A 72089-nucleotide genomic window follows, 5' to 3' on the forward strand; every position below is an offset into this window, starting at 1 on the left:
GGTGGTACAATGGATAGTGCCAGACCTCATTTCTTTGAGTTCAAATCTGATCTCAGACACTAATCCCTTAATCCTGTTTGCCTCGATTTCCTCATTTGTAAAATGATCTGGAAAAGGAAATGGCACATTAATATCTTAGTCAAAAAAAAAAAAAAAAAACCTTCCAAACAGGATCAAAAAAGCTGACCATGACTGAAACAGCTGAACAATAACAACAATAGACAGAATGGCCTACATTTCAGATGCCAGACTGGAATGAATATAAGGTTGCAAAAGATAAGGATTATTAAGTCTCATATGGTATGGGTATACGTTTATAAACATGAAATGAATATTCCTTTGTAAAAGGTTATTCTATTATTGGTAGTTAATAGAACTGGAATATAAGGGATCCCATGCTTACAATGGGGAAATACCATCAGTGTGAGGCTGGAACCAATGATAAAAAGCCTAGACACCCATGATCTCCCTTAAAAATGCCAAAGAATCTTGGAAGATGTAATGTATTAGAAAATTTAGGCAACGAGGACCAGGGTAGTAAGTGTTATATAATACTTATATACTGTAAACAGTCATACATACATACATAGCCCAAGAGGGATACTAATCCCTTATACTTTCCAATTCTTCCTTTCTCTAGTTTGAGTCTGGCTCAACCTGCATATCTGGATTCACTTCAACTTGATAAATTGTTTTCCCTAGAGGGTCATTCTTGCCACTACTATTTAGTACACATTCAAGGTTCTAGAGCTAACCTTGCTATATGACACATTTGGGTAGCATTCATTTTCATTATTCACCATTGTGATTCCAGAGCCTCCACTGGTATGCTTTCTAGTTAGACAATAAAAGTCACAATAACACAATTTACTCTTAATTTACTCTTAATTGTGAAACATTTTCTAAACAATAAGTCAAAAGTAACAATAAGGAAAATATAATAAGTCTTATAAACCTAGGTCTTACCAATGTGCTTCTGGAAGAAAAGATACACATTTACAAAAACTTAGCAAAAAGACATGAGTTGAGAAATGCAAATGCCTAGAACAACTCATGACTATGGACAGCAGAACTGGATGTCCTCGGACTCTTTAAAGGACAATCTGCAGCACACAAAGCTTCTGGACAAAATCACTTTTCTATTATCTATTCCATTTTTACTCCTTATAGTTTTTCTATTGGGAAAAGAACCTTCTTTGCTATTATAGAGCAACTGAAACAGTATCAAATTTTTTTAGTACATAGCTACTGTTGATAGAGTGCTGAGAATACCGAGCTCTTCCAGTGACAAACAGTGCCCTTCAGATAGACCATTGCTAAGCTCCTTCAATTGGTTCTGGTACCCTGGATTTTTTTTTCTTTCTCAGACTTCAGATAGTAATAGGACCCAACTAGCTCTTTAAATAGCAAATGACACAGTTCACAGTAAAATAGGTGCAAAACCTTAATCTCTCTTTCTAGCAAAATGAGTAAACCCATGGGAGATTTCCATTTTCTCAGGCTGAAGATAATGTTAGAAAGGCAATACTGCTTTTTCTCTAATTAGCTCTCAGCAAAACAATGCCTTTCCTCAGCACACTCCCAGCAGAACAGCTACAGTATGTCTGTCAGTTTGATTCCTGTCATCTTCTGTATTGTGTCTTATTTTTTTTTTCTCAATTTGTATTGTTCTCATCATCTACTTCAATCTTCACTGGGGGCAATTGGAGGCACATTAGATAGAAAGCTGGGTCTGGAATCAATAAGGCCTGAGTTCAAATCCTCAGACAAATACACAAATTTACTGTAAAGTAAGTCATTTAATCTCTTTATTGCTTCAGTTTCCTCATCTGTAAAATAGGTATAATAATAGCACTTATCTAGAGTTGTTATAAGGATCAAATAAGAATAGTTTAAAGCACTTAACATAGTGCCTAGTATGAAGCAGGCCCTTTATAAATGTTAGCTCTTATTACTATGGTCTTGTCCTACCTCTCCTTATGACTTTGAATGTTTTGCCATTGATTAGAGCTTACTCTAAGGTAATCTTCTGTTAGTTTAGATTTGAAAGTGAAATGAAAGAAGTTCTTAATTCATTTAATAATTAACAAGAAGAGACTTCATTATTCCTAAGAGGGAAAGTACTTCAGAGCAGGAAAGGAATATTCATGTTAATAATGTTTGATTTGGCTGAATAGAGATCTTTTCTTTTGCACTGGTCATACAATTCTATGCTAGCAGTATTGGTCATCCTGCTAGTCTAGGGTCTGAGACTAATAAAAGTAGCTAAAGGTCTTAGGACCTGTCTGTTTTTCATCCAAATGACTAGGAAGTGATGTCAAATATCTTGAGTCTTAGCACCTAGAGCCAATTAAATCCTTAGGGCAGTTTTAATATCTTTTAGAACACAAACAAATAACAACAACACAAACACAAAACCCACAGTCAACTTGCAAGGGGGAAAGGTACATTGCTCCCACTAAATGTTTCAAATCTGGGGCTCCTCTTAATCAGCATCCATCTCTGCCTCATGATGTGAAATTTTAACCTTTCTGTCATATATTCTCCCCAAAGACTTAATATAATCATCTCATATTTCTCATTTATTTGAGTTATGATTTTTCAGTTATAGCCTTCAAAACTTTGTAAATAGTCACATGTAAATGAACTGATAGACTAGAGACATTTTTAACTAAGTACTCTGCCTTATAAAGTTTCTCTCAATACATTAATCTGAATGGTATTTTTCTCTCAGATTCTTTTCACTTTTTTGAGGACCTATCTTTCTTCTCAAGTTTATTTTGTTGATGTTCCTTATACAATTTTTCTTCTGTGATGTTCAGCAAATAAAATTTCTACATACAACAGAAATGGTGCCTCATATAAATATACATAAGTATGAACAATCATGAAGGAAAGTGATCATGTTCATAAGGGTCCCCATATTGGATTAGCACCCTAAAAGAGTTAGTTATCTGTAAGAAGGAGAAGTGGGGTTGAGAAGCATAGTGGAATCAGGGGAGATACCACATGGTATGTGAGGGATGTAAGGAGAAGACACCACAATACAGAATGCTTTGGTGGACTAACCCAAAGAAAGGCAGCAGCCATCTACCCATAAGCAGATTTTATAAGAAAAATTTAACCTCAGTGAAATGATTAGGATTTCTGATAGGGCATGGCAAGGACAGACAGACTGCTCAAGACTTCTAAAGAGGATGGATTTCAGGGTTTTGGTGTAACTTGGATTTCAGACTGAATAAACTTCCCAGAGAGTGGGACTTTGGAGTTAAACTTTGGAGTTATCTCTATTGGTGCCTTGTGCCTTATTGCCTCAGGGATCAATTCTTTAGTTTCTCTTGGTCCAATACACCATTTAGGTCCTCATCAGTAACTATTGCTTAATAAATATTTGATGACTAATTAAATTCTTTAAGAGGAAAGAATATATATTATATAATATTTTTATCTCTAATATCTTGTTCAATGCTTCATTCATAGTTACTTCCTCACTAGTTGTTGAATAAATTGAATTATGACAGTTTCTCAGTGAAGTTTTCTATCCAGTTTTGGTGATCAAAATTTTAAAAGTACTTGGAAAGATGAAAGATAATTCAAAGGAAAGGGGGGGAGGAGGAGAGTATTATCAAGATATAAAATATCTCCTTTAGTGAAGTAATGAAGGAAAGAAGCAGCAAAGAATGCTGAATTTAAAATCTAAGAATCTAGCTTCATGTCTAAGTTCTTCCACTAATTATGTGTGCAACTATAGAAGAGTGATATATTCTTTTCTGAGCCTCAATTTCCTCACCTGTAAAAGGAGAGCTTTCAACTAGATTATGTATAACTTTGGTCCTGAGATCCTATGACCTCTAAGGTCTTTTTCAACTATAAATCTATGGTCCTATGAAAAGAGATTGCTCAACCCAAAGCTGGGTGTAACAATTATTTTTCCAAGGCTTGGAAGAGTTTTGTATGTGGAAAGTAATGAATAATTGGTTTCTCTCCCACAGAAGAATTAACAAAGATAAATAAGTCTGAATCCAATTGGGAGACTTCTTTTTTAGAAGTAAGGAAGATGTCAGTGTGATTGAAGCCCCAGAATTGTCTTCTGAAGGACACTGTGAAATCTTAGATTCTAAAAATCTTAATGTGAATAGTAATTTATTATCATAGAATTTTACAATTCAAAAGAACCTGAGAAATCACATAGGTCGATAAAGGTAAGAAAATTGAATTTTACAATGTAAGAAAATTGAACTTTGGAAAGGAAATGTGATTTTTTTTCAAGGTTATATAGTATTTAGAAGTAGAAGTAAAATTTACCTGGCTCACCCTTTCCTCATTTTCAATTGCCCCAAAGTTTGGTTTAGTCCAGGAATCTACATCATACTCATATAACTTATTTTGTATACATTTGAAGTCTCTCCCATTAGATTGTAATCTTCTTGATGGCAGTGGCTGTCTTTTGCCTCTTTTTGCATTCCTCTACAGTACCTGGCACTTAGCCCTTAAACATGTTTGTTGATTGATTGATTATTTCATTTACACTAAAAATCGCATAGGCTAGCAGCTAACATTAGATTCCTTTTCTTTCTTCTCCCAACCTGGCTCCAACCAATATGCCTAATTAATATATTGGCATATTAATGAATATTGAATAAGATTAAACCTTGATTCTGGTTTTTACTACCTGGCTGAACTTTTGAAAAATTACTTAGTATCTCTAGGTCTCAGTTTATATATGTATGATGAAAGAGTAGGACTCTATGTTGTCCATGGTCCCTTACACCTCTAATTATATGGTACTATTATTCTTAGTGATCACCTCATCATTAATCCCTTCTTACTTTAGAGGAGAATTGTTACTGCATAAAGTACAAAGTTTATTCTCTCCTCACTCCCCCACACTCTCTTCCCATACCCCCATGTTGGGGAGGGGGTTGGAGGGAAGAAGAACAAGAGCCAATTTAGGTCTTGGAACCGAGGGAAAAGGATCTGAAACTTTGACCTCCTAATTTTAAAAACCTTGCCAAACTCCGGCCTAGATATCCTCCTACCTCAGGAGCATTTATTATTTTTTTTATAAAAAGAAAAATCTTTTTTATTGTTATTATTGCTCAAAAGCAATAAACTGAACTCCCTTCCCATTTTGTTCCATATTTTTCTCTCATAATTTTTGCCTCTACCTCTTAAGATAATAGCCATTTTTACCAATAGTATCTGTATGAAAAATGCAAAATATTTATCTTTTAAATATTGGTTTCATCTAAACTGGTATAAAATCTTTTATGGTTTAACTTTTTAGTCTTTTACCTTCTTTTCCTCTAAAGTAAATACCTCCTGTTGCTCTTTGGCCTCACTTTTATAATCAACAGCTTGCATCACTGGCTCTTCCCAATGTGGAAAAGAATTGGCTTTCATTTCTACTAAAAAGGACAATTTTTTTTTCAAAAAAAATTTATTTGCCAACAGTTCAGTCCTTTCCAGAATGAATGAGTCTAGATTTGGCTTCCTTATGTTGGTATTGCTTCAAAATGAATTTGTCCTACATCTATTTGGAAAGGGATTAATAAACCACTGGAACACTTTGAAACACAAGGACGAGTGACAGTACTGGCTAGGATCCCTTCAACATCTTGAATCATCATTTCCTAAAGCCAACTTCTCTCAGTCACCTCCCAATGTTTTGCAAGGAAATCTCTGGGGCAAAGGGAGTGGTCCTAAAAGGTTCTGAGGTGTAGGGAGTAGGATTTAAATCATGATATTCTTCCCATACAAAGGAATTCATCTGTGTGTTTTTCACATTAGAGACACCAATCTGAGCACCTGAAGTAATATGGCTCTCTGACATTTTGTTTGTATATTACTGTCAAGATTTTCTCACATCTTTCATCTACTTGTAGATTTACATTATCAGAAGCTCCCATTATACAAGGAAATTGAAAACCAGAGGGGCAGAAGCAAAAAGCCTAAGGTAATATAGGAAGCCAATGGTATCTATTAATAGTATATTTTTGTTCAATGAAAGGGGAAAGTATTGTTTTTTAATCTTTGTTTTTCATAGTTATATTACCATGTAGAGTACAAAATAAATATTATTCTTATTTAGGTGTATTTCTCAGGAATTTCAGCCCTGAAACTTTTTTTTCCTCCAATTGAAAGTAATAAGAACTTTAGTTATTTGTCTAGCATTTTTCAGTTGGCAAATCACTTTATATATACTTTGTTATTCAGTTATCATATCAACTATATAAGATAAGTGCTGCAAGTATTATTATCTCCATTTTATAGTAAAGGAATTGAAGTTGAGGGAGGTTAAGTAGCTTGCCTATAATCACAAAGCTTGTGTGTGTCTGAATTAGAGATTCAAATTTAGCTTTTCCAGGCTCTGGGACTGACCTTTTGTCTACTCAGCACCAGAGTTTCTAAGTTGAAAAGCAAAGGGTGGGAGAAATTAAAAGTGAATGAATAGCAATGATAGTGATGGAGGAGAGGGGAGAGAGAGAGGGGAAAATGAACTACAATAGGAAGAAAGCAAAGTATGAAGGTAAAATACTAAGAAATGCATAGAAATTTGTTCTTGCTAAGTCCTTTCAGTTGTGTCCAACTCTTCCTGAGACTTTGTGGGATTTTCTTCTCAAAAATATTGAAGTAGTTTGCCATTTCTTTCTCCAGCTCATTTTGGAGATGAGGAAACTGAGGCAAACAGTGACTTGCCCAGGGTCACACAGTATCTGAGACTGGATTTAAACTCGAATAAGCCCAGTGCTCTCACTGTGACACCTAACTGCCCCCATAATAATTAAATTAATAAATATATAATAAATAACATAATGTGATTAATAATTAATTTTTAAAGTAGCATAACAAATACTATACTAAAAACAAGGCAATGTGGGTACTATTGTGTTCAGTTTAAACAAACATACTAAAAATCAACAAAAGCTCTGGCAAGGTAGAAGATTCAGAGTTTCATATACAATTGTCTTTTTCTATTCTTTGTATATGTAAATGTTTGCATTTGCTGATGTTTCTTAAGGTCATGATTTTTAAAAAGCACTCCAGTTAATGGATATTGCTTTGGTACAATGTACAAATATTAATTCCAGCTTGTCACCATCACCAGTACCAGCACCACACACACACACACACACACACACACACACACACACACCATCACTACCACCACCACCACCAGCATCATTTTAGAAAAATTAACAGACTTTGCAATTTATAAAAAAGAACTGCTTCTGTGGGGATTAAGAGTACAAGGGTGAAATAGGAAGGCATAAAACATACAAAAGAAATAGGATTCTTTGTTCTTAAGGAGACTAACCTCTAAATGCCTCACCTAAGATAAAAACATTCTAGACTCTTTTAAGCTATAGATTTTTTTTAACAGATATTTATTAAGCACTTACTATATGCCAGGTACTATGCTAAATGAGCAGTAACTAGGAGATGCATTGGATAGAACACTGATCCTAGGATCTAGAGCATGTAAGTTCAAATTTGGTTTTAGATACTTAGTAGCTGTCACTTTAGGAAAGTCACTTAACCCTGTTTGCCTCAATTTCCTCATCTATAAAATGAGCTGAAGAAAGAAATAGCAAACCACTCTAGTACCTTTTCCAAGAAAACCCCAAATGAGGTTACAAAGGGTCTGAAGTAACTCAACAACAAACAACACAAGTGAAGCACTCTAAAAATAATCTCATTTTGTTCTTACAACTTTGGAAGGTAGGTGCTATCATTATGCCCATTTTATAGACGAAGAAATGGAGGCAGATAGAGATTGTGTCTTAGCCAGTCATATAACTAGAAAATATTTTAATTCATATTTGGACTCAGGTCTTCCTGACTCCAGATTCATTGCATCACCTAGCTGCTTCTATAATTAGGTCCAAATTTAAGGGGCCACAAGCCAACTATCTTATTGGGAAGCTGAGTTGAATTGTGGTAGGAAAATAAATCTACTGCTGGATTGATTTAGCCAGCACTGGCAGATTTAGTGTCTGAAGAACTTTATCTGTTCATCTTTATACCATGCTTTTCTAAGGTCCCTATCACTTGTATCTAGGCACTTTGACAAGCATATTAAGCTAAAAACCAAATTCCTTGTCAGCTTGAGTCATTTGACTTTTAAAGAATGTCCTTAAAAGTCTGTGATTACCTAGCAATAATCATGGATGGTGAAAAGTTTGCTATAAACTTTAAAGTTACCACCTCCAAAAAAAAAATAAATAAATAAAAAGTATCCTTATTATCTCAATCTGATCTATTCGATAGTTTTCTGTTACTCATTAAAAGATTTTGACATAAATTTGGAGGAATTTTCTTTTAGAGAATCTGCTCTCTCACTTGCTTTATTCTCCATTCCTCTTTTATGTCTCTGGACAGAAGCTCTTACATTAAAAAAATCTGTTCAATCCATTTAGAATAGGATGGTTGTCCAATAGAAACAGCTACTGTTGAAGGTTTTTTGTTTTGTTATGATTTTGTCCATATATAGAACTCCTCATATGGAACCTCTCCACCAATGTAAATGGTACTCTCACAGGTAGCATATAGTATTAAGGTAATAGATTTAAAGCTGATAGTGATCTTTGAGATGATTTAGTCCAACTTTCTAATTTTTCAGAGGAGGAAACTGAGATGGAAAAAGGTGAAGTGACTTGGTCATTCAGCTAATTTCTAAAGCAAGATGTGAATTCCAAGCCCACTTTTCTATCTATTATACTACTTCAATATCCTTCAAGGGGAAACCAAGGATAAAAGTGAATTTCTCAGTGTGACAAAGCCAGTATGTATCAGAGGTCAGGTTTGAAAATCTCTTTGAGTAAGAGGTAAATTAATCTTTCTTCTATTGCATCTCTTTACAAAATGTGCCCCAGGAAACCTGGAGGTCCACTTGGCCTTTTCAGAGGGTCCTGGAAGTTAAGATTATTTTAAAGATAATATTAAGGCATTTTAATTTTGAATGTGACAAATATTAAATAAAAATAATTGTTGGGGGACAAAAGCTTCTCAATAGTTTTTAAGAGTATAAAAGCTTCCTAAATAGTTTGAGAACCCTTTTTTTCTATTGCATTGTGTGGTCCATTCATATGTTACATCTTCTGCTTGTGTGAGGTGGGTTGGAGCATGGGAAATGGCATCTTAAGTGGGGGCAATTTAAGATTATAGCTGGTTGGTGTAAGATGGGAAGAGAGGAAAAGACATCATATTTTGATTGCAGGTAGAAGGGATTATTTATCAAAACTATCTTAATACCAATAGAGATCTTTGGAGCTGCAATGAATCTTGAGGATGATTTAGTCTAACAGATACATTTTCAATATGAGGAAGCTAAGCTCCAGGAAAGTGAAATCAGAGTGTTCTAAGGCTCAATATGAAATGATGGATATAATATTTTGCAAACCTTTTGGTCCTATAGAAGTTATAGTTATTATTATTATTTATTAGTCTACAATCACCAGGTCTTCTAGTGATGACTTCATTCACTGAACTATCTATTACATTTTCAAGACTCACACAACTTCTAAAGTTTAAATGATTTGGCAAGATCACAAAGGTACTAAGTGACAAGATTGACAAAATCATAAGATCTTACTTCTATTCATTCAGTCAGTCAACATTCATTCATTCAAAAAACAATAAGCACCTCCTATGTTTCAGACACTGTGCTAAGTGATAGAGGTAAAATATTAGGAGTTCAACTTTACAGATAAAAAACAAATTTATACAAGTAAAGTGACTTATCTAAGGTCATAGGTGGTAAAAGTCCAGATTCAAACATAGGTTTGAATTTTAAAAAATCTAGTTTCCTCTCAACTCTATCACACTGTGTCTTAAACCAAAGGAAAGGATTACTGCCTGTGGAATGTTGAATTTCCAAAAGTAAAGAAGGTATTGGCTGAAGGAGGAGAAGTGTGGCCTGCCTAGAACCCAGGAAGTCAATGACAGAGGTCTCCTCTGAGTAAGGAGGCTAGCCTCAACTAGAGGCTTTTCTTGGCAGAGGGGATTTGGGAAAGGATTCTCCAGCCAAAGACCAGAACTGGGCCTGTCCTCAACTGATACAGAGGTTTCCATTCCCTCTAGCAGTGGGTTTGGCACCTGTGCAGAAGAGAATTTCACTGGAAAATAAGCAACTCCTTGAAAAGACCATATTCATTTACAGGTCTTGTTTTCTTGCCAGATATTCAAAAGCAGGTGCACCAGGGTCACCTACCTCTGAGAAATGAACAAAAGGCCTCATGTATGTGTGCCAGTGACCTTTGGGGAAGAGTCAGAGAACTAAAGCTGAAAGCCACAGTTTATGTATTTAGTTAATAGAGTTTGCATGAATATGTAGGAGGTGAGTAGGTACAAGTGTTTCAAGCAGAGGTAGATTAAATGTGCATTTTAGAGGAATCCTCTTCCATATGCATGAACAAACTGTACTCTACCTGGCTTAAATTTCCTCTCCATGTACCTCTATCTTCAATATCCATGCAGCTAAGAGAAATGCTGCAGGTAAAAAATTTAATTAGATGGAAAATCCTCATTTTCACTCTATTGCTCAGAAAAAAGGCAAAGAAAAATAATTCAGCACCTACCAAATAAGTTTTAATGAGTTAAGTGCTTCACACAATAACAAATGATCAGTCCCTCTGGTAAAGAAATAAAAAGAGCTCTGTTCCCATATTTGGAATCATTTCAAAAAACTTTCTTCCTGCATTTTTGTGATTCTTTTTTGCCTTGTTTGCAATTTATTTTTTTCAAAGTATACATTTTAAAAAATCCTTTTAAAGTGTATTTAATGTTAACTTTGCCTTCCAAATTTCATTGATGAGTATATCTGATTAGAAATATCCTAAAGTCAATTTTAGAGAATGTTAAAAAAATATTTATTTTCACTTGTATATACTTGGAAATATTCTAAAAGATAATGAACTTGATTTGTTCTGGCATAACGTTTAAATTGTGAGGAGGAGTGCTGTCTGGGAACTCCAGTCTGAGGTAAAGAATTTATTTGAGTACACAGCATGTCCTCATTAGAAATTTGGTACAGGAAAACAAATACATTGGTATACTCAACATATTTCCCTTAGAGAACTCAAAGTATACTCATTTGGGCCATATTTCAAAAAAGGTACTGGAGCCCATTTTGTTTTCCATATAAGTGCATGGGGTTAAAAGTTTAGACACCAGACAGAAGAATCTAGCATTTTATAGAGAATGTTAATGTATGTGAATATTTTTTAGTCACATTTTTGGTTTTTATGTACTGATATCAAAGCCTATGAATAATCTAGGATATGTTAATGAGTTCTTTTTAAGAGTGTGTTTCCTATTGCCTCTAGGTACAAATTGCTTATACTCACATTCAAGGCCTTCAAAAAATCTGGGCTACAACCTACAGGCTTTTTTCTCATCATTATCCTTCACATAATTTATTTAAGTTCCAGATAAACTGCATTGCTAACTTTTCTCCACAAATGATGTTTATCTCCAATTAACCAAACAATTAGCAATTTTTAGCACCTATTAAGTGCCAAATATCTTGCTAGGTACTCAATATAAAAATCTAAAAATTAGAACTTCCTTACTCTCAAGGGGGTCTAACCTCTGTATATTTATCCAAGCTAATCCCCATAACTCAAATAAAATCTTTTTTCATCTCCACATTTTAAACACTATCATCTTCTAAAACTTACCTCTTTGTGGTTTCCTTGACCCTCACTCCTATCTCCAAATAAATCTCCTCAGGTTGTCTAATATTGACTTATTTGTTCTGTTTCCTCCTCCCCTAAGAAATGTAAGCTTTTTTTGAGGGTGGGGTCTACCTCATTTGTTTGTGTTTATATCCCAATTGGGTGGTTGTTGTCCATTGCTCTCAAAGAGAACCAAAATGAGTCAAATTACAGTGTGTTTAGCTATGGCTGATTAGACCTATATGAGCTCTAAATGCTCTACTACAGGTTTGTGCCCTACCTGTTTGTGTCCATATAGTTCATATGGACATTTTGGATGGCTTCTCTAATTTTGTGCTTCTCATGTTTCTTTTGGGCTAATTCAATTCTGCTTTGTTCATAAAGCACAGCACCTTCTCTGATGAAGGTATATCATACTGAGTGGTCCTGTGCCAAGTCATACAATCAATTCTAAAGTGCTGAAGAAAGATCTTGAGAGTGTCCTTGTATCACTTTTTCTGATCATCACATGAGCTCTTGCCCTATGCAAGTTCCCCATAAAATCACCTTTTTTGGCAAATGTACATTTGGCATTCGAACAATGTGGACAGCCCAATGAAGTTGCACTTTCTGCAGTAGAGTTTGAATGCTTAGCAGTTTAGTTCAAAAAGAATCTCAGTGTCGGTATCTTATCCTGATAGGATCTTCAGAATCTTCCAAAGGTAATTCAGATGGAAACAATAAAGTTCCCTGGCTTGATGTTGGTACACTGACCAGGTTTCACAGACATATAACAATCATGTCAGTCTATCAGCTCTGTGGACACTCAGTTTGGTAGTCAGTCTTTTCTATACTTTTCTTCAGAGCCTTCCAAACACTGAGCTAGTTCTGGCAATGTCTGTGTCAACCTCATTATCAAAGTGTACATTCCTGGAAAATATATTTCCAGGTTAAGTGAACTAATCCCCAACATTCAAAACTTCATTTGCCATCAGTGTAGTACCTGACCTTGATGTTATGTTGGTCCAACTTTATAAAAGTAAAAGGAATAGATTGTCCTGAGACAATCACAGGACTTCTACCTGAGAGTGAGTATGGCTGCAGAAGGGGCCAAAGAACAGTCAATATGACATTTACTGTCTGACAACTCCGAGAGAAATGACACAAGCAGAAAAGAGGTCTGTACACAACATTTGTAGTTCTGAGCAAGGCCTTTGACACTGCCAATCATGAGAGTTCATGGAAAATTATATCTAAATTTGGTTGGCCAGAAAAGTTTATCAACATAGTATACCAATTGTGTGATGGTAAGCTTTCCTGGGTGTTTGAAAATGCATTATGCTCTCATACTTTCCCAGTCACCAGTGGAGTGAAACAAGTGTGCTGGCTCCCATGATTTTTAATTTTTTTTATAATAACTTTTTATTGACAGAACCCATGCCAGGGTAATTTTTTACAACATTATCCCTTGCACTCACTTCTGTTCGGATTTTTCCCCTCCCTCCCTCCACCCCCTCCCCTAGATGGCAAGCAGTCCTATATATGTATTAAATATGTTGCAGTATATCCTAGATACAATATATGTGTGCAGAACCAAACAGTTCTCTTGTTGCACCGGGAGAATTGGATTCAGAAGGTAAAAATAACCTGGGAAGAAAAACAAAAATGCAAATAGTTTACATTCATTTCCCAGTGTTCTTTCTTTGGGTGTAGCTGCTTCTGTCCATCATTAATCAATTGAAACTGAATTAGATCTTCTCTTTGTCAAAGAAATCCACTTCCATCAGAATACATCCTCATACAATATCGTTGTTGAGGTATATAATGATCTCCTGTTTCTGCTCATTTCACTTAGCATCAGTTCATGTAAGTCTCTCCAAGCCTCTCTGTATTCATCCTGCTGGTCATTTCTTACAGAACAATAACATTCCATAACATTCATATACCACAATTTACCCAGCCATTCTCCAATTGATGGGCATCCATTCATTTTCCAGTTTCTAGCCACTACAAACAGGGCTGCCACAAACATTTTGGCATATATGGGTCCCTTTCCCTTCTTTAGTATTTCTTTGGGATATAAGCCCAGAAGTAACACTGCTGGATCAAAGGGTATACAAAGTTTGATAACTTTTTGGCTCCCATGCTTCTTAGTACGATGTTTTCATCCATATTATTATATCTTCAATACTTAATATTTAGCAGGTGCTTGATAAATGTTTGTTGTTATGCTAAAAATGAGAAAAAAGACAATAAAAAAAGCAATCAAAATCATGGGGATAGTTACTAGAAACTAACATTTGCCTAAGTGACTTCTTAATATTGAATTGTCTTCAAGTACTAAAAATACCAAATTGATTCTCTTCAGGTTAAGATCATAGTGTCATAGATTTAGGACATAAGAAGCCATCAAATGCAATTCACTCATATTACAGATGAAAAAATTGAGACTAAAAAAAGTTATATGGATCTCCCGGGATCACATAACTAGCAAGTGCTAGAGATAGGATTTGAATTTGGGTCACTTTTTGATTCTTAAGGTTAGAGCTCTATCTACTTCATCATTTAGGCAGCATATATCTCTGTTTGCTACAGGGCCCTTGATGATTCCTATTATCTTCCATTAAAAAGCACCAAGGGAAAGTGAATGTTATTCAAAATGACATTTGGATCTCATTAACTTGGCTCCTTACTTGACACTCATTCACCAAGACAAAGCTTGTTTCTTAGAAACCTATGTTATTTGTCTAAATGAATCTTTATTGTGCTATAGCTATTATTGTGAGTATCCAGAACTGTTTATTTTAATTTGGAAAAATCTCCTAGGTCTTATCAATGTTTGAAAAAGATAAGCAGAAAATGCATACTTGCATGTTAAAATTGCTAAGACAAAAGAAGACTCCTTTAACTGGCATTTTTTATTGATCTGAGAAAGCTAGCTCTGCCTACATAAAGTCTTCCTGGATACACATCTTACATTTTCTAAAACTTTTCCAATTTGGCCCAGATTTTTTGCTCATTCTACAAAAAAAAAAAAAAAAAAAATCACACTTTTTTTTTTTTTACAGTTTTGACATATATGCACACACATATATAATATACCTATAAAGATATATATCTATATGTGTGTGTATGTGTTTGTGATATGGTATATTCTGACCTACTCTCATAGGACCAGAACTGTTAAATCTCCCCATCATGGTTCTCAGGTACCCTAAGGAGTTGGTAGAACATCTGTTTTCTCTATTATCTCCACTGGCTATTTCCCTTTTTCCTCATTTTCAGCATGTTGGGACTGGCATTCCAGTTCTGTTTAATTACTTAATATTGAAAAGTTTCTAAAAGGTATGTTTACTTCAAAAACAAAGGGGAAAAAAATATCCAATCATATCCTCTAATTAATTCCTCAGGGACATTATTTTCTCATAGCCTTCCCTGAGGGGATTGGACTCACAGTTTAAATAAGTTCCTAGACAGCACCAAAGGCAGCTTTACTCTTTCATGAGTAGTTCCACTGAGCTAAAAATTCCTGAAGGTCTCTCTCAAAAATCAGTCTTGCTCCTTGGGGCATCAATATTCCACTGACTACAAAAGCCATCCTTAATTGCACCTTCTAGATTATAATGGCTCACTATCCTGACCTTTGAAAGTCCCAAAGTTGGAGAATTTGCTATCTGAACTTAGAAAGAAAAAGAAAGAAAAAAAGGCCAAGGAAATTTTCCCTCTCTTTGGGTCATAAGATCCAATAATGGGAAGGAAGACTTATAGCTTTCCTATAACCACATAGACTCACCAGGCACCATGAGTAAAAGACTCATCTCTTTCCCTCAGATGCAATTTGGCAACAATAAGGTAAATGTAGCTACCTGGGTAGGACTTATTTAAATATCTTAATGATTCTAGTATTAAAAATCACTCTCCTAGATCATTATATACTTCAACCAACAATACTATATGATGACCAATTCTGATGGACCTTGCCATCCTCAGCAATGAGATGAACCAAAATCAGTTCCAATGGAGCAGTAATGAACTGAACCAGCTACACCCAGAGAAAGAACTCTGGGAGATGACTAAGAACCATTACATTGAATTCCCAATCCCTATATTTTTTTATATTCAAGTTATGCCTTTTTTTTAATCAAATAGCACTTCTCCCTAGTTATGTCAAGAAAACTTTTAGCATTCATTTTTACCAGATTTTGAGTTCCATTTTTTTTTCCTTCCTTCCTCTCTCTCTTCCCCTTTTGTCATCTCCTCAGTTTCCATTATTTTGAGAGCATCAAAGGGCTGCCACAAATATTTTTGTATAGGTAGATGCTTTTTCCCTTTTTTTGTGATCTGTTTGGGATACAGACCTTTCGGGAGATCTGATGGATGGTATATTTCTTGCTCTTCTAATTTGCTCATGTCACCCTTTATATCTAAATCATCCATCCATTTCAATCTTATCTTAGTATAGGGTATGAGATGTTGGTCTACAGTTAGTTTGTGTTCTTAATCCCAAAAGCTGGTGTCTAAGGAAACTGGTCTTATAAAAAACTAGGTTACTATGGTCACTGACTACTATATCTTGTGTACCAAGTGTATTTCACAGATATACCACTCCATTTCTTAGCCAGTACCAGATAGTTTTGATGATTAGTGCTTTATAATATAGTTTAAGATGTGGTATTGCTAGACCACCTTCCTTTGTATTTTTCCCATTAATTCCTTTAATATTCTTGACCTTTTATTCTTTCAGATGAATTTTGTAATTTTTTTCTAGCGCTATCAGATAGTTTTTTAGAAGTGTGATTGGTATGGTTCTGAATAAATTAGGTAAAACAGAATTGTTATTTTTATTATATTGACTTAGCTTACTCATGAGCAAGTGATATTTTTCCAGTTGTTTACATCTGACTTTATTTGTGAAAAGTATTTTGCAATTGTGTTCCTGGATTTGTCTTGCCAGATAGACTCCAAAGTAGTTTATATTATTTATAATTATTTTAAGTGGAATTTCTCTTCCTATCTCTTGCTACTAGGCTTTGTTGCTCATATAAAGAAATGCCATTGATTTAAGTGAGTTTATTTTATGTCTTGCAACTAAGTTAAAGTTGTTGATTTTTAAAGTAATGTTACAATAATTTTAATTTTTTAGTAATTTTAATAAAATTTAAAGTAAATTTTAAAGTAATGTTTTAGTTGATGCTTTAGGATTTCCTAAATATATCATCATGCAAATAGTGATAATTTTATTTCCTCATTTTCTATTCTAATTCCTTTGGTTTCTTTTTCTTCTCTTGGCTATAGCTAGCATCTCTATAGTGAATTATAGTGATGACAATGGGCATCCTTGCTTCACCCCTGATCTCATTAGGAAAGCTTGTCCACATTATAGATAATATCCACATTATAGATAATGCTTGCTGATGGTTTTAGATAGATACTGTTTTTCATTTTAAGAAATGCTCCCCTTATTCCTATTCTCTTTAATGTTTTTATCAGGAATTAGTATATATTATTAGGAAATTATTTGTCAAAATTGAGAAATCTATTGAGAAAATCACATGATTTCTACTGGTTTTGTAATTGATGTGATCGATTATGTTGATGGTTTTCTTAATATTGAACCAATTCTGCACTCCTGATATAAATCTCACCTACTCATAGTATATAATGCTCGTAATATATTACTGTGATTATCTTGCTATTATTTTATATAAAATGTTTGTGACGATATTAATTAGGGAAATTGATCTATAATTTTCTTTCTCTGTTTTTGCTTTCCCTCATTGATGTATCAGCACTATATTTGTTTCATAAAAAGAGTTTGGTAAGACTCCATCTATTTTTTCAAATAGTTTATATAATATTGAAATTATTTGTTCTTTAAATGTTTGGTAAAATTTACTCTTTTTTTCTTGGGAGTTCATTAAAGATTTGTTCGCTTTTTTCCCAAAATGGGATTATTTAAAGTGTCTATTTCTGATCTGTTTATTTACATAATTAACATTTTTGTAAATATTCATTTATTTCACTCATATTTCAGGTTTATTGGTATATAATTGAGCAATATATTTCCTAATTATTGCTTTAATTTCTTCTTCATTGGTGGTGATTTCCCCAACCACACACCATTTTTTGACACTAGATATTTGGTTTTCTTCTCTTTTTTCAAATTCAATTAACCAATGGCTTGTCTATCTTATTTGTTTCTTCATAAAACCAGCTTTTAGATTTATTTATTAATTCAATTATTTTTTTCTTTAAATATTATTACTCTCATCTTTGATTTTCAGGATTTCCAATTTGTAGCTCAATTGGGGATTTTTAATTTGTTCTTTTTCATGCTTTTTTTTTTTTTTAGTTACATGCCTGATTCATTGATTTATTTTTTTTTTTCATTTTGCTGATGTAACAATTTAGAAAAATAAAATTTCCTCTTATTACTGATTTGGCTGTATCCTATAAATTTTGATATGTTGTCTCATTAATGTCATTCTCTTTAATGAAATTATTGATTGTTCCTATGATTTTTTTTTCTTTGATCTATTTATTCCTTAGAATTAGTTTGGTTTACAAATTTGGTTTACAATTTACAATTAATTTTAAATTTATCTTTCTACTGTCCTATTATATTGTAATCCAAAAAGAATACTTTAATATTTCTTCCTTTTTACATTTCATCTTGAGGTTTTTATGCCCTGTTACATGGTCTATTTTTGTTTAGGTGCCATTGCTGTTGAGAAAAAAAAGTATACTCCTTTCTGTTCCCATGCAGTTTTTTTTTTTTTTTTGAAAAATTTGTTCTCTAAGTTTTATAATATTCCATTTACTTTCTTAGTTTCTTTTTTTGTTTATTTTTTTGGTTGAAATTACCAAGTTCCTAGAGAAAATATTTGAGGTCTTCCACAAATATAGTTTTACTGTCTATTTCTTCCTATAACTCACTTGACTTCTCCTTTAAGAATTTGGATGCTATATCACTTGATGCATATATGTTCAGTATTGGGATTGTTTATGGCACTTTTGAGTAAGTCATAGTTTCCTTATTTATCTTTTTAAATTATATATTATGATCTATTTGTGCTTTTCCTTTGTCTGAGGTCAAGATTGCTATCCCTGTTTTTTTTTTTTTTAATTCAGCTAAAGCATAATAGATTCTACTCCAGCTCCTTTCTTTTGCTCTGTGTGTTTGTTTTTTCTGTTTCAATTGTGTTTTTTTATAAACGACATATTGTAGGATTCTGGTTTTTGATATGTTCTACTATCTACTTCTGTTTTGTGGGAGAATTCATTCCAATCACATTCAGTCATGATTTCTATCTGTGTATTCCATCATATTCTTTCTTGTTTGTCCTCTCTCTCTCTTTACCATTTTCCTCCATACCTGTGTTTCACTTCTTTTGGGTCTTGATATTGAGGTCACATTTTTAGTTTATTTCTGGTCTTCTCTTTATGAAAGCTTAAAATCTTTCAATTTCATTGAATGATCATTTTCCCCCTTGAACTATTATGCTTAATTTTGATGGGTGGATGATCCTGGGCTATATCCTTTATCTTCAAGAATATCATGTTCCATGATATCTGATCCCTTAATGTTGCTGCTGCCAAGTTCTGTGTAATCCTGACTGTGACTTGCTGATATTTGAATTAATTCTTTCTGGCCACTTGCAATATTTTTCCTTTAACCTGATAATTCTGAAATTTGGGTATAATATTCCTTGGAGTTTTCATTTTGAAATCTCTTTCTTGACATGTTTGGAGGATTCTTTCAATGCCTCTTTTGGCCTCTGATATCAAGACATCAGAACTTAATAATAATATTTTTTTTCCTTAATAATTTTTTGAAAGATGTTATCTAGGTTCTTCATTTCATTTCGTCTTTCAAGTTATTCAACAATTTTGATATTGTCTCTCCTGGACCTATTTTTCAAGTCATTGTTGTTGTGGTGGTTTTCCCATGAGCTATTTTACTTTTTTTTTTTTCCATTTTCTTCATTATTTGAATTTGTTTAATTGATTTTTTTGCACCTCACAGAGACATTAGCTTCCACTTGCCCAATTCTAACCTTTCTTTTTTGTTTGGACAATTGTATGTTTTAGAGAGTTGTTTTTGCCAATAGATTTTTGTGTCTTCTTTTTATTTGGTCAATTCTTTCTGACCAATTTTTTTGGGCAATTATTTGGTCAATGCTTTTTATGCAATTTTCCAAATTGTTGATTTTTTCATTATTCTAATGCAGCACTCTCATTTCTGTTACTAATTTTTCTTCTACTTCTATTATATGATTTTTAAATTCCTTTTTGAGTACTTCTGTGAGTTCTTTCTGGGCTTGAGACCACTTCCTATTTTTCTTTGGGATTTTGATCATTGGTATTTTGACATTCATTCTTGTCCTCTTCTGAGTTTGTGTCTTGGTCTTCTATATCATCGTAATAACTTTCTATAGGCAGATTCTTTTGTTTTTGCTCATTTTTTAAAAAAGTTTTTCCTTTCTTTTAAATTTGAGCTATACTCCCAAGGTGGAAAGAATACTGTCTCAGGCTTCTTGTGCCAGTGACTGCAGGTCCTGGCTATTTACCTAGTGCTGCAGCAATGTTGCCTTAGACCCATTGGGACCCTCTTTTCTAGTGCTAGCTGAGAGGATGACATGAAAAATGCTGGAGTCTTTAAGATTCTGTCAGTTTGTCTGGTGATGAGCTGGGGTCTTAATGGTGTTGACTATCATGTGCTAAATTTCTAATTTTCCCCAGGGCCACCCTGGATTATGTGGTGTTCTAGCAGCTAGAAGATGCCTGCCTGCCTAGGACTAGGTCAAACCATATGTTGATCTCCCAACTAGAGGATGCCTGTCTGCCTGGGGCTATACCACAGCATGTGGTGGTTCCACAGCTAGTGTCTGCAGGCTTCTGTGTCTATGCTAAGGCATATGGGAGGTCCTGGTGTTGGCATTCACCTGCTCTGCCACATTGGGGCTCAGGATCTCCTACTGGTTTACTGAAGTGGGACTTGCTGCTGGCTTGTTGAAATGCTTCCTTTCCTAGACTATGCCCCCTCTTTCTTTAGTGAGATAGAGCTCTCCCAAATTTCCTGGGCTAATAGCTTGTTTCATCCCATCTTCTTGCTGGTTCTACTGCTCTAGAATCTGTCTTGTGGTACTATTTATGGTTGCCCAAAGGTAAATATTGAAGAATTAAAATGATTCACTAGTTATTCTGTCATTTTGGCTTTGGGAAGTTCTTTTCTCAGTCTGCCTTTGACACTTATTGTCTGTGTAACCCACAAAAAATCCCTTAAACACTCAATGACCCATCAAACTTTGTAAGATTATATGTAGCAGGTATCAACCTTCAGCATCTACGAGTTTCTAAGCTAAGTGAAATTGTAGCTCTAGTTCCTATCCCCAGTGAACTAAGAAAACTCTTCAAAGAGTTATGCATCCTACTAATTAAATAACTTTTGCTGAAATATTTCTAAAGCATTTTTTTTGCTCGCTTTGTAGCTTTAAATAATAAAGGACAAAAACTTTGTCCTTTGAAACTTTAATGGCCCCAGGTCAGGGTCTCTGTGTCTTGGGGAAAAGGAAAGAGAGCAGTAAGAAACTATATTTTTTTACAGATATAGAAGGTAGTGAGCTGAATCTATATTGACCCAGAATATATGAACTGAAATGAGACATTTTACAAAACCATACTCCTCTCTGATATCAACTTTTTTCTTTTATTTTATCTTTTGGCTTTTTCCAAAAAAAAAAAAAAAAAAAGCCAAGTGAACCATAGATCTAGTTAATTGAAGATATCTGATTAATTTAATTGTTTTTATATTAAGGAATTTGCTGAATTTCAGAAAATATAGGAAAGGTTCACAGCAGAGAACAAGAGAACAACATACAAGAAAAGGTGGACACTCATGAATATAATTTCTTATACCATTATATATCCTTTTATGAACTGGTAATTTATTGTTACATATTTTGAATCCTCCCTATTGTTCTGCTGGGCACATGACAAATATTTTGTTTTGTTTTATTTTGTTTTGTATTTCTTTTCTATTTTTCTTATTTTTAATAATTATATATGTCTGAACCAGGATACGCTAAGAGTAGCTATGTTTTCTGACAAATGACAATCTGCAAATTTCCAGATTTATAATTTTAATGAACACAAACATCCTTTAATCTATCTATTATTAGTATCATGTAATAAGATTTTTGGTCTAATATTTTATATAAACATATAATGACATTGTATATAGTACAGGCAATTTATACAAAGATATATTTATGTAGGTGTACATCAGGATTATTGTGATTTCACAAAAATAGACAACTTCTAAGTAAGGAGAGTCCCTCTACCAATGCACATGGACATCTCCTCTTAAACCTACTTTTTTGTCATTATTTTTACAATAATTTTTTACTTTCAAAATATATTCAAAGATAGTTTTCAACATTCACCCTTGTGAAATCTTGTGTTCCAAATCTTTCTCCCTCCCTTTTCTCCACCCTCCTCCCCTAGACAGCAAGTAATCCAATATATGTTAAAGATGTGCAATTCTTCTATGCATATTTCCACATTTATCATGCTGCACAAGAAAAATCAGATCAAAAAAGAAAAATAGTGAAAAAAAATCAAGTAAACAACAACAAAAAGGTGAAAATGCTAAGTTGTGATATACATTCAATCTCTGCAGTTCTTTTTCTGGGTGCAGATGGCTCTGACCATCACAGTTCTATTGGAATTGGTCTGAATCACCTCATTTTTTAAAAGAGCCAGATCCATCACAGTTGATCATCACATAACCTTGTTGTTACTGTGTACAATGTTCTAATTACTTTGCTTAGCATCAGTTCCTGCAAGTCTCTCTAGGCCTTTCTGAAATTATCTTGCTGGTTATTTTTTAAAGAACAATAATATTCCATTACATTCATATACCATAATTTATTCAGCCATCCCCTAACTGATGAGTATCCACTCAGTTTCCAATTTCTCACCATTATAAAAAGATTTAACTTGATGGGCAAATGTAAAGTAATGGCCATCTTAAATTTAAGTGTTCCTCCCAGTACAAGTAGGTATGTGCAGAGGAGAATGTTCCCCAGAACACTAATATATTTTTAATTCTCTTCATGTTTTATTTTCTCTATAAATATTCTTTATTTATTTTAAATGGTAATTTATATTAAGGAGAGATCAACTAATCAAATTCGTATTGGTGGAAATATTAACTAAAGATTATTATAAGAGCTCACATGATGAGGATTTGAGTGATTTTTGTTGTTTTTCAGTCATGTCTAACTTTTTGTGACCCCTTTTGTTTTGTTTTGTTTTGTCTAATATTTTATATAAACATATAATGACATTGTATATAATACAGGCAATTTATACAAAGATATATTTATGTAGGTGTACATCAAGATTATTGTGATTTCACAAAAATAGACAACTAAGTTAGGAAAGTCCCTCTACCAATGCACATGGGCATCTCCTCTTAAACCTACTTTTTGTCATTATTTTTATAATAATTTTTTACTTTCAAAATATATTCAAAGAAAGTTTTCAACATTCACCCTTGTGAAATCTTGTGTTCCAAATTTTTCTCCCTCCCTTTTCTCCACCTTCCTCCCCTAGACAGCAAGTAATCCAATATATGTTAAACATGTACAATTCTTCTATGCATATTTCCACATTTATCATGCTGCACAAGAAAAATCAGATCAAAAAAGAAAAATGAAGAGATCCAATGGAGAGATCATTTATCTGAAATGCTAATTAATGGTTTTCCTGGTTTGAGGAATGCTTTAGAGAAAACTTGTTTAAAATATTTTTTCTCTTGTTTTAAATTAGAACAGTATAGTACTCAATTTTGTAATGTTATTTCCTTACAAGTCAGACAAGAATCTTTCTATTAACTTTGTATTATTTGAATGCTATTACTGATTTCTATTATATTGTACTCAGTATATGGAATTACATGTTAAATATAAAAACTCAGAGGATTCTGTTGTTCCTGGAAAGGAAAAGCCAGGATTTTTGTTCAGACCTCCAACTGGATTCCCTATGGGTTTCACTGGTCCCTAGAGAATATATTTTTGTCTTATGTTATTTCAGGGACCTAGAAGCATTTTATAGACTTCATTCTAGTCTGTGAGCTTTGGGTCAAAGTAGAGATGATGATGGAGTGACCTATAGGAAAGGGGAGAGAAAGAATGTTCTAAACTCACTGGTAACTGAAGAATTACTAACATTAATATTTGGTCACTATAAGCTACTTCAAGCAGATAACCCAACAGATCAATTTAAGTTTTCCTAAGATTTATCTAATTTGTCCAAATTCTAAAATATGGATCAAAATCCTTTTCCAGTTCAAACATCTGTCTGAAGAGAAACTGCAAACAGATGTTTGGAGAAAATTTTTAATGGGATGTTATTTTGTCAGTGGCTTTCATCAAATAATTAATCTTAAACAAATGTATATAGAAATAGCTTCACTAAAAGAACTAAATTTCAAGTACACTTCTTTAGGAAAGGACAGATTTCAAGTTTACTTAATGATTTCTTATGAAATTAAACCCCATACTTCATATTTCTTTTATTTTACTGTTGATTTAATGGCATTGCATTTTTTTTCAGTTACAAGTAAAGACAATTTTTTACATTCATTTTTATAGGATTTTTATTTCCAAATTTTTCTTTTCCCCTCCTCTCCTTTTTTTATGACAATAAGCAATTTGCTATATATTATATATGTGCAATCATGTAAAATATGCTTCTATAGTAATCATGCTATAAAACAAGAAACAGAAAAAAGGAACAAACTATACTTTTTTTTTTTTAAGTGAAAATAGAATGCTTCTATCTGTGTTCAGATTCCATCAATATTTTTTCTCTGGATGTGGACAGATTTGGTTGGTTTTCTGGAAGTCTTGGAACTAGCCTTCATTTTAGCTGAGTAACCACCATGAGAATAGCCAGGTGTTAAAAGTCCAAATTCTTTATTATCTCTTTCAAGATCTTGTCTCCTTTCCTGGAGCTCAGCTAGTTTTCTTGAGGTCCTCTGGAATGTGTCTTGGTTTCTGTGGGGAAAGCAGGAGGACCACCATGATGGTTTCTGTCTTGAAGTCTGTCTCAGTTGGAGAACTTGTGCTCCAGCCTCCAGCCACCACAAAAGTGAGAGATGAAATTAATCTCTCTGGCTGAGTTTGTCCCAGCTTATATGCTCTATTATAATAACATCATCATAGGTATGAATCTTGTAAAATAGGTGTAAATCTTGTAGAATTATATTAAGTACTAAGTACATGTATTGAACTAGAGAACTATTAATCACCATGCTAAACTAAATAACCATTGTCTTATCAATTCCACTGAATCAACATCTTGTAAGAATCCTTGTTTCAAGTACAAAGTTCTAGTCTATAACAAGATAGCAGTTTCCATCATGAGTCTTTTGGAATTATCTTGGATCATTGTATTGCTGAGAAGAGCTGTCTTATCAAAATTGATCATCCCACAATGTTGCTATTATTGTGTACACTACTCTCCTAGTATTGCTCATTCCACTTAGTATCAGTTCATATAATCCTTTCCAAGTTTTTTTTTTTCCTGAAATTCACCTGCTTGTCATTTCTTTTATCATAATAGTACACATTACATTCCTGTACCATAACTTGTTCACCCATTCTCCAACTAATGGGCATCCCCTCAATTTCTAATTCTTTGCCATCACAAAAAGAGCTGCTATGCATATTTTAATAATATAGGTCCTTTATCATTTTTTATGATCTCTTTGGGATACAGAACCAGTAGTGGTATTGCTGGAACAAAGTATATATTTATATTTCATTGACATTTGAGCATATATGCTGCATATTTCAATGAAAACAAAGCTAAAGATTCTCATATAGTATATATCAAAATCAATTTTGACTTGGCCATTATACATATATAAAGGAACTGAAAAAAGTGAATAAATGTAGAATCTAAAGAATCAAGAGATCCCAGAGTCAATCAGGAAATTCATGCATTTATCTTTTCCTCCCACCCAAACTATTTTATAAATTGTTTATGTCTGCTATTATCATAAAGTAAAAGAAAATATTAGAGATCAACTAGCCCAAAGATGAGAAACTTTGCTACCTTATTACCTTACTTACCTTTCTACCTTCTTTCCCCATCATGATATTAGGGAACTCATTTATCTTCTTCAGGCCTCCGTTTCTGAGATTTTGGATCCTTATTCTCAATCACAATCTGAGCTTTTTTCAAGATCCAGTTCTAACATCAGCTACTGCAAGAAAATCTTGTCCCTACTTAGGGGAAAATTTATATTTCTAAATATGTAATAAAATAGAGAAAGAGCCAATCAATGAATTGGGCATGCAACTAAATACACACACACACACACACACACACACACACACACACACACACACACACACCTAAAATTAAAAACCTCAGTTAAACACCAAATTAGAAATTCTGAACATCAAAGGAGAGATTAATAAAATCGAAATATAAGAAAACCTTTCAACTACAAATAAAACTAGGAACTGCTTTTATCCAAAATAAATCAATAAAGTATATAGACCACTAGAGGAGAAAGAAGAGGAAAAGAAGAAGGAAGAGAAGGAGAAAGAGGAGAAGGAGGAGGAGGAAAAGAAAAAGGAGAAAGAGGAAACAACTCTGCCTAATTTCCAAACTGTTAAAGCCTTTCCTTAAAGTTATCTTTTTAATTAGCTTATATTTTTCTTGTATATTGTACTGACTTTAAAATAATGCCTCAGATCATCAATTATATTTATTTCATTGGGTGAGAATGTGAATATATAAAGTTTTCAAGATGTAGACAAATTTTTCTATACCTACCAGCATATTATGAAAATTTAAAGAAAGCATCTTTAACTATAGAGAATACATTTTCTAATTGGACCCACCCTACAATGCCAAACCTTTGCTGAGCATCCACTACTTTACATATCAATTCACACAAATAATTAGGTAATTAAACATGCACATGCTAAGATCATATCATATATGACTACTTAGCATGTGAATAAGATTTGGCAGAACAAAATGAAATCATAAAGGCTTTTTTTAAATAAGGAGAATTATAGCCCTTACCAAATTGAAAATAAAATGTGAAAGGAAGAAATATGACTTAATACCATTTTTGTGTCTGTAGGCTAGAAATAAAATCCTTGACATTTGTTTAAAGTCCTGCTACCTTCAACTTTAATTAGTCCTTTAAGTGGCATCTGTCATCCAGTGTTCACAGGTAGCTTTTGATTTGGGTCATGAATAAAAGTGTTGATTTACCTCAAGACTTTTATATTTCAGGAGATTCACTTTAAACAGGTTTGCTGAACTTTGTGTAGCTGCATTATGACTATGACTGTGTTAGTAAAAGGGGAAAAAAAAAAAAAGGAAAAATTGTCATATAAAATTTCAGAAAAAAATGGGTATTGCTTAATTCAATTGCCAAAGTAGTCTATCACAAATAAAATCCTTGTTTCTTAACTACATGTAAGGTATGTGTCACCCATCTATATTATTATCTGTCCACATGGGTACTTTAAATGTTAGCAGGAAGACTTAATTAAATATCTCTGAATCTTACCTATCTTTCTCCAAGAAATATTTTGATTCTTGCCTAAATGGTAGCAAGACAAGTGGAAAGGAGGATGGTCACTCTACTTTCCTCATAGAAGAGGTGATAGACTGAAATTATATCTAACTGTTCCTCTAAATATTGTTAGTTTAAAAAAATGATTTTTATGTTTAAGCCACTTTCTTGTTCAAGTTTAGATCCTAAGACTTGATTACTTTCTCACAAAATGTTATTTACATAAAAAACCATCATCATTAGTGAATTAGTAAATAAACCAAACAGATGACAAATAGAATCCAGAGAAGTTATTTAAAACAGATATGCCAGAAAATACACAGAATGAAGGAAATAAGATTTTCAGATCAACCAAGAATGTCACTGGTCTCACCCAAGAGAAAATTCCCAGAAGTCTCTAAAGAGGAATTCTGGAAATCAGGTATCTATTGAGGCACTGAAAGCTTGGTAATTATATTGCTTCCCAAAATATTTTTTCTCTTTTGGTGGATCTCTCCCTGAAAAAAAGTTTGAAATTACATGTGTTCTCTTTCAAAGCTGGAAACAAGAAGAAGGTCTCTCTTCTCACAAACTCTGGACAATTCTGTTCCTCACACAAGCATACAGCTTGGGATAATAATCATCTCTACCAGTTAGAAGAGTCTTATTCAGTCTCAAACCCCAGTTTAGACATACAAAAAGGCTTAGGGGAGAGAAAGTCACAAAAAGTGCACACGAGGACATCAGTATGTCTAGACCTTACTAAGTCATTTATGTGAATAATATTCATATATTAAATACTTAATAAGTATTTATTAAGCAACTATCTGGAGATATTTGTAGAGGAAAAGCACAGGGGGAAAGTAGAAGGTGGGATTATAGTTGAGCCTTCAAGGAATTTGGGGAAACCAGGATGTAGCATTGAGGAAGGAAAGTATTCTAGACATAAGGGAGAAGCAGTAAAAATGAATAGAGTTAGGAATTTGAACCTCTTGTGCAAGGAACAGCAAGAAGACCAGTGTCATAAAATATATAAAGTAAAGTATCAAAAGAATGAGAAGGTAGAAAGGGGACAAATTTTGAAGGTCTTTAAGATTTTATGTATGGTCCTGGAGGTATTAAGGAATCTCTGGAGTTTATTGAATAGGGTAATAAAATGGTCAGATATGCATTTTAGGAACATTATGCTCATAATCTCACACCTGGAATACTGCAATGGACTTTTTATGGATTTTTTAAATATCTCTGCCCACTCTAAGACCTCCTCTACACAACTATTAAGACAGTCTTCCTAAAATGTGATACAGGTTATTCTGCTGTCAAATGTTGAATGGAGGAGTTCATAGAAACTAAAAGACATCTGAGCGCAGCAAAGGGGAAATAACTCTGCATACAAAGTTAAGAAGACTTTTTAAACTTCCTCAGACATTTTGAGTCACATGGCCCTAGAAGAGTCACATAATATTTCACTGCCTCCATTTCTTAATCTGTAAAATGGAGATGAACATTTCTTCAGCACCTCTTACAAGATCTTTATGAAAATCATTCAGGTAAAGTAAGCAATTTGCAAAAACTATATATCATAAACTCTACATAAATACCAATTACTATTTCATAAAATAAGCTGTTGTTTCCTTTACATCTCTATTGGGGCAAACAACAAATAACTAGGCACTTTGCATTATTATTTGTAGAGGGCAGGAACTATGAAAAGGTATATTTAAGGCTCAGTATGATTGATATAATCCTGCAATAAGATATTAATTCACTAGAATTAATGAGATAATTGGTTCCCTAGTGATATAATGATTGGCTTATACACAGTATGATAAATTGATTTAATTGTAATAGAGTTTTTAAAAGGTCAGAGTCAGACCTAAATAAGAGCAGAGACTGAGTGTGCAGACTTTTGACTGGTGGACTGACTGAGACTGGTTGAGACCGAGTCAGACTATGATAGATACAGTCTGTGAAGGAGATAATAAAGACTTTAAATTCTATTCCTGACCATTCTTGAGGTATCTATTCTGCTGAGACCAAGGCTGGTCCCAAGGCCCTCCAGAAAGCTAGCCCAGACATTACAACTATTCTCATAATTTAATATTATGCTTATTAGTTATCCCCTAGGACAATATCTGGGACATGGTAGATACTTAATAAATGCCTGTTGAATGATGAATATATTTTAACATTAACTTTTGGACTGGGCCTGTGATTTATTTGGTGTAAGGAACTCTCTCAAAGAATGCAAAGTAGAGAACAGAAGATAGATGATGCAGTGTTTATAGCACCAGCCCTGAAGTCAGGAGGACCTGAGTTCAAATGTGGCCTCAAACACTTTAGACTTCCTAGCTGTGTGATTCTGGACAAGTCACTTAACCTCAACTGCCTCAAGGGAAAAAAAAAAAAAAAGAATGCGAAGTAAGGGCAGTTAGGTGGTGTAGTAAAGAGAATACAAGTCCTGAAGTCAGGAAGACTTAAGTTTAAATTTGGCCTCAGACCCTTAATATTTCCTAATTGTGTGACCCTGGACATGTCGATTAATCCCAATCACCTTGCCAAAAAAAGAAACCTCAAACAATACAGATTAGCATCTTCTTGCAGTTTAATTTTTTAAGAAAGTTGCCTAGGGCACTGAGAGTTGGAGGGATTGAATCAGACAGACAGCTGGTATGTGTAAGTGGCAGAATGTAAATCCAACCAGTCTTGCTGCCTATTCACTGGACAAAACTGCCTCTTTTAGTGAGTTTTGTGACAAATATATTCATATATTTTTATCTTAAAAACACATGATTTTGAAAGTTACATGGTATCATAAGCATGATTTCATCCTACCAAGTGACTCAGGGATATATCTTCACTTTAAAAGAACATTAGATGAAAAATGGGGTTTAAATTACAAAAATCCTCTATAAAGGCAGTTTTCAAGTGACAAATATCTTCTCTGTGAAATATATATACCATAAAAAATCAAGTATTTATTAAGCACTTAATGTATGATAAGCATTATGCCAAGTTCAGGAAATATAAATATCAGAAAGGAAAGTCACTATACTCAAGGAACTTACATTCTATTGAAAGAAGATAACATATTAAAGAAAACTGAAAAAGGAGAACTTGAGAAGAAGAAAAGGAAACTTATACAGAGGCAAGGCAGAGAGAGTCCTGAGTGAAAATAGGAGGGTTGAGACATGCATGGCTGGCCTGAGGGCCTTACTTAAATAAAGGTTTTCAAAGGAACCATCCTATCAGAGAGAGGGGACAGTCTAAGAGAATGCTTCCAATGTGTGAATTCAATGAGAGAAGAGTTGGAGCCTGATAAAGAAGGTCCAGAATATAACCCGAGAGGAAGCACATAGACTTAGGCACAAATGGAGATGTTTCTGGAAGAACCAATATGATGGTCATGCAAGGAAAACTCCTAATTCAGTTCAAACTTGCATTAGTTAGTAATGATAGTCCCCCAAAAAACTGAATTTGTAACACTAGTGAATTCGAGAAGTAAATATCCACCTTGAGCCTTGAGATTAATCCTTTTATAAATTCAGGGGTCCTCAAACTATGGCCGTGGGCCAGATGTGGCAGCTGAGGATGATTATCCCCCTCACTCAGGGCTATGAGTTTTCTTTATTTAAAGGCCCACACAACAAAGTTTTTGTTTTTACTATAGTCCAGTGCTCCAACAGTCTGAGGGACAGTGAACTGGCCCCCTATTTAAAAAGTTTGAGGACCCCTGTAAATCCAGACTAACAGAGGTCATATTAAATTCAACAACTATAGCTGGCTGAGAGAAATTTAATGGGATAAGAGATGGTTATTATAACCAGATTCAGTCTACCATTACAATACATGATGCGACATTAATTTTTATAAGAATATATGTGATTAGCATAATAGTCTGATACAAGTAATATGAGATTATCACTATAGTACTATCTGCCAACATAGTAAATATAAAGGACAGAAAAGTCAAGGTGAAAACCATTGTCTTTCACAGGAAGAAGAATCATCAATACTCTGACATTTCAGGCAAAAGTAACTCGAAGTTTAAGCCCTTCCTTCAAGAAAATGTTTTAGAGATCTTATTTAGAAATGGCTACCACAAACTCAATGTCCGCATGTATCATGTTAGGTTTTATGACTTTCTTTATAATGCACTGAATAAAGGCTTATTGCATCATCATTCATTGGCAATTTTGCTTCTATAGAAACATCTTAAGTCCACAAAAGCAGCTGCAACAGACTATGGTAAACTGAATTTACTTAGTGAATATGCTTAATCACCAACAACCATTCATTGTAAACTGTTCATCCTCAATGATAATATATGAAGCAGAAAATATGCAAGAACATTTTCAAGAACAGTATCAAGATAGTGAGTTGAAGCTTAAATTGAGAGAATGCTCATTTTGTAAAGTAACTTTTACCAATTAGATTTCCTCAGAAATGATATAACAAATGATTATTCTGTGTAGTTACAGGTGAAACATTTTATACTGCTCTTTAATTGAGGCTAGATTGGAAGGGCAGGCTTATTTGGCGTTTTTCTCCACAGTTCTGTAATCCTGAATGAATGTGCTTCTCATGGTTGCTGAGTCAATTACACACCATTTCTAGTGAACCTTTAACATTTCTGGCTTAATTTTCATCACACAAAAAAATTACACATTAAAAACAATAAAATAATGAGAAGGTAAAATGTCTTGGTCAATCTGCCTTAACTCATGGGAATGGACAAAAATGATACTAAAAGACTGAATAATGAAATCTCTTCTATTACACAACTCTATTCAGCTGTAGTCCCCGAACTCTGAAGTGAACCCTGAATTTCTTCTCTTTATGATATTTGATTTGGATGATATCAAATTATCAGTAAATTAACAGAATTTATGAGTTGGAAGGGATCTCAGGGATCATGTAGTCCCTATTCCACTATAACATATTCAACAAGTAGTCATGCAGCTTTGTTTAGTGACCTTTCAGAAAGCAAAACTCACCACCACTTGGGGCAGGCCATCCTACTTTTAGGTAACTGTAATTGGTAGGAACTTTTTCCTAACACCAAGCCTGAATTTTTAGTTTCTACTCTTTTCTTCTGGTTCTCTTCTCTAAGTATGTTGTTGTTGTTTAATCATTTCAGTCTCTTTGTGACACCATTTGAAGTTTTTTTGGCAAAAATACTGGAGCAAATTGCCTTCTTCAGCTCAATTTGTAGACAAGGAAACTGAAGCAGAGTTAAGTGACATGCCCACGGTAACATAGCTAGTAAATGGCTTAGGTTAAATTTGAAGTCATGAAAATGAAACTTCCTGATTTTAAACTCTATCCACCATACCAACTAGATATAAATAATTACAGCTAAATTCATGGAAGAAGACAGAATTCCAAATGAGATAAAATCCTTTATGAATTAATGAACAACCTTAATGCTCATGACACTAAAACAGTAACATCCTGTGAGACTTCATTTGTCCCTGGGAGAGGTACAACCAGGCTTGTTGGCTTGTGGAGAGCCCGAACCTGTGGTAGAGAACCATGTGGCAACAGTTAGTCTCTCTAAACACTTCTGCTAGCCCACAAAATCCAACTGGACCTGATTCTACCAAGCAATGTAAACTGAAAGAAAAGAGTGAGATAGGAATTGAATACACTAAGCATATGTTGCTTTATTTTTTATTTTATTTTATTTTATTTGCTGAAGCAAATTGGGGTTAAGTGACTTGTCCAGGGTTACACAGCAAGGAAGTCTATGAGGTCAGATTTGAACTCAGGTCCTCCTGACTTCAGGGACCCCCTGACCTAGCTGCCTCCTTATGTTGCTTTTTAATAAGAACCTAGCTAGCTCCAGAGTAGAGACTGATCTAGAGTTTGCAGTATCATTGCCTATCCATACACCAACTGAAATAGAAGTTTCAAACTATTTAGTCATTCAAAGGAAAGGAGAATGATGGAAGAATTGGGAAAGTGGCTTGTAAACAACTTTTTAAGCACATGTTTAAAGGGTTTAAGTCCAGCTGGGGTGAGTTCTACCCTCCCAGAGGTTATCCAGAGGTGTGGTAGCAAGCACTGAATCCCCACTGAAAGGAGAGTAAGAATTTCTGAGACTGATCTTTACTTGTTGAATAACAAAGCATAAGGGTCAGAAATTGATTGAAAGAGAAATATATAAAAAAGATAAAGCATTAAAAATATGAAGAGAAAAAGTTTCAATAAAATCTGAGAATATTAGTAAATAAGTCAAAAGTACAAAAACAAAAACAACAAATAAACTACCAACAAACACAAATAGAAAAATCTCTTAACAAATATAACTTTTAAGAGACCAAATCAATAATAACTAATGAAAGACCTTGGACTCTTTAAAAAGCATGGAACAATTAGAAATTTCAGAATGATTCAAAAGAGAAAACAATTCTTAACTAAATTATCACTGAATATAAGAAAAAAAATGGAACTTTCAAAATTTCCAAAACAATTAGAAAATTAGAAAAAGTTACTTAATAATGGAAATTAATTCTATAAAAAAATGAAAGGGGAGTTGAGAAATTTGTAATACAAAAATACTGAAGTGGTGGTAGTAGAAGAATGGCAGAAAAGAAAACAAGCAATAACAATGAAAGAATACATGAATTTTATATAAGCTAAACACACTGATCTTGAAGAGGCAAATTAAAGATCATACATCAACCAAAATAATAGATAAACTTAAAGACAAGAAGAACTTCTGACTATAAAAAAATTAATAATTAAAAAATCAAGATAATTCATAGATTACTATCAGAAAAGAAATACTCTTGCCTCAAACTCCAAGTTAGTAGGTGCTTTTTTTAGTGGATGGCTAAAATGTTAATGTTTCGAACGTTCTCAAGAGGAGAGAGGCATACTTTGAATTTTTTAAAAATGCATTTCATTTGATGGCAAAACTACAACTAATAAAACATCTATTAAACACAGTAATCCATAAAAAGTAGCATCTGTTATAAACATCATGACATTCTCCCATAATATCTGGCAGAGAATAAAAAAATATTTTAGCATTAGGGCAGAACAGTATATTCTGCAGCCATTACCACAGTAAGGACAATAAAAGCAGGGCATGAAGTACCATCATGGTAGAAGAAACTTTGGAAAGTAGAAAAATAATGGATGACATCATTATCTAGCCAGTACTCAGTAAAAAAAAAAAAAAAAAAAAAAAAAAAAAAAAAAAAAAAACCTGAATATCATTTCATTCAATTAAAGTAACAAAAATAAATATTCAGTATGAAATCTGATTAAGAAAACTATAACAAACTCTTGATACTCTAAATCAATGATTGAAAATAAAAGTCAAAAGGTAAAGAAAATACAAATAATTAAAGTCATGCAAAGAACAAAATTAACAATTATTTAACATTAAGCAGAATCAGACTATATAGCCTTGAGTAGCAAAAATAATTAAAACAGAGAATGATCTCAAAGAAGAAAGTAGAGAAAAATTTCTGATTATCTATATAGTTGAAAAAACAATAAGACAAAAAATAAGTTGAATCAAATACAAAACAAAAAGTTTGTGTAAAATCAATATAATAGCTATAATAATTAAATCAATGAAGATGACTGAAACTATACCCTCTTTGCAAAATTGGAAAATAGTATTTCCAGATACTACCAAACATCTACCAAAGAACTTGACCAGATCCCTTTTTGACATAAACTCAGTCACATTTTTATTACTAGAAGGCATTTCATATTTATACTAATACATAAGAATACCATAAGAATACCATGAGTCTTAAAAATCAAGTGTAAGTATACATTTGTGTATGACACATAAAGAATTTTTATCTTTTATAGCTCAAAGACATTAATAAACTCTTACAAGATAATCATATATTGATTAAAGAGAAAAATCATACATCAAAAAGTCTCAGAAATAAAAAAGAAAAACTCACTAGGAATTTGGTGATTATTGAACATATCACCCCAAAACAATGTAATACATATAATATACTTAATGATCACCACAAAGTCTCTAACTCATTTCTGCACTTTTGACTTAGTGAAAACTAAGAAAACATGATCCAAGCATAGTGAGAACACTGGAGTATTTGATGCTCATCTGGAAAATTATTCTGATTCCATCTATGAAACAATGTCAAGAATGGTTATATAAAATACAGCATATTTCAGGATTACAATTTAAATCCACTGTAGTTCTATCTAGTCATAAAACTTAATATAACTCCTAAATATAAGTGAATATGACCTTCAAATCAAATAAAGTTATACCCAAACACTGCATTATTTATTGACTTGATTTAAAATAATAACATGATATTACTCAATTGAAAAAAATGACATAACTATTTTAAATAATGGTAACTATCTCCAAAAACATCAGACTACAATTTGAACCCAAAAAGCATAAGATTCTGAATGCATACCAAGAAAGAATTGAGACTAAAGTCTTTAAACTTAAAAGTGGAGGTCAAATTTAATCAATCTATGAAGACAGTACATCAATCAAAAGCCAAATTCTTTTCTAGGTAAGATATATGGAGAATATGATTATTAAGGAGAAAGTTAAGACTGTATATGTTCAGACATATTAGTATCCTGAAGTTAAAGCTTAATAGGAAGAATAGATTTAGAGAAAATTAACATCAGTGAAATGCCAGTGTACTACAGTATTCTCTGGTCCCCAACTATTAGAAGGCCAAAGGTGTTATATTTTTTACCTACCTTAAGAGTTTTCCAAAAGGTCTTCGGAGAAGGTTTCTTATTATCTGCTATTGGCTTAAGCTTTCCTTGATTGTATTCCCCCAGTTTTGGGGTCCAAACAGCTTGGTTCCATTTAGCAATTTATTATGGGAGAAACCTGCTAATGGCTGCTGGATGTTATGGGAGCCACCTGCCTGTAGCTGCTCAGGATCCAACTCACACCAGCAGAATGGATCTTTTCATGTGAGAGGATGATAAGGATACAAGGAGACTGAGAGGCAGTTGCATTTTCTGACTTCTCTCCTTTTCCCTCTTGCCTCCAATTTATTTTATTCCCAATCCACAAGCAACATGTGTCAGTAAAGGCTGATTTGCCCAGAGTCATATAGCTAGTAAGTGTCAAGTGTCAAAGACTGGGTTTGAACTCAGGTCCTTCTGAATCCAGGGCTAGTGTTGTATCTACTTCACTACCTAGCTGCCCTAATATTAGTTTTTCAAAGAAATATTTACTCAAATATTTACTACAAGAACAGATATATAAACATTTTCTCTAACCCTTCAGGGATATAATCTCCATCTTATACCATGTCATGTTGTAGGAAATGTTTTATTAGAAGGTAAAAAGGGCTAGGTTACAAGAGGTGTGGTCTGAATATGGCTAGAAAGTGGGATGGTTCTATAATAATATGATGGAAATTCTACATCAGATCATTAGATGTTGTAAAATTTCAGGCTCAATCATATACCAAGAAAAACACAATCATTTTAGTCAATCTAATAAACATAAAATGATATCTCAAAGTTGTTTTAATTTGCATTTTCCTAGACAATAATAATTTAGAGCATTTTTACATGGTCATAAATTGTTTTGATTTCATCAAAAAATGTTCTCTTCATATCCTTTGACCATTGCCTATTAGGAAAAGATTCATTTCTTATAAACTTGACAAAGTTTTTTATATGTTTGAGATATAAGAACTTTATCTAAAAAACTATAATTTTCTCCTCCAATTTTCTACTTTCCTTCTAATCTTGGCTATATTTATACAAAACTTTTTAGTTTTATGTAAATAAAATTATCCATTTTTTATCTCATACTGCTCTTATCTCTTGTTTATTCATAAATTATTCACCTACCCCTAAGTCTGATAACTAACATGCTCCATTTTCTTCACATTTTCTTGTAATGTCTCTTTTTCTATCTAAGGCATATATCCATGTTGACTTTATCTTGGTAAATGGTCAAAAAACTATTGGACTATACCCAATTTCTTCCAGATTGCTTTCCAGTATTCCCAACAATTTGTTTTTTTTTTTAACCAAATAATGAATTCTTATCTCAAAAACTTAAATCTTTACACTTTGTCAAACAGAAGATTATTATGGTCATTTTGAAGCTACAAATTGTATGTCTAATCTGTTTCACTAAAATTTAGATAATTAATGCAGTATAATATAATTTAAGATCCAGTACTACTAAATCTCCTTTTAAAAAAAAATAATTCCTTTTATATTCTTGACCTTTCTTCCAAATTAGTGTTGTTTTTTTCTAACTCAATAAAATAGTTTTTGGTAATTTAATTGAAATGGTGCTGAATATGTACATTAGTTAAGATTAAATTTCATTTTTAATTATATTGACTCTACCCTTGAACAATTATTGTTTTTTCTTATTATTTAAATCTAATTTAATTTGAATAAAAAGGTTTTTTTTTTTTTTCAGTACAATTTTGTTCATATAATTCTGGGTTTGTTTTGGCAGGTATACTCTCAGTTATTTTATACTGTCCAATTATTTTAAATGGGGTATCTCTTACTTTTTGCATGGGTTTATTTATTATATGTGTGTGTGTGTATATCTATCAGTATTTCTATGTATATATATGAATATAATAACATATATAATATAGTATATATATATATAGGAATACTGATGATTTGAGTAGATTTACTTTATATCCTGCTCCTTTGCAAAAATTATTGTTTCAACTAACTTTCTAGTTGAGTCTTTGATATATTCCAAGTACATTATCATGCTGTCTGAAATAGTTTTATTACCTTGTTTCCTATTCTATTTCTCCTATTTCTTTTTTCCTCTTATTGTTATTGTTAAGACTTTATTGAATAAGACAATATTGAATAATTTTGATGACAACTAGAATCCTTGTTTCATGAGAGCCATGTGAGTTTAAAAATAGATAAAATATTTATAATCTCCAAAGATAAAGAGATTAAAAAGAAAACATAAAAGCCTAGTAGAAGAAATTAAAACAACTTAGGAACAGTTGAAGCCTATGTCTTCCCTACAGTGTTGTCCTGCTACTGGAATTATATTGGGGATCCTTTCCATTAGTGGCCAAATAGATTAACTGAAATACTAATATTCCTAATCAATTCCAAAGAACAATCATTTTATCTACCTATGCAATAGTCTATAGAAGTTTAAGTGTAAGTGAATAGTAGGTTACTGACTTATCTTCGAGATATTGCTATCTGAACCCCATCAAAAAAGGCAGATAATAATGAAATAATAATAACAACAAGATCAAAAACAATCATCCATGGCATGATAAGGGAGTAGAGCAACAAGGAAGTAGTGGAATGTTCATTAGGAACATATAGAGAGAATTTTGCATTCCCTGAGACAACTAGAATAGTTGTGAACCACTTATTGAAACCTATGAATTTGGACTTTGGTAATACCGTTGAATCAACTCTCAATCACTCATAATAGCTAAAGGAATAAGTAAGACATTATTGTATATCTAAAATGGTCATAATAATCAAGTGTATGTGAAGGACAACAGAGTAAGTCAAGTTACTTCATAAGAACCATAAGAATGATGAGAGGGAGGGAAAAATTTATTAAGCTGAATACTTTTAAAATTTTATTTCATTTGATCCTCACAGCACCCTGGGAGGTAAGTATTATTACTATCTATAGTTTACAGTTGAGAATACTATCTATACTATACAGAAAGAGATTAAGTGATTTGCTCAGGGTCACAAACTAGAAAATATATGAGGCCAGATTTGAAATCAGTATTTCCTGACTCCAAGGCCAGTGTACTATCTACCTTGCCTAGGAAGGAAAGATCCCCAAAATAATTAAGAAATACTATTACCCCACATCCTGGAAACACTTCCCTGCAGATGGCATTGACCAATCCAGAAGGCAAAGCTTCAAAGTGCATGAAATAGGCTGATTTCAATGATTTAATTATATGAGTACTATATCATACCAAAATTGTAACTAGAGCTTATAAATCTGGTTTTGTTTGTATATTTGGAGGGCTGTTGAAGGTTGCAAAGTTGACAATAATATTTAAAACAATTTTAAATTAAGTTGTTGTTTGTTTTAATTTTTTCTTAATACTGTTCTAAAACTTGCCTCTTTGTAAGTTCCTAGTTCTGCCTACTGGGGGTCAAAACAAATTTATTTCACTTCTACAAATATTATTTCATGCTTCCTAAATGTAGAAATACAAAGATATCCTCAAAATGAAGAATGAAGCATTCCTGCTCTCTTGATCTATTCATCTACAAGACATCCCTTTAAATACTTGAAAAAGGCAATCATGTTTCCCCTAAATCCTCTCTTCCCCAGGCTCAACAACCTTTCTTCAGTTAATTTTATATAGTGTCCTTATCCATCTTTGTTGTCCCTCTTCATGCAACTCCACCTGTGGCTCCAATAAATTGTAACATCCATAGTGGTCATACCCTCGTAAACCATCTCAACATATGGGTTAAAGCAAGTTGAGGCTAATCAACAGACCTTAAACCCCTCAGTGAGTTAGGGGGATATCTACTCTAAGTACATGAAGACCTGCCCTGGTGAAATGGGCAGATTAGAATAATTTGTTCCATTTGGAATTGGGGCAGCTCAAGCAGATGCTGTAGAATGCTTCGAACTTGATCAGACAAAAGATGCCACAATTATTCACTGCATCCCAGGTCATCATCAGTCATCCTGACTTTGTTGTGCCACTGGACTTGACTAAAGAGAGAATGAGATTGATGACTTTGTGTGGTTCTGTCTCACTTAAATCCAAACCACTGCAAGGCAAGATATAAATATAAAGTTGTTCTTGGATTCTCCAAAACTACATCAGTGGAGAGAAGCTTTGGAAGCCATGGCTTTGAGTATAGATCTAGAAAAAGATTTTATAATAATATTCATATGAGGATCAACCTCACTTTTTTAGAAAGTCTTGCTACCAAAAATTTGGCCACCGAATGGACAGAATGCTGAAGACCAAAACAAGACAAAAAGGATGTAGAATGTCATCAATCAAGAGAAAATTCACTCTAGTGGTATCATATAAAAACAAAACTGTTTACCATTAATGATAGAGAGGACTAAATAAGACCATAAGGGAGAAATATTAAGGAATAAAGATGAATATAACACTAGTCCAGAGGTTCCAATGTCAGTAGGTGAAAATAGTATGAAAGAAACTATGTGTATAAGAAAATTTAATTTAGGTGCCTAAAATCTATTTCATTGACTAAGATTTAGAATGAGTAACTTTTATATAGGAAAGGAATTTCCATTGAAAATAAAATGCTACAGCTGGAAAAATATACATATTGGAATTCATAAAATTCCCATGAAAACAAGAGAGGAAGTCTTCTCCAGGTTTAAGGAGAATGTGGAAAACACATTAAATATTGTCATTTTGAAGCCTGATATCTTTATCCTATTATTAATGTGGAAAAGTGACTTGATAGATTAAAAAATTCCACAAGAACATTTTGACTGTTAAAATACTTTCTTTTAGTACACAAGAGCAAAAGTTTACATTTTTAAAATACTACCATCGATAGCTACCAAATATTTTCCTGGTCACATGTTCTTAATAATCATGAGACCAGAAAACATGGTCTTAAAAAAATTACATTAAAATAAATGCCACCTTTGACACTAATAATCTGCTGGAGCAAAAGCTGAAGATTTATTCTTATTTCACTTCAAGTCACCTAGAATCTCACAGGAGGTGCTGTCAGGATACAAACTCCTTTTAAACGTGTATAAACCATTATAAACCCCTTGAAGGAAGAGGGCACCACAAGGGAAATTCTAGCAGCTTTCAAACACCTGGACCTTGTCCAATAGCCCTGTTCATGAATATCCCCAAATGAGAAAACAAAAAGAAAAAGGAAACCATACACCTTGGAAGATCTTTCTGATTTACCAAATTCTAGAGTGGCACAACAAGCAAAATGTCTCCTTGACCATAAGTTCTCAGTAAAATAAAGCCCTGCTTTGAGAGCTCCATCATGTTTTCATCTGCTAAAACAATTCATCTGTATTCTTTACAAATTGTCCTTCAAGTAAGAACTTGAATGTTTAATAGCTTTTGCTTATTTTTATGTTTATTTTTGCAACTGACAATGCACTAAATGTAAAACTATTTTTGTTTTTTAATTTAATATATATTGTTTTAAATTGGAAATTTGCACCTTACACTAAAGGGATTTGATAGGCTAAAAAAAAAAAAGTCTAAAGATCATTTTTTGACATTTAAAACACTTTCTTTTAGTACATAAGAGCAAAAGTTAACACTTAAAATGCTAATATTAATAGCTACCAAATATTTTTCTGGTCATACATTCTTAGTAATTATGAGAACAAAAAGCATGATCTAAAAAAAGAAATTACATTAAAATAAATATCACCTTTGACACAATCTATTGGTTATAAGAAGTTAGTTAGAAGACAGAAAGGTAGTTGGCAGTTAAATGAGGAAGACCAAAATTAAAATATAGATTCAGATACCTGTATGTGTTAAAGTCATTTAACTTCTACTAATGTCAGTTTTCTCCTCTATAAAATGAGGATCAAAATAATAACTATAAGAATAAAGTTGACAAGAAAAAATAATGATGAATGTTGGAAGGGATGCAGGAAAACTGGGATACTGATGCATTGTTGGTGGAGTTGTGAATGAATCCAACCATTCTGGAGAACAATCTGGAATTATGCCCAAAAAGTTATCAAACTGTGCATACCCTTTGATCCAGCAGTGCTGCTACTGGGCTTATACCCCAAACAGATACTAAAGAAGGGAAAGGGACCTGTATGTGCCAAAATGTTTGTGGCAGCCCTGTTTGTAGTGGCTAGAAACTGGAAAATGAATGGATGCCCATCAATTGGAGAATGGCTGGGTAAATTGTGGTATATGAATGTTATGGAATGTTATTGTTCTGTAAGAAATGACCAGCAGGATGAATACAGAGAGGCTTGCATGAACTGATGCTAAGTGAAATGAGCAGAACCAAGAGATCATTATATACTTCAACAACAATACTGTATGAGGATGTATTCTGATGGAAGTGGATTTCTGTGACAAAGAGATCTAACTCAGTTTCAATTGATCAATGATGGACAGAAGCAGCTACACCCAAAGAAAGAACACTGGGAAATGGATGTAAACTGTTTGCATTTTTATCTTCCCGGGTTATTTTTACCTTCTGAATCCAATTATTCCTGTGCAACAAGAGAATTGTTTGGTTCCCCATACACATACTGTATCTAGGATATACTGTGACATATTTAACATGGAGGGAGGGGAAAAATCAGAATAGAAGTGAGTGCAAGGGATAATGTTGTAAAAAATTACCCTGGCATGGATTCTGTCAATTAAAAGTTATAATTATTTTTTAAAAAATAACTATAAAAATGGATTCTGGGAAGATGGCTCATTAAGTCAGAAAATTCAAGCTCTTTAGATTTCCCATACAAACAAAATAGGCAAGCATAAAGCATAACAAAATAAATAAGACTTCAGACATAATAGGGGTCCTCCTAGGACAATCCTAGAAAACCAAGAAAAAGACCCCAAGACTGAGTTTAACAGCTAGCTAGCCTCAAGGCTAGCTCCACAGACATAGCAAGTGGAAAGCCCTGGGGCTAGCTGGATTTGGAGAGAGTCTCAGCCTAAACCACAGGAATTTTCACCTCCTGGACAACATGGAAAGTCTGGAGTGTGAGTCTAGGTATATTTAGACAACTCCAGTTGATTAGGAACTCCAGGCCTAGCTGTGCTACTGAAATTTGGCCCTGGGAGAGAAGGAACCAGTATATCCTCTGAGTGCAGAAGCAGTGTGACAGGGAAGTTAATGGCTGCTACTAGCTGCTGGTATGTTGGAATCCTTACTAACTGCTAACTAATTAGAGTTGATCTAATCTTACAAGAAGATGTTTTGGGCAGAACCTGAAACAAGGTACTAAGTAGAACTAAGTTCAATGAGTTCACACCTCCCTTGAAGCTCGTTGGGCCAGAGAGCACTATGGGAGAAAACCCATAATCCCTCTCTCTCGTATCCCACAATTCCTCCCTCTTGGATAAAAGAAACAGACAGAAGCTCTCGGTCAGATTTCAGTAGAGTTACGCCAGAAGCCCTCTCTCTGAGGCAAGGCAGAATATTTTCCACTTGGCTGGCTGGTGGCAGAAGTGTTCTTCGGAGAGTGAAGATGCTACAAGTCGAGATTTCAGCGGAATGACATGAAGAATGGAGCTGGCTGGAGGCTGAAGAAAACTGAGGCAGAGGCTGAAGGACCAGACCTTTGGATTTAATGACATTCGGAGAGAGCTCTTGGAACCAAGCAGAGAGATAGGCCTCTAAGCTAACCGGGCTATATTGGGATAATAAAAGATCTGAACTTTTATCACCTGGCTGCTTTTTGAGAAGAAAAAGCTCACCACATTTTGGCGCCCGAACAGGGACCGATTCAGATCCATCTGAACTAGATCACAACATTTTGGCGCCCTGAACGTGGGACAAACAGACCCCTCCGTGGATTTCAGTGGAAAAGCTCCGATCCTGATTCAAGTGGAAAAGCCTCTGATCCTGATCCAGTGGAAAAGACTCTTCAACCCAGAAATTAGAGTGAGTACAACAAAGAAATTTTGTTAAAAGAGTTAAAGTAGAATTTCAGCTAAGATGGGACAGATATTTAGAAAACAGCCTGTTTCTGTTCAAGGAAAATGTTTAGAGAGCATTGTCAAAATTATGAAAAGCCAAGGTTTAATTATAAGTTTACAGCAAATCACTGAACTTTTACAAACTGTAAAGGACATATGTCCTTGTTTCTCTCTTGATAAGGAATTAGATCTAAATGAATGGAAATTGGTTGGAGAGGATCTTTGTCAATTCTATGATAAAAATGGGCCTAACTCAATAATTAATACATATAATGTAATACAATTGGCTATAAGAAGTTATTTAAGTGATAGAATGATGAAAAGGAAAGTACAGGAGGAAAAATTGCCAACTTTACTAGGTGAAAAGGAGGACGAATCAGATGAGAATGGAGTTAATTACAATTCTGAGTATGATACTTCACAGCAGGAGGAATTAAGTGATTCCACATCTCATGACCCTCCCCCCGCAATTAACCGTTCATGGGTGGAACAAGGGGGAGGGAGGGAGACAGAAACACAGTCAACTTCTCCTGTAAAGCAGAATTTGACAAGATTAGAAGAGGCATTAATTAAAGCAAAAAATGAAGGAGAAGATATATCTGATCCCATAATAGTGTATGAGCAAATTTCTAAGGCTGCAATAAAAGCTTGGAATTCTCTCCCTGGACAGAAAGATGGAAATAATGCTTTCACAAAAATAGAGCAAGGTCCCAATGAACCTTTTGCAGATTTTGTGGGACGTTTACAAACAGCTGTAATAAGAACCATTGGAAATAATGCAGCCACAGAAATAATGACTAGACATTTGGCTAAGGAAAATGCCAATGAGGTTTGCAAGAGAATTATATGGGGGCTAGACAAAAATGCTTCTTAGAGGAAATCATAAGACGCTGTGCCACAGTGGGCACAAATGCTTATTATGCCCAGACTATGATGAACATGGAAAGACAAGGTCCTTCTTGGCAGAGGAATTCTAGAGAAACTCGTCGATGTTTTCATTGCGGAAAAATTGGACATTTGAGAGCTCATTGTAGATATGGAGATAGAGTGAGAAGACAGGGTGAGAGAAAACCCAAAACCCCATGTCCAAAATGTAACCAAGGCTTTCACTGGGCTTCTAAATGTATATTGACCCAGAAGAATGAGAGGCAAGGCCCAGCTCCAAAGTATCAATCAAAGGACAGGTGGAGCATGATAGCAGCTGAGGTTACACCCAGAGAGACTTTAGAAATTCAGAACTCTGATGTCATCAACCAACAGAAAAGCAATCAGGATTACAGTTGGGAAGAATACAGGCCTTTTAAGACAACAAGACAATATCCAATGCAAACAGCTCCAATGTAATTACCAGATGATGAGGAGAAATCCCAAAAGTGGTAAATAGAAGAGAATTAGATAGGTTAACTGCTTGGGGAAGAGGATCTGCTTATATTTCCACAGGTGGAAGAAAGAATCAGATGGCTGACAATGAGACTGTCAAAAGGACTCTTAAAATCTTCAGAAATCATTGGGTTCCCTGAGATGAAAAATTGTTGATGAGACTTTTGCAGTACTTCAGAGCTTACAGGAATTATTAGATTCCTGGCACATGAACTAATGGACAATGGATTCCTTATGGACTATTTCTAGGACTTATGGACATTTGTAAATTTTCAGGTCGATTTATGTTGTTACATTACTACTAGCCTGTGTTATATTACTATGTGCTTATGTATTTTAAGCAATTGCAAGAATCATTGGATTTCTTGAGATGAAAGATTGTTGATGAGACTTTTGCAGTAGTTAAATTTTCATGTTGATCCATGTTATTTGTTACATTACCACTAGCCTGTGTTATATTGCTGTATGCTTTTGTAAATTATGTATAATGCCTCCCATATTGATGGATTTATGTATACCATGTATATCTGTTACAAAGTTCTGGCCCATATTGATGGATTTATGTGTACCCCTTCAGAAATCCCCTATGTTTTAAAACAAAAGAAAGGGGGAGATGTTGGAATCCTTACTAACTGCTAACTAATTAGAGTTGATCTAATCTTACAAGAAGATGTTTTGGGCAGAACCTGAAACAAGGTACTAAGTAGAACTAAGTTCAATGAGTTCACACCTCCCTTGAAGCTCGTTGGGCCAGAGAGCACTATGGGAGAAAACCCATAATCCCTCTCTCTCGTATCCCACAATTCCTCCCTCTTGGATAAAAGAAACAGACAGAAGCTCTCGGTCAGATTTCAGTAGAGTTACGCCAGAAGCCCTCTCTCTGAGGCAAGGCAGAATATTTTCCACTTGGCTGGCTGGTGGCAGAAGTGTTCTTCGGAGAGTGAAGATGCTACAAGTCGAGATTTCAGCGGAATGACATGAAGAATGGAGCTGGCTGGAGGCTGAAGAAAACTGAGGCAGAGGCTGAAGGACCAGACCTTTGGATTTAATGACATTCGGAGAGAGCTCTTGGAACCAAGCAGAGAGATAGGCCTCTAAGCTAACCGGGCTATATTGGGATAATAAAAGATCTGAACTTTTATCACCTGGCTGCTTTTTGAGAAGAAAAAGCTCACAACACTGGTACTTAAAAAAGAATGGAGTTCTTGTGGGTACCAGACCAGAGGAAAGGATTGAAATGAAACTGGAGTCACCATCCACCCACCACCCCAGGATTACAGGAGGTTACTCTAATAAATTCTCGGTTTAAAAAAAAAAAAATGGGCTAGGCAAAGAGAAAGAATCCAACCGAAGAAACTTACTATAGGAATACAGAAAGTTATGGACATTGAGTTAAAAAAAATTCTCTCCCACCCCAAAAAGTAATATTAAATGGCTGTCAAGAAATAATTTCTATAAGAACTCAAAAAAGACTTCATAAATCAACTGAAAGAGATTGAGGAAAACCTAATAAATAAATAAAGATAAGAACTATGATGAATAGAAAATGAAAAAACTAGAAAAGAAAATCCAGTCTTAAAAAAAGAAATGATTCTTTGAAAATTAAAATTGACCAAGGGGAACCAGTGAAGCTAAAAGAGATCAAGAAATAACAAAACAGAATATGCAAAGTTGAGTGTAATCTGACTCTAAAAAGTAAAACTATCTAGGAAAAGTTAAAATAGAAATTATGCTATACAAATGAGGTATAGGGGAAGAACTGACAAAGAAGCATTAGATGGAGGAGGAGAGTTGGTAGTTCTGAAATCTTGCTCACATCATGAATGGATTAAATAAGGAACAATAAAAGCATACATACATACATACATACGTGTGTGTGTATGTGTGTGTATATATATATATACACACACATACACACACACGTATGTATGTATGTATGCTTTTATATATATATATATATATATATATATTATATATATATATATATATATATATATATATATATATATATATATATAAAATGAAGTACCAAGATAAAGGGTGGAGGGAGAAGATAAAAGAGGGATCCATGCATGAGGAGTAATAGCAGGTTAATAGCAAGATAAGTAATAGCAAGGCAAGGAATAGAACTAAAGTAGAAGAGTGAGTAGAGAACGCAAGCACAATAACAAGAATCAGGAGTACAATTTATTAGAAAAAAAATGTAGGGACCCACACCTAATACCCTATACCAAAATAAAGTCAAAATGGGTTCATGATTTAGACTTGAAGAATGATATAAGAAATTAGAAGAACAAAGGATAGTTTACCTCTTAGATCTCTAGAGAAGGAATTAATTTGTGGCCAAATAAGAACTGGAGTGCATTATTGAATACAGAATGGATAATTTTGATTATATTAAGTTAAAATTTTTTTGAACAAACAAAACCAATGCAGTCAAGATTAAAAGGGAAGCAATAACTTGGATTTTTTTTTTAATTCAATGGGTCTGATAAAGACTTTATTTCTAAAATAGAGAATTAAATCAAATTTATAAACATTCAAGCCATTCTCCAATTGAAAAATGGTCAAAGGATGTGAACAATTTTCAGATGAAGAAATTAAAACCATTTCCAGACATATGACAAGGTGCTCTAAATCACTATTGATCAAAGGGAAATGCAAATTAAGATAAGTCACTGCACATCTCTCAGATTGACTAACATGACAAGAAAAGATTATGACAAATATTGGCGGGGATGTGGGAAAACTAGGATACTGATACATTGTAGGTGGAGTTATGAACTGATACAACCATTCTAGAGAGCAATTTGGAACTATGCCCAAAGGGCTATCAAACTGTTCATACCCTTTGATCCAGTAGTAGTTCTACTGGGCTTGAATCCCAAAAAGATCATAAAGGAGGGAAAGGGATCCACTTGTGCATAAATGTTTGTGGCAGCCTTTTTTGTAGCGACAAGAAACTGGAAACTAAATGGGTTCCCATCATTTGGAGAATGGCTGGATAAATTATGGTATATGAATGTTATGGAGTATTGTTGTTCTATAAGAAATGATCAGGAGGATGATTTTAGAAAGGCCTGGAGATATTTATATGACTTGATGCTAAGTGAAATGAGCAATACCAGGAGATCATTATACACAGCAAAAGCAAGATTATATGATGATCAAATCTAATGGACATGGCTCTCTTCAACAATGAGATGATTCAGGCCAGTTCCATTGGGCTTGTGATAAAGAGAGCCATCTGCACTCAGAGAGAGGACTATGGGAACTGAGTATGGACCACAACATAGTATTTTCACTCTTTTTGTTGTTGTTTGCTTGCATTTTGTTTTCTTTCTCATTTTTTTCCCTTTTTAATCTGATTTTTCTTGTGCAGCATATTTGTGAAAATATGCATAGAAGATTGCACAGGTTTAACATATATTGGATTACTTGCCATCTAGAGGAAGGGATAGGGAAAAGGAAGGAAAAAAAGTTAGAACACAAAGTTTTATAAGGATGAATGTTGAAAACTATCCATGTATATATTTTGAAAATAAAAAGCTTTAATAAAAAAATTAAAGAAAATAAAGAAAAAAGAAAAGAAAAAAATAGGGCTAGTAATCACTGATTTTAGACAAACTTTAATCAACAGAAAATCCTGCTTTATATGTCAGCTATATTAATATTGTTTTAGATGCATATTTATATTTGTGTATATATGTGTGTATATTTATGTAGATGTATGTATAATGATGATTTATGTATGTTGGTGTGGGGTTATGTATGTTAAGTGTATACATACATATATGTATATAATTTTGTTTGTACACATATATGTGTGTATACATACATACATATATATGTTCTTCACTATAGCCTGTTTAGGGAAGGTAGGAGGAAAGACATGAAAATTTATTGTTACATATTTTGAATCCTACCTGATGTTCTGATTAATTTTTCTGTCTTCTATTTCTTTTTCTTAATTTGCATTTAAGTTTTAAATAATTTTTAAAAATAACAACTAGGGTTCTCTGTAGTGAAAATGAAATGAAGTAACATAAATATTTTGCAAACCTTAACACTATTTAAATGCTAATTAGTTTTATATAAGGAGAAAAGCAATTTTTTTTCTGAACATGTAATTTGATGTAGCCCAAAACTGTGTAGTTTCTTTTTACTTTTTTCAAGTGACTTAAGGAAAAATATTTTAAAATATTTTTAAAATCAAAAAAGTATTGATAAAAGAATGCTGCAAAAATGAGAGAGATCATAAATAAATTGAATGGGAAAGAACCTCAGAAATCAAGCAGTGTACAAGTAGCTATTTGCAAGCTTAAGAAAAGATGTTGTGATAACATTGTTCCCTTCATTTTGTTGCTTAATTCTTCATTCACTAATTCCTTTGCCAGCATTTTCAATTCTGTGTGAAAATAAAAGAATAAAGTCACTTTAAAAGAAAATTCTTTGTCTACGCTAGCACTCGTTAGGGGTGTGGTGAGGTAGCAAAAAGAAAATGAAAAAAGAAGGAAAATGTGAATTCCATTTAAGTAAAGGTGGCTAGAAAATAGCCCCAGATAAGGATGATCTTCATTCAAATTCATTTCTGACACCAACTAAGGTCAGAAACTGTGGGCCAGTCCTTTACCTAATCAGCATTAGAAGTTTCTGTCAAAGCAATACAGCATCAGAAATACATGAAACTTGACCAATGCTGTATGCATTGGAGGAAAGGACTTGAACCCAGACACTTTTTTTAACTAATTCTTTTCATTCTTAACTAGTTTTTCCATTCTGTTTCTATTTCTGATAGAAATAGTTCTCCATGATAATTTTCAAATATAAAGAAAAGGAAAATACACCATACTAAAGTGCCTGGCTTTGAGGTTTGATTTTACATAAAACAGTGGAAAGAGCATTGGATTTAGAGTTGAACAGACCCTTGAAGGCAGAGACTACGTTTTGTCTTCTTTTCTTTTGTATCTCTAAGGCTTAACACAGTGCCTGATAATGTATATTAATTGATTGACCATATATATATGTAATTGTTGAGGTCTAGATTTGGGACACCTAAATGAAATTAGGGTTTAGTTAAGGTCTAGTGGCAGGTTTGGGGTACAGGAAGTCAAGCAAAGCCCCCCTGCAACCTCCTTGGATTCAGCGCAAGGATACGGTGGTAAATGGGGTCTAGTAGCAGCATGAGTTCCCAATAAAAGCATTTATTGGCCCAAGAGCTAGATTGATAAAAGAGATTTATTATTGGGTTTGGAAGTAAGGAGATAGGTGAAGATAGAGATAAGGAGGGCACCAGACAGAGGGTCCAGTGGACAGAGGGTCCTCACATGGCTAGCATGTTTGGAATCTCTGCAAAGAGGGATTCTCAGCATGGCCTTTTTATAATAGGAGACTTAGCTTGAGGGGCTTTTGGGTGTAGCCCCAAAGTTGGCTCAGATCCAGGTCGGACTGGGACAGGTCAGATCTTCTATTGGAATTCAAAGAGACCAGGATTTGTGAGTCAAAGGGTAATTACATTCACTAGGAGGGGATGGGAATCTAGAAACTAATCTTTCCCACATCATTACCCCCTCAAGCAGTTGGAACTTGATTCATTTAAGGAAAGACATGAGGCAAAATTGAGACAGAATTGAGGATTTTCTCCTTCCAGGATTTTCCAAGTTTGGGGGTCCCCTCTTTATCCCCCCCTCAAGCAATCACCTCCAAAGGCATGTGGGAAAAGGGGCACCGATCTCCTCTTAACTGCTTCGAGCTGGCAAGGGTCGTAGAGATTTGGGGTTCATGCCAGGAGGTGAGGCATGAGGTGTGGGGTTTGGAGATGACAGCAGGGCATCTAAGGGATGTGTGTCTCGGTCAGTCATTCCCAATCAGTTGTCCATGTTCTCCAGGCTGAAGGGCATTTGAGAATCCAAAGGTTGAAGCTCAGATCTCGGGAGAGGGTTAAAACAGGGATGTCATCCAGGATGGAGATGACGACAGCAGGAGATGCATCAGGTCCCTTCTGTGGGCTGCCTGTAAAAATGCTGATGTCCCATCTAACAAGGAGAAGTAGGAGAAAATGCTGGGAGGAAAAGAGTATTTGTCTATAGTAAAAAGTGTTAAGTAGCCTCGGGTTTAGCCCTTTCACTCTTAATTTCCAGGAAAGCTAATTTCTCCTGGTGTCAGGGGAAACTGGAGGACTATATATCTAATCAAGATAAGAATGCAATTTAAGCTCTCAGAAATCTTTTTAACTGTGCTGCCTTTCTTTAAAAAGAGTTGGTTCCTCAATAAAAGATCCTAAGCCTTCCCCCCCCACTTTCCCCACTCTTATAGGGGAGAGGTGGAAGGGGTCTGAGGGAGTGCAAAGTATCTCAGCACTGCCAACCCAGCTTACCAGCCCCTGAGGTATTGGGACTGTCCTGGGATAAAAAGGGAAACAGGGCCAGACCCCAATTCCCTACCAGGGAGCAGGACGCTGGGGGCCAATTCAGCCCCTGTGGTGTGACGCAGTTTCTCCATTGTTCCTCCTGCTCGAACTCAGGACAGAGACTAGGGTCTCCTCGGACAGTTTCCAGGGCATCTATAGGCCTAAGTCTGGGAGAGATTTTTATTAAAAGGCGCTTCTGCTCCAAATGTTTTTTCAGGAGGTAGAAGTTGCCCTGAGAAGAAAAGAGCTCAGTATCTCAGGTTAGAGTTAAAGGAAAACCAACAGCTGTTAGCAGCAGAGTGGAAGAAACATTGAGGTTTGGAGATGGTGGGTGGGTCCTAGGTTTCACTAGGTTGAGTCTTTCAGTTTTAAAAGAGACAAGTGTGCTGGGTGTGTTTTGGCTTGATGCTTTTGCCTGAGGGCATAAGTGTTAATCAGTCCCAGGATTAGAAAGAAAAAAACTTTAAAGGATGGACTTTTACAGAGAGATTGGAATTCAGCTAATCTATTCAGAGTTCAGGTATTGCGATTGAGGCATTTTTCTCAAGCCCAGTGATGGCTCTGCATTAAGAGCCAGCTTAAAATCTCTATAGGGATGGGGAAGAAAGCTAATTCATGGCAAAACCCGAAAACTTTCCCATTCTATAACATAACCTTCCTAGATGTCTCTAGAAGGTGTCACAAAGGCCCTCCCAGAGGGCCGTTTGCCAAAAGAAAAAACAGGATTTCATCCTCACAGCGTCCTATGAGCAATGAAACCCCCAGAAGACTCCCGGAGTCTGTCAGCAAGCTCAAATTAGCCCGGGAATTTGAGCCGCCTCCCTCCCCCCCTTATAGAAGCATGATGTGGTGGGTTTGCCTCAGTGGAAACCTAAGAGGGCCACCAACATAGAGGGCAAGGTAGCAAATGAGAAGTGTGGTAGGAGTGGGTGTGTTCTCCATTTCAATAGCTCCTCCCCAGTATGCATATTCTATAGCCCCTGGGCTCCTTGAGCAGTCAGTCAGGGACCTAGAATTGGGGTTCCAGAGATAGCCCTGCCTTCCATCAACACACAGTGTAAAAGGCTCTAGGCCTAAACCTTAGTTTAATCTGGGTGATGAGATTCCCAGCTTTCCTCAAAGAACAAAAGGCAAGGTGGGAGTGGCCCCAAGTACTTGAGCAAAGTAAACCTAAAAGATAAAGAAACTCTAGCCCCAGAAAGTAAAAAGGTTAAAAGAAAAAAAAAAGTTAAAAAGCAGCAACCAAAGTCTGGCCGCAAATTAAAATATCTATTTAAGGCAGTTTTACTTCAGGTAATTGTCCTTAAGTTTTAACCACTCCACCTTATGACTATGCAGTCGCACCTGAATTCTAAACTCCCAGCAAATATTAGCTGCAATCCCAAAGGATTTTATCTTCTACAGCAATTATCATTAATCAAAGGCTTCAGATGAATCCAGTTCAAGAATCACAGTAAAGGGTTTACAGCTTATACAGCTATCTTTCTTATCTAAGTAGATAGTTCTAAATTTAACATTACACAGATCATTTGCCTTTAAAATACTCAAATAGAAAGAAAAAAAATTCTAAATCGCATGTTGTGCATCCCTTTCCACATAAAAGAAACTTTTAAATCTTTCAGATTTAACATTAATACTTTCTTCATTCTAAAAAAAAAAGAATTTTTGGAAATAACCCTATCAAACAATCAGATCAAATTAAAATCCTGTTCTAGATGTTTTATGATCTTCCTTAAACAAGGAGACTACCATGCACGTAAATAAGCATTAAATAATTTGCTTTAGACAGATGGGATCTTAGTAGAAATAAATCATTTTCAGATAACTTACAGTTCCAACAAACTTCTTAGAGCAGACTTGAAAAATAAAAATAAAACATTCGGTTATTAACACCATATAAATGTAAGCTGTTCCTTTAAACAGTAAAAGCAATTGATATCCCAACCAGCAAGATGTTGCAGGCACCATACTTAATGGGGAAGGGGGATTAGATCACCTGACAAGGTCCCTCTCCATGTGGCCACTCTTCCCCCACTCCACCATGCTTCCCCACCCTAACTTATCACAGTTAACTTTTTAGGGTGCTATTTCCCCAGGAACCAATCTGCCAGCTCAAGACAGGCCCCCAACCTCATGGGATGTCTCCTTTTCCCATGGCAAATGGCAGATTCACTAGGGAATTGTGCCTTTTTCTTCCCCATTTCTGGAGAGCTATTTTCCTCTCTTTTTCTCTCCCACCATCTCTTCCTGTCCCATCTCTCTCCTTCCAAAGCTTACTTGCTTAAACCTTCTCCCACATATGTTAAACACTCCCAAACCAATACTAGATGCTCCATTTAAATTATTAATTGCTTTTGCAAATCAATCTTTCTGGTCCCTCATCTTTAAGTCAAAGAAAAAAAAATTTAACTTTAAACTTCAAGGTTCGCAAGTAACTGAACCAAATTTCATATAACTTATAATTGCCCAACAGAGATGACAAATTTTAAGGCATAACTCAGTTACCCAATACCTCTAGAAAACACACCATCTAAGTAGGAAGATACAACCCCATCCTCCCCTAAGGTAAACTACCAGCATTTTGTTTTAATAACCTGTATTTTATATTCCTATCTTAGTCCCTCAATAACTTTTCAAAGAATGGGGAAGGGAAAACAGGGAACAAGTCAATAGAACTTGAGAAAAGCACACAGGAAAGACAGACTTCTTTCCTAAAGGTAGTCACCGAATTCTTAAATGGCTTCAGTTTCTCCCATTAACTCATTTCTTGCTGCAGTCAAGGAATGAGGGGAGAAAAGACCAAAAAAAAAAAAAAAAAAAAAAAAAAAAAGCCATCTTCTAAAGAATTTAATTTGCCTTGACCTGAAATTTTATTCCCCAGCCATTATTCCAAAGGTCTTTCTTTAAGCTGCAATCTGGCCAGGGTTGGAACTCAAGAAAAAAACCTTTTAATTGTTGGTAGGGACATAGAACGCCAATCCAGAAAAGAATAGAACCAAGTGTGCTAAGAGCAAAATGTCTTGGGACTAAAAATTAGGAGCAAAAGAGTTCCCATCTGTAGGGTTAGGTAGCGGTAGCAAAGTGAGTGAGAGAAACAGACAGACCTAGCCTGGTTTACCTAGGTTATCCCTTCACAAGCAGTTAAGAAAAGATTTTAAGTAGTGCCCTGAGGCTAAGAAAAAAAAAAACTGAGAGCAGTTTAAAATCCCGTCTTGGTAGACAGCCTTGTGAGCATGCAAAAGCATAATTCTGAGGCTTCTACAGTTAATGCAGGGTGACCAAATCAGGGAAACTGAGTCCCGTTTAAAAAGTATGGGATGAGCACACTTCCTGAGGGCTGGAAGCTGCGGCTTTAAGAGCCAGGTAAAGGAGGGGCATGGCTCACTTGTCCAAATTACTAGCAAAATTCTGTTTTAAAAGTTGGTGAAATACTTTCCGGAGATTTGAGAAGATTTAAAATCGAGTCCCCAATCTCCCCACTGTACAGTAACCCCAAGAAGGGGACAGGATAGGAGCATTTAAACGGCAGGTTGCCAAGCCACATGGGAGAGGTCTGAAACAGGCCTCGAGTTCTACACTCCCCACTCCATGGAAGAAGGGGGAGGAAAGGCCAGAACGAGGGTGGGGAAGGAAAAGATGCCATCTTACCCAGCGCAGTGTGTCTTGAATGGCAAAGGCTCCTCTGGCGATTCCACACTGGAACCTGAAGGCAGGGCAGCTCATCTAAGCCCCCAAATCTTGCTGGGAGAGCAAAACCTGAAGGGGAGACCGCTTACCCCTGTTCAGGGAGTAGCAGCCATGGGCAGAGACATTATCTAAACTCACCCCAATTCAGTGACCTTTCTCCTCGTGGCTACAGCCTGACCATTAGAAACTCCATTGCATTTAACAGTGGAGTGGGAGAAGGGCTCAAACACATCTCCTCTTAAGTTTCTCTGGCTATCTCCCCAGAACAGATCAAAGAGAGTGCTAGCCTGAGACCCCCGAGAGGGGTGGAGTCCCCAGAACAGCCATGTGTCTCCTTGATCTGGGGGTGAGTTAAAGAGACCTTCTTGTGTCTCAACAATTCCTGCGGGAGAGCAGGACTATCTGGTGACAAAAAAAAAAGATTAGAAATGCATTGAGATGCAAAGGAAGGACCTTTATTTCTCCAAAGGATTTGGACCTAGGGAGTTTCCTCAAGCAAAGCATCTGCTCCAGGAAAGATTTTAAAGGCCAGGGAGTATCTAGATTGTGGACAGGTAAAAGCTTTTATTTTTCCAAATCCTTGCAGCCTCCCTCTTATCTCTTAGAGACAGAGAGCCCACAAAAAGAAGGCATTTTGTCCATCCACAGCAATTCCTAAAGAATTGTGCCAGAGCTTAGAGCTCCCAACAACGACCCAAGCCCGACCCGAGGGCTTTAGGTGATCACTGCAAGATAAGGAAAGGAAAAAAAAAAGTCTTTTACCTTGTTCAGAGTTCCGGATTGCCTGGTCCTTCTATCCGTAAAAATAGAAGCCTTTTCACCTGAAATGGAAATAGGGTGAGATGGAACACAGATATTCTCTCCACTATCTTTAGAGTGAGACCAAAGGAAGAACGCTGATTCTTCCCGGAAGAATACTGCCTGAACAGCTCAAACCCAGATTGGTTCCGAGTGCCCCGAAAAGGTTGGGGTTCAGTTTAATCGCCAAATTATCTAATTTCCGGTGTCCGTTTCGTCAGGGAACCAAATGTTGAGGTCTAGATTTGGGGTACCTAAATGAAATTAGGGCTTAGTTAAGGTCTAGTGGCATGTTTGGGATACAGGGAGTCAAGCAAAGCTCCCCTGCAACCCCCTTGGATTCGGCACAAGGATACGGTGGTAAATAGGGTCTAGTAGCAGCTCAAGTTCCCAATAAAAGCATTTATTGGCCCGAGAGCTAGATTGATAAAAGAGGTTTATTATTGGGTTTGGAAGTAAGGAGATAGGTGAAGCTAGAGATAAGGAGGGCACTGGACAGAGGGTTCTCACATGGCTACCATGTTTGGAATCTCTGCAAATTGGGGTTCCCAGCATGGCCTTTTTATAATAGGAGACTTAGCTCGGGGGCTTTTGGGTGTAGCCCCAAAGTTGGCTCAGATCCCGGTGGAGCTGGGACAGGTCAGATCTTCTATTGGAATTCAAAGAGACCAGGATTTGTAAGTCAAAGGGTAATTACATTCACTAGGAGGGGATGGGAATCTAGAAACTAATCTTTCCCACATCATATATTACTTCCTGTTTTGATACCTTAGTTTTCTCATTTGGAAAATGCAATAAATTAAATGATTTCTGATATCTTTTCCAGTACTAAATATCATTGGCAATATCTGTGAATGTTCTTTGCTTTATAAAATGGAGATAATAATACTTGTATTACCTATTTATTTTTTTAAATGTTTATTTAATTCCCCAATTGATAAGTGGATAATTTTCAGATGATGAAATTAGTCATCTATAGTCATGTGAAAAAAAAAATGCTCTAAATCACTATCTCAGATTAGCTAAGATGACAGGATAAGATCATGATAAATGTTGGAGGGGATGTGAAAAAAAAAACTGGGACACTAATGCATTGTTGGTGGAGTTGTGAACTGATCCAAGCATTCTAAAGAGTAATTTGGAACTATGCCCAAAGGGCTATAAAACTGTGCATACCCTTTGATCCAGTAGTGCTACTACCAGGTCTGTATCCCAAGGAAATCAAAATGGAGGAAAAAGAGCTCAGATGTGCAAAAATTTTTGTAGCAGCTCTTTTTTTGTGGTGACAAAGAATTGGAAAATGAGTATAAGTCCATTTGCAAATACCTAAATAAGTTATAGTATATAAAAGTAATAGAAAATTATTGTTCTATAAAAAATGATAAGTTGACTTTATAAAAGCCCGGAAAGACTTAACATAAATTGATGCTGAGCAAAATAAGTAGAAACAGGAATATAATGTACACAGTAACAATAAGATTGCATGATGATCAACTATGAAAGAACTATGGAGATTGAATGTAAATTAATATATATACTATGTTCACTTTTTATTTCTTTTTCTTCTGTTTTTTTTTTTGTCGTGATTTTTCCTTTTTGTCCTGATTTTCCTCTCCCAACATGATTCATAAAGAAATATATATTTTTTAAAAAATAATGTGCATGTATAACCAGAAAGGAAAAAATAAAATTTAATTTTTTAAAAAATGTATTTATTGTATTTTGAACATAATGAATAAAACAAGCATTTCTACAACATAGTAGAATTAGGGAGGGGGAAAAGATGAGTGTACATGAAACTGAAATTTTATTATGTACTACTAGCTGTTTCTTTTAAATATATAAAAATGTTACATATTTTCCCATTTTTTATTCCTTCCCCCCACTCTAAAGATGACTAATAAGTATACAAATACATATTACAAATATGTATATATATGTTCAATCATTTTATACATTCTTCAGTTTAGCAGTTCTTTCTCTGAATGTAATGTCCTTTCTGGTTAATTTGGATATTTATAACAGTCAAAATGACTTAGTCACTATAAGATGTTCTTAAAACAACAATTGTTGCTAATTGTGTGCAACATTCTCTTGGTTCTGCTCATTTTGTTCTTCATTATTTCATGCAAATCTATTTTGGTTTTTTAAAGCTCACTGAGTTTACCATTTCACATAAAACAGAAGCATTCCATGATGATCATACACCACAACTTGTTCAGCCATTCCTCAACTGATCCTCACAATTTCTAATTCTTTGTCCCCACAAAAAGAGCTGCTATGAATATTTAGAACACAACACCTATTTCTTAATGGTGATTGGGATGAAAATATGAAAGTGCTTTATAAACTAATACTGTATTTGTTTTTTTTTTTCTAAGAATCATCCTTCTGCCATTATCACCATTTCTATATTTGATGATCTCTTTGAAATATCCTTCTCTCAACCTTCTACATAAGAATAAAATAATGTAAGCTTTTATGTAAGCTAGTCCAAGACCAAAAGCAAATTGATCTATAAGAGGGCTTCTTAAATTTTTTCTGCTCATAATTCTTTTTCACCCCAAAATTTTTCATGTGACTTCAGGTATATAGGTATACAAATCAAATAATAATTGATAATAAATCATAATTTCATGGCCCCCCACATTCTGTTCCATGACCCTTTATGGAATTGCAATTCACAGTTTAATCTAAAGGATCCTTGACTAGTGATTAAAGAATTGTACTTGGAGTCAGGCAGTCTTGTGTTAGAATCCTTCTAAAGTGTTGTCATTAGAGTTGATGGAAACAATGCTTGTATGCTTAGGATTTACACCTTTGGGAGAATTCACACATTAGAGCTCACACCTTTGAGAGTTCACACATTAGCTCACACGTTGGAATTCACAAATTCGGGAGATTCATAAGTCAAAAATCCACAATTCCACTCTCTCAGAGGAGGAGTCAACCTTTGGGTTCACACCTTTAAGAGATCATATATAAGACGCTCTTAGAGCTTCAGTCAATCAGTCAGTTCAGGAGATTGACAAGCTAGAGACTGCAGTCGGGCAGAACGAAGGATTCGGAGGAGTAGAACCAAGATTCAGAGAGAGCTGGAGGCTGAAGCTGGCAGACAAGCTACAAGAGCTCTTGGAACCAAGGAAGGAGATAGGTCTCTAAGAAAACTAACCGGGCTATTTTGGAAGAGACAATAAAAGATTAAATTTTAACTCCTGGCTATATTTGAAGTGATTATTACTTGGAGCTGAAACAAAGGCTGCCTCCAGAGAACCTCCCCAAGAAACCTGCCCACAGAGAACCATCATATTTTAGGAAAAGAAGAGAACACCAGAGTCTTGAGTTCAAATAATGTCTTAGACACTTACTGATGTGATTTGAGAGAGCAATTTCTGGTTCTAAATGATGTGTTTGGGGTTTAGCAGAAAATGATGAAATTGTAGGTACCAAATGTTGGGGTTCAGTCTTGTGAAGAATTCACAATGGCCATTCTCTTGAATAAAAGGAGAAAAGGTTACAAACAAAATGAAGAGATACAATGGACATTAGGAGTGGCGAATATGAAATAGAGTTAGAGCATATAGTTAGCAAGGAAAAGGGTTTTAACAATTAATGATGAAAGAGATAAGTTCTTTAATAAAATTCACAATTAGCCAGGAAAAAGGGAGTACCCCATGGGGTTGGAGTAGGCTGTTTTAGGTTCTAATTAGAACCTAAAAGGGTTATTTAGCTATAAGAAAAAGAAAGAATAGAAGCATGGTGGGAGATGAGAGGAGAGACACCACAAAGCAGAGTGTTGAGGCAGACTGATGCAAAGGAGTTCAGCAAAGATAACATGAGCCATGGACAGATTTATAGATGAAATTTACCTCAAGGGTTTGACATAACTAAGATTTCTGACTAGACATAGCAAGGTGGAGCTGCCCATGACGTCCACAGAGGGTGAATTATGAGGCTAGATTGATACCCGTCAGTGCCCTTCCTGCCTGACCCAGGGAGTGATGCCATCAATATTCCAGTCCTCTGCCAACCTGACTCTGTTACTCAGATGCTCATCATTACTACCTATGTGACCCAAATCACATAACCTCCTGAATCTCAGTTGATTCTTCTTACCAGTGGGGATAATAACCGTATTCTTTCTCGGGGTTATTGTGAGGATTAAATAAGAGCATGTAAAGCATTTTGTAATCCTCAAAGCACGATAGAACATGATATTATATAATAAGTTTACAAAGCATTTTATACAGATTACATTTATATAGATACCTAATCTAGAAAGATGACTCAGTTTCCTTCTCCATTGTGAGTAAGGAGTTAGAGAAGAACTATGGAGCAATATCCATTCTATCTGATCCAATGGGACATGTTTACCATGGAAATAATTCCAAGGAGATAGACACTTAGCCCTGCTAAGTCAAGAGGTCCCTTTTCAAAAAGATTTCTATTAAATATTGTTGCAAAAAACAAGAAATTGTGGAAAAGGAACAAAGCCATTCAAGTCACTTTTACCACTATAAATTGAGTTTCTAAAGCTAAGTGCAAATACATTGATTGAAGCATGTAAAAGAAAATCTATATATTCCCTCAGAGGAAAGCAGTATTGTGCAGTTGAAGAGTGGAATAGAGTGAGATGTTGGATTGTGTTATTATTATGTATATGAAAATGTTAATTTGATTTAGTGTTTAGGTTCAGAAACAATGATCTTGAACTCAAAGACCTAGAATTGAATTGTGGTTCTAAATCTGTATAGATTTCAGACTGTGAGTATTTCATTTTAACCCAGTCCCCATTTCTTTCTCTGTAAAAAATAGACATGAGTAATGCTTGTTCCACTTACCTCAAAGGAACACATTGCAAATTGTAAAGTTTTCCATATAAGGGGATTCTTATTAGTAGCATTGCCATCATTGTCACAGAACATCTTGGTCTTGACAGAATAATCCCATTCTCATTTAATTCTGTTTCATTCTTAGTCTTTTAATAGACACCATGATATAATAGGTATAAAACTAAGTCTGTTGTCAGGTAGACCTAGATTCAAATTCTGCCATAGAAAGTAACTATGTAACCCTGAGCAGCTAGAAGGCTTTGTAAAAAGTGTTGTGTCTAGATTTAGGCAGGCATCTTCCTGAGTTTAAAACTGGCTCTGACATTTACTAGCTATAAGACCCTGGTTTGTCTCAGTCTCCTCATCTAAAAAGGGCTAGAGAAGTAAATGGCAAACACTTCCAGTATCTTTGTCAAGAAAACCTCAAAATGGGATATGAAGAGTCGGACACAACTGAAATGATTGAACAACAATAAAATTAAATATCTACCTACAAAAGCCGTATTGATGGCATAAGATTGGAAATGTCTGACAAGCTGAGTGAGAAGGAGTGCTACTAATTGCATAGCAAGATCATATTTGTTGTCTCTTGTGAATTCTCTTATCTGGCTCAAAAGAGAAAATGATATTAAGACAACCAAAAATTCATCTACCTGAAGTCAAGTCAAATTATACAGTTGCATTTGCAAATTGTAATTATCAGAAAATTTTATGACATTAGACTAAAATAGGGAATGGCTTATCTGGACTGCATTCCTTTCTAATCTTAGCTTGGCAGAATACTTGACTTCTGTCAAAGTACAGCCCAGGTGTTACCACTTATAAAATGCTTTTCCTAAACTCTCTGAATGTTTGTGCTATCTTGGAGAGATTACTTCAAATAATTTAGTAAATGGTTTGTATTTACTTTTCTTAGTATCTGTACTTAGTGCTAGGCATATATGCCTGGCAAAAAATAGTGATGTAGTAAAGGCTAGTTGATTGATTCAATGGTGGTGGTGGTGGTGATATTTATATAACACTTTAAAATTTTCAAAGTGATTTACATATATTAAACCCTTTACTCTATCCCAGAACCCAATAGTATATAAGTTTCTTCAGGCAAGAGACCTTTCCATTTTTATCTTTTGTATTTCTAGGCCTACCACACTGTCAGATACATAGCAGCCAAATGGTAATTAAATAGCATGGAAATGAATTTCTAAATAATGAAATTAGTATTAGATTTAGGGTCCAAATTTTTCCTGCAATCTAGGATATATACTGTTGACCTTTTGAATCTTATTTGTTTATCTATAAGAGGAACACACTTTCATAGTTTCTTCCATAACTGCCCTTTTCTGTCCTATCATGTATAAAGAAATGTTCATTTGATTTGATCTTTATATTCAGAATAAAAATGAAATTCAATAAATAAATAAACAAAAACAAAATTAAGTGATGAGATTAGTAGATCTATGAGCTTTTCTACAATGAATGAGGTTATATTTTTTTGACAGGAATACCAAGGGCTGTGATTAACTATTATGGAGGCCTGCACATACTTAGTCTACTAGCCAACATCATCACTGGACTTTAAAAAAAAAGTTAACATACTCTCTTTATTAGCATATTCTCAAATGGTAATTTTATGAGCAGAATATAGTGTAATCATTCAATTATTCTGCATGACACAGGCTTGCCAAGTTTTAGATAAGTCCTATGTAAAGGCAAGTGAGCCAAAAATGCTGAGCTGGGGGGAGGGGGAGAGAGGTCAAAGAAGGAATGCACATTGTTCTGCAAAATTATATGAATAGTGTTACACACCCTAATTTCTTCTGGGACTTCTAAATTTTGGGCTAGTTCTCTTTAGCTATTCTTTCCCAGACTCTTTCTCCTTTTATTATTCAGTGGGTTTTTTTTTTTAATTTTTTTTATCATATCGCAACCCCTTTCACAACTTCTTCAAAGTGGTACCAAGATGGATATCATTTCCTAGGAAAAGAGGGACTCTCTTAGCAAACTGTAACTTCCCAAATTACACCAAATGATCTTATACAAGTCACTTCACTTTATTGGATCTCAATTTTGTCCTCAGGAAAATGAGATAGATAGATGAGACGATTTTAGGGGGGCCCAAAAATCTTGCAATCTGTAGCTAGCAGTCTGATTTTATAAATGAAAGAAAGTATCAGACTAAGTGATAATGGTCTTCCCTTATCTATCAATGATCTTTTCTCTATCAATCACCTGCATATCTACTATCTCTTGTCTTTATTATGCCAATGAAACTGCCAATGAAGTGGGTATTCCCTCTAATAATATAGACAGCAACCCATTTATTCATGTCAATTCTGTATGACTCTTACCTATTTCATACCATAAATCTGTCACAGGAGTCCCACTCAATGTTGTGCCATTATCAATGTGATAATTAGTAATTAAATTCAAAAACATTGATAACATACCAATTATGATGTCCCCAAACCCCTCCATTATTCATGAGAACAACCTATGTAGATATGGGGTTACTTTCTTTATCACTACCACCAACAAATGCTATCCAATTTGCACTGAGTGTCAAGCAAAGTAACCTGGCTGAAGTAGCAAAGCTACTTGAGGAAGAGACAAGAAGTGGGATGTGCCAGGATGGTAAAATCACCATTACAACCTGAAGCAATACAATCATTATCTCCTTTCAGACTCTGGCTGAGAAAGCCCCAGACTTTGTAACAAGAGACCCAGAAATGAGTCTGAGTCTCCCCCTCCAGGCTACCTTTCTTGCTTCCAGCCTAGTTTTCACAGCATGGAAAGAGAAAGTATCCTTTGTGGAGATGTAAGCTAGATATTACCTGTTATAGAACCCCTGCTTCCTCAGCAGCCATAATTACTAAAGATCCAGAAGAGAAAATTCTCACTACAAGTCCTTGATATTATTAAATGACCTGACATCAAAATGTATATGGTTTTATCCATGAAAATTACATCAAAGGTAAGCAATTAGGAAATATTTCATTGAATTTATCTTTCTAACTCTTCTCTTCCCTTTAAGAAAGTGATATGTCAAGGATGGAAATTATAATTACATGATATTTAAGTATTGTTCACTTAGGCACTCTTATTGTTTTAAATATCTGACAGCAAGGCAAATTAAATGTGAATTGTTGAAGAGAAATCGAGAAGAATTTTAGGCAAGATTGAGCAATTCCAGGCCCACTGACGCACCTTTAGTTCCTTAGTAAGATGAGCAGAATGGTTAATATTCCCATGATTATGTGAGAAGAGAAATTACATGAAAAAAGACCTCAGGTGGTAATAGCAATAACAACCATAGCTAACATTTATATAAAGCTTTAAGGTTTTGCTAAACCTTTGCCTTTCTGGTCTTCTACAAATTTGGAGAGCAAATGTGTCTCTACATTAATAGCAAGAGTTTGCTCATAAGGAATTCTTACCTAAATTAAGGAAATCACAGGCCCACTTTAAAAAAAAAAAAAAAAAAAAAAAAAGGTGGAACAGGGGCAACTAAGTGGTGCAGTAGATAGAGCACCAGCCCTGAAGTCAGGAGGACCTGAGTTCAAATTTGATCTCAGACACTTCACATTTCCTAGGTGTGTGACTCTAAGCAAGTTACTTAAACCCAATTGCCTAAGCAAAAAAAAAAAAAAAAAAAAAAAGGATATATTATTTTCTAATAAAATTTATCTTTCTTCTATTGTCATTTTTTTCTATGTTTAAGGTCACACACCTTTGATCTTCTACGACATTTGAAACTTTTGACCCAAAGCCTACTGCTTGATAAGCAGCCTTTTTCTATTTTGATGACTTTGGACTCTCAGACTTCTCTAACATTTTCTAACCCTTCCTTTGTCTCTACTACTGGCACTTCACCTTCCCTTCTATGAATGCTATTGCTATCCTGCAAATTATCCAGGCTCATCTTCCAGGAGTTGTTAATTAATGAATGAAAGAATGAAAGAAAATGCATTAGACCTTTACTAAGTGTTTTACATCTGTGTTTTACACAATTTTATGATGTGTCAGGGGCTAGAAATATGCATACAAATGTGAAGACTGCCCCTGATTTCAAGGAGCTCAAATTTTAATGGGGGAGGGAAGAGATGTCATATATAGAATAGTATGTGCTGGGGAGATGGTTTTGTTTTGTAAAATTAGTGAGATGTCAAAAGAAGCCAATATAATATATTGGTAGAAGATTGATACACCATATCCAGGATTATGGTTACAGAATTTAAAAGTGTGGATGAGGAGGAGACAGGAGGAGGCAGGCAAGGGAGTTGATGGGAAGATGGCAAGGGAATAAATTAAAGTATGACCAGTGTGGACATTCAGGTGATACTCTTCCCTCTTCTTCCCTCTAATTCTCCCAAAGTAAATCTCCTTTCATATTCAATCATTTACCCTCATTTGTTTTCTCTTGCACACAGTCATGATTTAGATCATTTTTATCTTTCACTTGAATTTTGTGATTTCTTCCTCATGTGTCCCTCTCCTTATGACTTACCTTATCATACAAAGCCCTCTACACTCTGGCTTCTATATACCATTCTAAGCTAATTGACTTATTATGTATCCTCATCCCTTCATATCCCAAATCTATGACTGCTTATAACAACTTCTCTCCCCTTCTGGATAGAAATAATCCCTTCTAGATCTTCCTTGTCATGATAGAGAGGTTTGTGTAGCTCAATCAAACAATGAGATATGCTGTCAGGGTTACCTAAGCTGGACAAGTTACTTATGCAGAGTTCTGACAAAGCTAATCCATTAGAGAAGGAAATGGCAAATCACTCTAGTATCTCTACCACAAAAACTCAATGAACAATATTGTAAAAAGGGAGACATGACTGAATGACTGAATGACTATAAAAACAACTTCTAGAGTTGGTATCATTTATCTTCCACTTTTCCACCATCCTTCCTCAACTTTTGAGGTGCCTCTTTTCTTTCAAGACCCAACTCAGCAATTTAGGAGATTTTCTATGAATTCCTCCCTGAGCTTCCCAACTAAACAGAATCTATCCTTCCTTAAATTTCTTAAAGGATTTACCCCATGTGTTTCTTTTTGCACTTATCACACCTTTCCCCAACTTTCTCCTTTGCTACTCCTGCTATCTCCACAGACTTATTAATTATTAATTAATACTGTTTCTACCTCTTAGATTAAAAGCTTCTTGAGAAGGGTATTATATCTGTATTGTATCTCCAGTACTAGCACTTACTAGGTGTTTATAAAAATTTGTGGCATGTATGAATAAATCATAATGTCACCTTGGTGAAGGAAGGGGAGGAAGAAGAAGCAAAGAAAGAGAAGAAGGAATAAGAGAAGGAAAATGTAATGTCCAGGTTAGCTTTCTGGAGGGCCTTGGGACCAGCCTTGGTCTCAGCAGGCTAAACACCACAAGAATGGTCAGAAATAAAGTCCAAAGTCTTTATTGTCTCCTTCATAGTCTGTCTCTTTTACTTGGGGCTGGGCTAGCTTTCTGGGGGACTTTCAGATAGTTCTTGGTCTTAGTGGAGAATTAAAGGAGACAGGAGAGCCACCATGAGAGTCTTTATCTTCTAGTCTGTCCTCTAGCCTCCAATCCTCTGTCTTTTCTGTCTCTCTCAAAGTCTATCTCCTTTAGGTCTGACTCTGACCTCATAAATACTCTATTACAATTAAATCCATTCATCATACTGAGTATAAGCCAATCATTATATCACTAAGGAACCATTATTTGTTCTAAGATTAAATCAATCATACTGAACTAGAGAACTATTTATCACTATGCTAAACTAGATAACTATCATCTTATTAATTCCACTGAGTTAATACCTTGAAGAATCCTTGCCTCAAGTATATTTCTCCAGAGTTCTGGCCCATTACAGGAAAAGGAGGAGGGAGGAGAAGATGACAAAAGGAAGGAAAAAGAAAAAAAGAAAAGGATGGTATCTTATGATTTTCACTTCCATATATTATATCACTTTGTCCCTTTACAACAAAACTATAGGATTAAGTCAGAATAGGCATAATTATTCCCATTTTGCTTCAGATGCTTTATATTAGCAAATAAATGATAATACCCAAGATCCCTGAAAAGCATAATTGCAAAGAGAATCATGCAGTGGTATAAACCATAGCTGTTTGATTTCAGATGACATCTAAAGACTTTGGGGAAGTCTTAGCATTTGATTCTGAAGACTAGAAAGATAAGATGTCAGAATTCAGATATGACTGGGTTCTAAAAGTAGGACAAAACAAAGAATTGAGTTCAATAAATCAAGGAGTCAAATGACATAGGTATTCACAGAAAAATTCATTTGCAAAAGGATGTTTCTTTTAATGTTTGCATTTCTTATTTAACCTTAAACTGGTGATTAATACATGTCTGTCAATAGCTATCCCAATTTTCTTTAATATTTCTTAAGATTCCAAAGTGGACAGTGGAATGCAAGTAGAGCTTACATTCTAAAGTGTAAGCCACAAAATTCAAGTGAAAGATAAAAATGATCTAAATCATGATTGTGTGCAAGAGAAAACAAATGAGGGTAAAAGTCCAAGCATAATGATCTGACACCTTTTGCCCAAAATCTACGTGGTGATAATATAGATATTCTTATATTTAAGAAAAGTAAAGAGAAGTGTTCCAGAGGGTGTGAATCCTAAAAGAGAAAGGTACTTATTTCAAACATCTAGTGTAAGAGAATGGAGAAATTCCCAGGTCATGATAAGTGATTTAAAAGAATACTTAAAAGAATAGAATATTATTACTTTGGACCAAAGTTCCAAAAGTGCAGTTTAAATTTTAATGATATGTATATGCATGTATCTTTATATATACACATATAGATGCATATATAATGTAGTGGCATATACATATGCATATCTCTGTGTATGTATATATGCATATATATTTCTTGCTCATTAAGACTTTTGAACATGAATCTGCATATATATATATCCATACATCCATACAGATGTAGCTATATATGTATATGTATATGTATGGATATATGTGTATTTCTTGCTCATTAAGACTTTTGAGACATATTGTATATATTCAATTGTTTGTTGTTTAGTCATTTTTCAGTTGGATCTGACTGTGTGATCCTATTTAGGGTTTTCTTCACAAGCTTTGGAATGGTTTATCAAATCCTTCTTTAATTCATTTTATAGGTGGGGAAACTGAGGCCCAGAGAGATGAAATGACTGCCACAAAGGTGGCAAATAGCAGAGCTAACACCAAAAGCTCGTTTCTCTGACTCCAAATCCAAGACTTTCTCTGCCATGCCACAAGCCTCAGAGAATAAAAGAATAAAAAAGCAATCATCTAACACCACATTTTTAAAAAATATATGTTGCTTACCATTTGATAATTCATTGGAGGAAAATATGAAAAAATTAGCTAACTAAATGTTTTTCTATCAATTTTTTCTATTTATACCCCTTCTCAATAGTCTATATATATTTTTTTTTTTTTTTTACTGTATTTCTTCTTGTAGAATTCAGATCAGTTGAGCAAGTCCAAGGTGGGATGGGGAAGAAAACTCAATGAATTTCTCCTATTAGGCAGTGTTACTGAATTATTCTCCTCCCCCATTCAAATAAGCAGAATTGGCAACTCTCCTGAGTAATATGAGAAGTACACTGAACCAGCTTTTGTGGTTTGATCCCTCTCATGCTTCTTTGGGTCATTCCACTCTAACACACCTGGTACTTTTTCTTAATAAAAATTTCAATGCTCCCTGTGTTTCCTTATTAACTGGTTGAGAGGGAGGATAATTGCTTTGTACATGTGCATGATGAATGATGAAGCCCTTGTTATATCAAGCTGGAAAATTTCAATATGACATTTTCAGCAGTCCATCATTAGATGTCCTTCACAAGAGTTTCAAAGCATTTATATTGTATCAGAATGTACCAACAGTAATCCTGGCTCCATACAGCTTTATTTTTTTTTAATGGCACTTGTTATTTTTTGTAAAGGGAAATGCCAAGTTATTGGAGATGTTGCCACACTCCCAACCCTGACTAACAGTGTGTACTTTGTTTAAAATGGAAACTTCAAATCAAATAAGGAAATTTTAGTTTTGATTGGTAACTGGGGGTGGGAGGATAGAAATGGAATCGATTTGTTAATCTTGTATAAAGAGACTCTGTAGTGTTGACAGTCATTTTGATGTATGAGCTGATAGTTATTTTACATGTGGATGATTTGTTTCAAGTGATTTTCAATTCAGTGTTCCTGTACCTTGAGGTGCTATAGGTCACTGCATACATAAAATGTTTATTTCTCAAATATTTTTGTTTGGGAACTTATAGAAAGTGTGTTTGCAAAGAGAAACTAATAAAAGTAATGTTGCATATAAGTGAAATCAATCTTCATGGCTCAAATGATAAATTTTGATCTGGAAGAGACTTTTGAGGTCAATACTGTTGGCAACACTCCCAAATGTCACAAAAACCAGATTAAAATATAATAAGAAATATTTCATATAATAAAATTACAATAGAAACCAGATAATGTTAATATATGCTTTTCTAAGTTAGTATGGACACATGAAACCTTATGTACAGGTTAGATGCTTTGTTTCTATTTCAATTTGACACTTCATTTAGTCCAGTCATTTTATTTTAAAGATTAGAAATTGAGGTCATCTGAAGTTAAATGTCTTTCTAAGAACTCATGGGTAGTAAAGAGCAGAGCTTACATTTAAATTAGATCTACTTGTTTCAGATTTTGCCAATGTTAAACATAGGAGCACTATAACCTATATTTGAAAATATATTTCTGAAAATATTTACATATCCCTTCTCTTTCTATAATCAATCAATAAGCCTTATAAATAAATGATACATATTTATTAAAATATTTTATTGTTTTTATTTATTAAGGATTTACCATATTCTAAACTGTGCGCTTAGTCCGGGAAATATAAAAACAAAACTGAGATGTATCTGCCTCAAGAAGCTTACATTTTAATGAGAGGAAAACCATAAATAAAGGGGAATGGTGGACAGGGAGGTATATTTTGATTTAGAAAATTGCAAGGATGGTGATTGGAGCTACTGATGACTGTACACATCTTTTGTGACATCTTTTCCAGTAACAAAGGCAGTATTTATTTGGATATGTTTCAGAATTGAAAGAGGTTGGAAGAGGAGTAAAGGAGAGATGGCAAAGAACTCACATAATGGCAAGATAATTCATTTTACAATTGAGGAAATTGAGATAGACAAAGGTTAAATGCTTTGCCCAGAATCCCACAACTACTAAGTTTCTTAGTCTAAATTTGAACTCAGGTCTTCCTGACTAAGCCCAGTTCTCTATTCAATGCATCACCTAGCTTCCTAGTAAAGATTTTTAATAGATAACTAGCATTTTATTGGAGTACCCTAACTTTTGAATATTTAAAACATGAAAAACAGTAATTTAGAGTCCTTTTCCCTCTGCCCTCTTTTCCTCTCTTCTCTCCTTTCTTTTCTTCTAATCCTCTGTCTTCTCTTACTCTCTTCCCATTTAGCTAGCTCATCAACTTTCCTGGATTTATCTCCAATCAGATAAGTGCCAGATTTCAGATCTAAATATTGAGACCTAGTCTCTTTCCTGAACCCTGTCAGCACTTCTCCAACTGGACTGCCTATTATATGGTTTGAGCTACATAGCCTAAAAGTAGTACAAAACAATTCATTACTCTCCCTCCACCACCACTCCCCACTCTGCTCTTGTGATAATAATACATCTACTACTAGATGTAATAGGAATTACATATTACATAGGCTGAGCTGGCATTTTATTAAAAGGTAGAAAAAACAAACCTAAGACTTGACAATTCTAGGAGTCTAGGGCTTCATTTGTTAATTCACTTCGTCAGTTGCACAGGACATAAAAGATAGCCTCTTAAGCAGACCCTCAGACATACAAATTTCTCAATGCTTCCTGACCCAAAATACCACACTGACCAGCTATGGTTCCGTATAAATGAGGCGGTAGAGGCTGAGGCCCATCTGAGTGCTGTATCCTTGCTGCATATGCTTTCCAAATTATTGTAAACATATTCTGGTAATTTATCATGATATACAGCTATCACATTGTGCTCCAATCCCAAGCCTAAACCATCAAATGAGCTTAAATGTTCATTTTTCTTCCAAATGTCTACTTCTGTCAACGGCTTCATCCTTCTAGTGACCCAAAATCACATCTTCTTCTTGCTCTCTGTTACCCTACACTTCCAACACAAAATTTTGTTTTCTATTTTCCAAACATCTTTTATGTGTCCCCTTTTCTCCACTTACATGGCTGCCAACTCAGTTCAGGTTTTCATCACCTCTCCACTGAAATAATTAGTTTTAGCATTCCAAGTTATTCCCCAGCATCAATCTGAATTCCACAAAGTTGTGAAAGTAAGCACAACTCTGACTATTCCCTCCTCACCCCAACTCCACACATTCCCATACACTAATTAAACTCTACTGATTACCTCAAAGATCAAATATAAATCTATTTACCACTTAAAACACTTCAGAACCTGGTCCAATATAACCTTACGATTTTATTATGTCTTATTCTTCATCATATAATCTAAAATTTCAAGGTCTCCTTCTGCATCAAGGACCATCTCTAGTCTTCCTGATCTCTATTGTATCCTGGATCCAAATGACTCTGGAAGAGAAAGTAAGATTGGTGATTTTGTATACTTTTACCTCCCAAGTAGGAATTTAATAAATGCTTGTTCATTGTTGGGGAGAGGGGAGGAGAAGGAAAGGAAAAAGAGAGGGGAATGGGAAAAAAAGTAAGATGATCTTTCACATTATAAAAGGATTTATGGTAACTTTCCTTAACACAACAATTCCCACATTTTAGATTTTTTATTTTGTGGGGAATAGTGTAATTCCAAGGGATCCAGGGAGACACATAAACACCAACTATGATATTAAATAACTGAGGGTAAAACTTAAGAAAACATGCCTTCTGCAGTCAGAATAATGACTCCCATGTAGATGTGTGTGTATGTATATATACACCTGTTTATAAATATTTTAGTTAAATTTTATTTTTTGGTCAACAAAAATCTGCTTTTTCTTTCTTCTCTCTTCACCTTCCAATTAAAAAGAAA

The 72089-nt window shown here is 34.7% G+C and overlaps 1 long non-coding RNA gene across 1 annotated transcript; it reads right to left on the reverse strand.

The window, feature by feature from the left end:
* Positions 1-24294: 24294 nt before the first annotated feature.
* Positions 24295-26023, reverse strand: LOC127559439 (uncharacterized). Its single transcript, XR_007953131.1, has 2 exons — positions 25802-26023; positions 24295-24721 (listed from the first exon to the last, which is right to left on the reverse strand). It is a non-coding gene; the product is annotated as an uncharacterized LOC127559439 (long non-coding RNA).
* Positions 26024-72089: the final 46066 nt, after the last annotated feature.

Source organism: Antechinus flavipes, chromosome 4 (genome assembly GCF_016432865.1).
Source record: "Antechinus flavipes isolate AdamAnt ecotype Samford, QLD, Australia chromosome 4, AdamAnt_v2, whole genome shotgun sequence".
Lineage (NCBI taxonomy): Eukaryota > Metazoa > Chordata > Mammalia > Dasyuromorphia > Dasyuridae > Antechinus > Antechinus flavipes.